At 34.4% G+C, this 72,089-nt stretch overlaps 6 protein-coding genes across 10 annotated transcripts; 2 read left to right on the forward strand and 4 right to left on the reverse strand.

Annotated features, from left to right (window-relative positions):
• Nucleotides 1-9,581: 9,581 nt before the first annotated feature.
• LOC110785564 (protein C2-DOMAIN ABA-RELATED 4) lies at nt 9,582-13,085 on the forward strand. Its single transcript, XM_021990023.2, has 3 exons — nt 9,582-9,959; nt 11,484-11,579; nt 12,584-13,085. The coding sequence occupies exons 1-3, from the start codon at nt 9,825-9,827 to the stop codon at nt 12,863-12,865; spliced, it is 513 nt and encodes a 170-aa protein (XP_021845715.2). The 5' UTR covers nt 9,582-9,824; the 3' UTR covers nt 12,866-13,085.
• Nucleotides 13,086-15,411: 2,326 nt separating this feature from the next.
• LOC110785526 (uncharacterized protein At4g22758) lies at nt 15,412-17,059 on the forward strand. Its single transcript, XM_021989976.2, has 2 exons — nt 15,412-15,809; nt 16,545-17,059. The coding sequence occupies exons 1-2, from the start codon at nt 15,566-15,568 to the stop codon at nt 16,712-16,714; spliced, it is 414 nt and encodes a 137-aa protein (XP_021845668.1). The 5' UTR covers nt 15,412-15,565; the 3' UTR covers nt 16,715-17,059.
• A 639-nt stretch (nt 17,060-17,698) lies between these two features.
• LOC110785565 (metal tolerance protein C4) lies at nt 17,699-24,472 on the reverse strand. Its single transcript, XM_021990024.2, has 13 exons — nt 23,983-24,472; nt 23,829-23,883; nt 23,090-23,222; nt 22,895-22,950; nt 22,625-22,739; nt 22,451-22,508; nt 22,255-22,373; nt 21,115-21,234; nt 19,850-19,951; nt 19,663-19,735; nt 19,076-19,143; nt 18,062-18,122; nt 17,699-17,942 (listed from the first exon to the last, which is right to left on the reverse strand). The coding sequence occupies exons 1-13, from the start codon at nt 24,254-24,256 to the stop codon at nt 17,824-17,826; spliced, it is 1,353 nt and encodes a 450-aa protein (XP_021845716.1). The 5' UTR covers nt 24,257-24,472; the 3' UTR covers nt 17,699-17,823.
• A 1,777-nt stretch (nt 24,473-26,249) lies between these two features.
• LOC110785566 (mannosyl-oligosaccharide 1,2-alpha-mannosidase MNS1) lies at nt 26,250-36,317 on the reverse strand. Its single transcript, XM_021990025.2, has 14 exons — nt 35,746-36,317; nt 34,066-34,113; nt 33,528-33,692; nt 31,815-31,927; nt 31,254-31,319; nt 30,970-31,141; nt 30,295-30,384; nt 30,053-30,177; nt 29,874-29,939; nt 28,714-28,822; nt 28,532-28,630; nt 27,628-27,708; nt 27,376-27,546; nt 26,250-26,855 (listed from the first exon to the last, which is right to left on the reverse strand). The coding sequence occupies exons 1-14, from the start codon at nt 35,893-35,895 to the stop codon at nt 26,631-26,633; spliced, it is 1,680 nt and encodes a 559-aa protein (XP_021845717.1). The 5' UTR covers nt 35,896-36,317; the 3' UTR covers nt 26,250-26,630.
• A 1,462-nt stretch (nt 36,318-37,779) lies between these two features.
• Nucleotides 37,780-42,727, reverse strand: LOC110785567 (GATA transcription factor 28). Of its 5 annotated transcripts, none has more exons than XM_056829281.1 (9): nt 42,428-42,727; nt 42,089-42,195; nt 41,660-41,975; nt 40,032-40,115; nt 39,821-39,954; nt 39,068-39,199; nt 38,485-38,590; nt 38,215-38,286; nt 37,780-38,115 (listed from the first exon to the last, which is right to left on the reverse strand). In XM_056829281.1, the coding sequence occupies exons 3-9, from the start codon at nt 41,960-41,962 to the stop codon at nt 38,050-38,052; spliced, it is 897 nt and encodes a 298-aa protein (XP_056685259.1). In that variant the 5' UTR covers nt 41,963-41,975; nt 42,089-42,195; nt 42,428-42,727; the 3' UTR covers nt 37,780-38,049. The 5 variants fall into 5 exon arrangements, with proteins under 5 accessions (XP_056685259.1, XP_056685255.1, XP_056685262.1 ...); XM_056829277.1 differs by having other exon boundaries at nt 42,089-42,200; XM_056829284.1 differs by lacking the exon at nt 42,089-42,195.
• A 2,870-nt stretch (nt 42,728-45,597) lies between these two features.
• Nucleotides 45,598-51,985, reverse strand: LOC110785569 (KH domain-containing protein HEN4). Its single transcript, XM_021990028.2, is given in 8 exon segments — nt 45,598-46,122; nt 46,376-46,478; nt 46,913-46,992; nt 47,073-47,456; nt 47,806-47,960; nt 47,963-48,056; nt 48,553-48,891; nt 51,210-51,985. Coding segments are annotated over 8 exon segments (1,944 nt in total). The 5' UTR covers nt 51,858-51,985; the 3' UTR covers nt 45,598-45,981.
• Between the last annotated feature and the right edge of the window lie 20,104 nt (nt 51,986-72,089).

Raw genomic sequence — 72,089 nt, forward strand, 5'->3', positions numbered from 1 at the left:
GGCCTCCGCCGGCGAAAAAAGAGCGGAGATCGGATGCCGCCGGCGACCAGAGAGCCGGAGGAAGAACATCGGAGAGGAGAGAGAAAAAGATAGAGAAAATGGTTGAGATTTCTTTGGGAATTTTGTCAAAAAACATGTTTTAAGGGCAAAATAGTAAAACGCGACTAACGGCAGACTAACGCCGTTAACTCAAAGGTGTATCTCATGAACAGTACGCAAAAATAGGGGTATATTATGTGATTCAAAAGACGCGAGGGTATTTGATGCGTTTTTGCAAACCTCAGGGGTATTTCATGAAAAAACCGTTTATAAAATATTAAAAAACAGTAAAAAAGTAAAAAAGAACACAAAATAATTATAAAAAAAGAACAACAACTTTTTTAGAAAACAAAAAGAACAAAATCAAAAGAAAAATAAAATAAAAAACTCAAAAAAATTTATGAAAAAAAGGCAACAAAAAAAAGAACAAGAGAACAAAACACATGAAAAAGAACAATTTTTTCTTTTTCCTTATCATACAAAAGAACAGAATGAAAGGGACGAAAAGAACAACAAATCTATGTTCTTTTATTAGTTGTATTTGTTCTTTTCAAACCACTTAGTGTTCTAATTAAAAAGACAAAATCGACGATATTTTGATGCACTTAAAACTAGATCTATATTTTTATTTAAATGTATTTTTGTTCTTATCCATCGCATCAGATCTACGTTCTTTTATTGAGTGTTATTTGTTCTATTCAAACGATTTTATGTTCTAATTAAAAAAGACGAAACGACGATTTTTTGATGCACCTAAAAATAAATCTATAAAAAAAAAGTATTTTTGTTCTTTTACCCCGAATCAGACTATGTTCTTTTTTAAGTGTTATGTGTTCTTTTCAAACCATTATATGTTCTTTTTTTCACAATCTATGTACGTTGATATAAAAGAACAAACTATGTTGATTTAAAAGAACAAACTATGTTGATGCCACAGTAAAAGTAAAGTTGTGAAAAGAACATTACAATTTGAAAAGAACATTAGAGGAAAGAACAAGGAAACGTACCTTAAACACTTGATCAACATTTATCAGGAGCATCAATATCTTTTAATAAATCTTCAAAAACTGATCTCAATCCTCGAAAAATATCACGCTCTCCAGATATTCTCTTGTTTCGAAAACTAGCCAAATTGAACTAGTGTTTTTCTTAATTCACTCATTTTTCAAACGAAGGAGAAACATTCAGAAAGAATTTTAGAGAGAGAATAAGGAGAAAACATATTTTTTACTCTTTCACTCACCATCTCACTCTTTCTCTCTCAAAAAATCTCTCTTATGTTGAGAGAATATAAATCCTCTCCTCTTTCTCTCTCTAAAATGTATTTATAAAATGACTAATGATTATGATTCATAAGTACAATTATTATATATATAGTTGCTGGAAAATAGAAAATGAAAAAATAGGAAGTAGAATCAAAGAATAACAAAGAAGGAGAAAGGAAAAATTCTTAAAGAGTGTATAATGAGAACTATGCACGTGTTTTTATTTTGTTCTTTTAACAGAATATTATAAAAAGAACAAATGAAAAGACTAAAATAACAAATAGAGAGACTAAAAGAACAAGTCAAGTACCTTGTCCAACAATAATATATGATTCAGAATCATCATTTTGATCATTCTGTTATCAATTATCAAGCACATTATTCATAATATCAGGAAAAAATAATAGGTTTAACATGTATAAAACCAAGAAAAAGAACGCAACCAAAAGAACAAAGGATAAATAAAAAATAAGAAAGAAAAATAACACAATAAAATAAAAAGAACAAGTTATGAAACGCAAATGAAATTGAAAAAAAAAAAGAAAAAAGAACACAATAGAATGAAAGAACAAATTATGAAACGCAAATGGTCTATTTTTCTACTATAATGAAACTGTTCTTTTAATACGAGCATAAAGAAACTGTTCTTTTAATACGAGCATATGTTCTTTTAATACGTAAAACTGTTCTTTTCTGGAAAAAAATCGTAATTACATAATCCAAATCTTCAAAATCAGCGATTTCAACGAAATCAGCGTGTTGTTACATAATTTGATTCATTAAAATCATCAAAACCATCAAAACTCGATTATTACAAAAACAAAATCATCAAAATCATCAAACACACGATTATTACAAAATCAAAATCATCAAAACCTAGAATTTATTATTTCAAAATTGAAAAATTACCTCCCAAAATCTGATTATCAGCTACAGAATTCAGATTTGAAGAAGAAGAAACGGTTTAATTTGATGTTGAAGCAGAAAAATCAACGAATTTTTGGGAATTTTTACTACTTTCTCACTCTAAGAACCATTTTAGAAAACCTAGTTCATACTTTATCTCTCCTCTTCACAATTTGAGTTCAAAACATAAAATCTAGAAGAATATATATCGCAAGAAGAAAGCAAATCGAATAAAAAACGCGAAATACAGAGCTGAAAAGAACATAGCTTTTAATGTTCTTTTGTTCTAGGGTATTGTTCTTTTGCTCAAGGAAAATGTTCTTTTATTCCAGGGATTTAATGAAACACGCGCGTTTTATGTGTTTTTTATGTCGTTTTGTTTCCGGTGCACCTAGAGCACGGTGCACACGCCTGCACCATCAAATTTGCGGTAATTTAGGGCTAGTTTGGTTGACATGTTAATTTAATTCCTATAGGAAGTTGTAATTCAAGGAAAATTACTTCCCTTGTCAAATTCATGGGAATTTCCTTAATTTGTTTTGACAACATGGGAATTAGAAATTCCCATGAATTTTGATTGACCAAGGAGGAGCTAGGTAAATTAACTTTCCATGTTTTGTAGGAATTCCAACTTCCCATGAATTCCAACTTCCTCCATTTTTACTTTTTTATGTCAATCAAACAACTACACTATTTATAAATTCCCATTAATTTACACTTCCCCCATTTTTAATTGTCAACCAAACAACCCCTTAATCCTATACCGTTAAATACGAGTACTCCGTATTACTTAATGAGTTTGGAGATGCGGCATGCTGTGATTTGTCAGCAAACACATCACAGCGCAATTTTTGTTTGCGTGCCTTCGATCTATGGTATTTTACTGTACATCCAATCCAGTACGTAAAAAGTGAAAAATAAAACTTGCTTAAGGTAAAAAGTGACCCAAACTAAAGATATAAGTGAACCCGACCAAAGATATGAGTGACCTTATTCGAGAACTGAAGTTACCTTACTCAAGGATAAATGTGACCACCAATGAAAAATATGACCCTAACAATAAACAATGAAGTGACCCCCACTCAAGAATTATATGTTTGTTACAAGTTATAACTATAACCAATATCAACAATGAGAATATATCAATACACAACTACACAAGTGTAATACAGGTAGTAGGCTATATGGGGCTTGAACCAACACCATGTGCAATATTATACATTACTTTATCATTTAAGCTAATAGCCTTAAAAATAAGGTAACTTATAACTATAATAAAGAAAACTAATAACATTAATAAGGGTAACTAAAATAATAGAACATGTGTGGATAACCTTTCTCTTTTAGGCCGCCACACAATATATTATCGTAGATCAGCCTTTCTGAAAAGTTTGTGTTTATGTATCATTTTAAAAAAAAAAAGTACCATTTTATTAAAAAAAAAAGAGTACCATTTCGTTAAAAGGAGTTGCATTTCGTTAAAAATATAGTACCATTTCATTAAAACATTTACCATTTTATTGAATTTTTTTGCTGAATAACAGACTGCGATTTTTACTTCCTCATTATCCAAGTATCCTAATTCAACGTTAATATCGTAACTCTACGAGGATCAAGGTTGACCTAGTGGTTATAAGACTCTTTTTCCACCCCTGTGATAGGGGTTTGATTCTCACCCCTTAAAATCTTTCTTGTAAGGGAATTCTCCTTACCAAAAAAAAAAAAATATATATACATATAGTAGCCCTACCGTAACTTTTTTTTCCAGAGTTATATGTTGACCGACACTTGAAGGTATAATATAAATAATAAAGTGGGGGAATAAGTAATAAACAAATAAAGAAAAAGATGGTGGAAAAAATATATTTCACAAATTCTTATTTATAAGTGGTGTACATTAAATATTGTACACCGAAATAAAAGTTAACTCAAAATACTTAAAAGTTAACCTTATATAATGCAAAAGTTATCTATTTTTTTTAGTGATAATTTTTTTTCATTTTAATAAAAAAATATTTATTCAATATCACTAATAATGTATAATATTAATCCTTTAACCCTTAAAAATGTTAATCCATCAAATTTTGTTATAATATAAAAGTTAAATTAAAACATATTAAAAGTTACAAAAAAAATAGTTAAAAATTTACAAAAAATTGGTTAAAAGTTATCTTGGTGTACAATAAATTTATTGTACATATGATGCGCGCAAGACCTTTTGAAAGTATTTTAATTAAAGTAGAGAGGGGTCCGTTTATTGTAGTAGTGGCCCCATAGGAAAGTGCAATATATTAAATAATTTGCGAGTAGTTAGAAAATTTACCAAAAATAGAAATGTAATCCCTAAATAAATACGGCCGCAATGGTTTATGTAAGAGGTAGTCTACATCGTTGGTCACCAGCGACAAACTGACCAAAAATAGAAATGTAATCCCTAAATAAATACGGCCATCGTTGGTCGCATGGCCGGACTGAAAAGTTCAAAACATGTCCAGTACAGGTCCACAGGCTGTCGGGCCAGATCGGGACGGGCCGTCGTGCTTGATGAATAATGGTGATAGGGAAGAAAGAAGTGGAGAACCAATAAACCATGTTTTAAGAAAAAACCTAACCATGGTTAATATAGTTTAACTAATTTATTAATTAAAATCATCGATCATAAGGTCATGGGAAGGAAAAACTAAGAAAAAAAGCTACCAATAATAATAATAAATAGTTTTGTTGGTTACCATTGAGAAAATATAATAGTATAAGGCTATTATTGAGAATTCCCCAAAAAATAGTATAAGGCTATTAGTGAGACAGTAACGTAGATACTAATTAATAAGTGGATTTACTTTGATTGTATCACGCATTCTTGCATCTCCTCTTCTGGGAAACAATTGCAACGAAATTATAACCCAAATTTTGGTACAACAAGAAAACCCCTAACCAGATATTTACCCGACCTGACAAAACCGACCATAGATTTGACTCGATAATTCTTTATCCGAATCTAGACTTATATTTATCCGCGCAAATCACCAATCATTCACTCCTTTTGGAACTCTTCTTGAAAAAAATTGTTAGTTACTCTCCTTTTGTGGATTATGCTTGCAATTCTTGCTAGTAACTTGAAGTTGACGTTGTTCTACCCTTGATCATAATAAGATCAATTTGTTGATATGTTCAATTATAGCAAATAATGAGTCATATTTGTATAGATTTTTTTAGGCTTTGCATAATAGTTCATATTCGAGCATTAATTTATTTAGTTTCTTTGAGGTAACAATGATGCTAATCGAGAGTGTTTAGCATTGTCAAACAACATTTTCATTAACACAATAATAAACCATAAATTTCATTATCGGATAATTAAATTACATACTCCGTACAATATAGAATCGAAACCTTCTCTAGATTTTACTCCGCTTAACATTGTTGTTGGTAAATTAGTTTGGCGGTGTTAACGGTTAAGAATCGTAATTTAGAAGGTGGACCATGGTGCACATAGAGCATGGTGCACCTTAAGAACACTAGTATATAATTGAAAGAACATCTGATTACGAGAAAAAGAACATGAGTATTTTTTTTATTTAGGTTTTTAATAAATAGTAAAATAACATATTATTTTTATAACAAAAAAGTGAAATATTATATCGCATGTTCTTTTGCCGTAGTGTCATGTTCTTTTGCTTATACACATATGTTCTTTTGGTGCACCATGATCTATGTGCACCACGGTCCATAGTCCACGGGTTGATTAAGAATGAAAAGAAAGGAAGAGTAAGAATGTCTGACTTTATTCAATGGGGAATGCGAGTGCTTGATTTTATTGACTTGAAACTCAATTCCATTGCTCATACACAGAAATAGGAAGTACATATTTATAAGAAACTATACATCCGTGATACCGACTTTAGTAACTTCTTTCTTGATCATTCTACAGTTCTAATTACTACTACGTACTGTTCTTACTTTGCTTGGTAGATTATTCTAGACTTAATCCTTTTTCCTTCCGGCCAGATTTTCCTTCCGTTTACTTTTATTACCGCCATTTCAAAAAAATCAATATGCTTTTCATTTTGTCCGTTTTATAATGTTCTTTACCCTTTACTTTATTCTATTTTTTGACATGAAAATTTACTACCTTACCCTTCTTACCCCCACAATATTTACAATTTTCCATTTACTTTATTTTACTTTATTCATTTTTTTTACACATTTCTCTTACTTTATCCATATTAATTATATTTAACCAACATTTCTACCATTGTCTTAATATTTGTGCAAATAGTAACTGTAAAGATCTTTCTGAAACGGAGATAGTACAACTTTATGTGGGGCATAAATGGAGGTCAAAACGTGAGCTTATTTAAAAAAACTGATCAAACCAATTGACATTTGAACGGAAGCAATTGAATGTTAACTCGTCGTAAATTTAAAATCCGAATACGAACCGCGCCCCCTAAGAGACTATAACCCGATTTGAATCCGATAACAATTAAACTATTGATCCTGCATCCAATCCGGTAACAATCTGTGCGTAAAATCGATTTTACACTATCTCTAAAAGAACAATTGTTTACCGTTGGCTATTACAGATGGCAAACGGAAGTTATGGTTATCCCCTCTCCCGTATTAACTTTTGAATTTTGAGTAGCGGATAGCCATTGATGCAACAGAAGTAACAAATCTCCATTGATGTATGTCTTTCCCTAATTTCAATAAAACCTGTCTAGCCCGTGGTTTATACCCACCACGATTAATATAGCTTTGCACCAGCACGACACCATTGAAATTTGTTGCAACAACACCTTTCCGGGTTAACTAACTTTGTTGCAGGCAATCTCAATGGAATGATTGATACGGGATCACAGGAGAACCATCCCCAAAAGCTAGCTCAAGGGTAGAAGAACCCATGATCCTATATAAATTCCACATCAGTCACCCATATGACCGATGTGGAACTTAAGTCCCATAACCTTACAATGAACCGTAACACTAAAAGGGGTATTTGAGGGATTAGGCATATTCATTCATTAATTTTAGCACAAGGTTGATCACGTAAACTGACAAGGTATAATTAATAATTTGCCTTATGTAGGACAACTAGGGGTGTCAAATCGGATCAACGGATCGGGTTTGGGTCAGACTCATCGGATTCGGGTTGAAACGAATCGGATTGGAGCGGATTAATTTGGCTAACGGGTCGGATCGGATCGGATTGAAAACTTAATGGACCGGATCGGGTCGGATTTTTTATTCACGGATTCATATCGGATCGGGTTGTAAACGGGTCGGATTGTAGTCGGTTTGGGTCGGATCGGATCGGATTGGAATACGACGGATTGTTAACGGGTTTAGTCGGACTATAACGGGTTCGGGTTTATGTCGGTCGGATTCATATCGGATCGGATTCATTTCGGGTCGGATTCCTATCGGATCGGATTCATTTCGGATCGGATTCATATCGGATCGGATTAATCGGTAACAGACTAAAACAGTTTGGATTGAAACTAATTTAGTCTGGTTACATTGGATTCAGTTTTATATTGGTTCGGGTAATTATCGGATTGGGTTATTTGGTAGCGGGTTGGAATTTGGGTCAGTTCGGTTCCAAATTATATATTATCATATCGATGACTTAATTAGGGGACGAAAATAATAACTAACTTTTAAAAGTAATAAGAATTTAAGATTAGTAGTATAAGTTATTGAATATATTATTATATCGATGGGTTGGAATTAGTTCGGATTAAACAGGTCACAGATTAAAAACGGATCGGATTAAAAACGGATCAGATTAAACGGGTCACGGGTTGAAACGGGTCGGATTAAACGGGTCACAGATTAAAAACGGATCGGATTAAACGGATATTCCTCGGGTTGGAACGGATTCGGATTGAAACGGATCGGATCATAAACGGGTTTCGGATCGCTTCGGATCGGATTAAATGGATCCGGATTGTCACGGATCGGTCTGTTAACGGATTCGGATCTTAATCGGATCAATACTAACGGGTTGGATCAGATTCGGGTTGAATATAATCGGATCGGATTTCGGATTTTAACTCGCGGGTTCTAAACGGTTCGGATTCTAAACGGTCGGACAAACCCATCGGGTTCACTGGGTCGGATTGAGAATTGACCCCCCTAAGGACAACAGAGAGTTTCTCATTTAGTATAAACTGGAGAGTGGTGACCCTTGCAACAAAAGTTATGGACATAGTCGCCATGGCCATGGGTCATAAGTCATACGTAGTAGTAATTAAGTTACTAACTCATAAGAGCAAAATTTGCAAAATTATAAATTTACAAAATTAAAGAAACTCAATTGAAATAAGAGCAAGATCCGAGCTCTGTTCTGCTTGACTTATTTTGATTTATTTTAGATAAGATAAGTTTCGAAAAGATTAGATGAGTTAAATAAGTTTTTAATATAAATTCAGTAAAAATAAGTTAATTTCAGACAAAATAATTATTTTCAGATAAAATAAGTTTTTGTCCAGATAAAATAAATTCAGATAATATAAATTCAATCAGAATAAGTCCAATAGAAGGTGTATTATGTTTCTCCCCTCTCTCCCTCTTTTTTCTCTTTTTAGTATTTACAAAAATTAGGTTTTCTAGGGCGGAAATAGCCAATTTTCTTCGGAAATTTGGTTATTTACGCCCCATTCTCTTTCAATTCGGTTGTACTTTTTCGTTAGATTTCAATAAAACTACATAGTTTCAGTGTAGTAGTGTAGTAAGTACCCTTATGGTGGGTTTGATTGTTTTAGTGTAGTAAGTACCCCTATGGTGGGTTTGTTTTTAGTTAAGTTTTGTGTGTTTAGTTTAGTTCAGATTGTTTCTTTGGTAAATATTTATGCAGGATCGAAGAGGATGTCAATCTTTCGACGAATCAGACAGAAATCATATTTGTCACGGCTACAACAGAGCTATAGACCCCCTCGTCAATGAAGGTTGTAAATCACAGCGATATGAAAGAGGTATACAGAATATTTGATATACTACGATCGTAGCTATGGTGAAAGGAAGTTTTTATTTGATTCGATTGTTATGTATTTGTTAGATTTAAATCTTTATGTAGATATCGTATGACTTTTTATCAATGAATTAATTAATTTATCAAAAAAAATAAGTCCAATAGAACAGAGTGATAGCCCACCAATCCCAAAAATTACAGAAACTTAATTGAAATACGACCAGGATTTGCCACCGATTTGGAGTTAGCGCGTGATTAATTAGGTGCGATGAATGTTTCTCCAAGTAATTGTCCAGCACCCTAACGTCAGTGTAAGGCCCATTATATAGGTAATAGGACCCATTCACCTCCATTGGCCTCTATATAGATTATAAAGAGCACAGGTCCAATGCTTTTTCCAATCAATTAAAGTTAGATTGAATAACAAAAGTCACAAAATCACCAACAATAATACTCCAATATTCACTACAACTCTCTCTCTCTCCTCTGTTCTCCAATACACTTGAATACCCTACCAACTCTTCTTTACGGCCAACATAAAACAACCATTCTTCTCTTACTTTTCTCTCTCTCAAATCTCAATCTATCCCTTTTTCTCTCTCTAAAATCTCAATCTATTACCGCAGAAGAACTGAAAATCTAAAATGGCTGACAACAAGGTGAATCCGATTGACAACGCAATGGGTCTGCTTCGTCTTCGTGTCGTTCGTGGTATTAATCTTGCTATTCGTGATGTTAAGAGTAGTGATCCTTATGTCGTTGTTCGTCTTGGCAAACAGGTACACTTCTATTTCATTCCTTTTATCTCATTTTCGATCTCTTTACCTCCATTGCTATTCCCCTCCTTCTGGAATTAATTTGAACCTGACAACTAATCTCACAAGGAGTATAGTCAGCTTGTTTTGTTTCTGCTTAATTTCTGTCATACTTCTATGTGTTAATTTTAATATAATTTTTTGGATTATCGATTACCCCCCCAAAAAAAGTCGGAATCTGAAAATGCACCGTTGAATAAAAATGAGAAGAAAAAACAGAAGTCGCTTTAAATTCTGCTTTAACTTATTTCGTGTCGGGCTAACTTCATTTAGACCAACTAATTAATCAATTTTATAACTTAATTACGCTTATTTAAAGTTAGTGGATGTTATAACCGACTCTTTCCGTGTATTTAAAAATCTTTGTCTTAATTGAAAAGTTAATTAATAAATATAGCCGGATTTTCTGGTTGAGCCAAACCCAACCTGAAACACTAGTTTGACATAGAGCTTTTAAAATATGTCATCTGGTCGGGTCTAGGTCGGGTCATAATCAGGTCAGATCATATCGGATTACTTTATCACTCTGGTTCAAAGCGGGTTGGTTTTCTGTAGGTCATATCGAGTTATTTTTTCTATTTCGGGTGCAAATCGAGTTAGGATCGATTCATGCTCAAATTGGGTTAAATTTTGAATTTTGGTCATTGCAGCAGTTAATGTTTGTCACGGTTAACATGGAAAAGAAAACCTTGTCTATAGAGGCGTACTGCGTACACGGTTCTCTAGTTTTCTAACGTAGGCACGAGGTAAAGCTTTGTATTAATTACGGATCGAGTAAACACTAAATAGGCTATTGATAAGTAATAAAGACATTGACAACACTTCAAAAAAACTTTTGACAATTTTATAATTTCACGTAACATTTAACTCCGTATACTATTATTTGATAGAGAAGATGACGTAAAAATTAGGACAAAGGACGAATTTTCCACGTGAAATGGGCCGTCTAGGTAGACGAAGTTCGTAACATAGAAGATGGTAAATGAAGTAATTTGACTGGAATCTGTGGATAAGGTAGTCAAACCTCAAACCTCATAATTATATTTTATATTATGCCCCTCTATTTGAATTGTCATAGATAGAGTCTGACTAATTGCTTAATTAATAAATCGGCGTTGTCAATAGTGTGACATTTGACATTAGTCCGGCCACTAATAACATTTCGCCTTCTGTTAATTGCTTAACTATCTACCTAAAATGGATTCTACTACATGTACACCTAGTGTACAATTCATTTTGTACACCATGTTTTTCTATTAGTTGAAATGACATGTTTACTGCTTTTCATTCTCATTTTTTAGTGGATTTGATAATGTGTCAACAAATTAATGGTGGTGTACATGAGAAACTTGTATACTAGGTGTACATGTAATCTTTTCCACCCAAAACACCCTGATGCTTATTAGTAATTAATTGGGATAAATAACGGATTTTACAGTATTGGTTAAGTATTAAATTAATACTCTTGTTCATGTAATTCTTTCTCAGAAACTCAAGACTCGTATCATTAAGAAATCTCTTAATCCGGAGTGGAATGAAGATCTAACTCTCTGTGTTACGGATCCCAATGAATCAATTAAATTTGTAAGTACACTTAACTTTATACCAATTTCTTCATGTCTATCAAATGAAATGAAGCAAAACATAATGCAATCTTGCTTTTTTGTTGTTGATATTTTCCCGTTAATCATGGAAGCATTTTATGTGGCTCTAGATGTTTTTTTAACAAAATCTTTTTTCTAGATTAAAGCTGATCCTGTAATCAGCATTATGTAAAGTCTCAACTACGTAAACAATAGCTTTTGCTTATTCTTTTTGGCTTTCACTGGGACCCATACTTTTTAAACTGGACAATCTTGACACCTTTCTAGTTATGTGATGGATACGCGGCATATGCTTGTGATGTATAGATGTCAAAAACTGATCCGATCCGAATACCCGATTGAATTCGTAATTGATCATGGTCTAAAATTTTGGTAAAATAGATAATCCGAAACCCGACTTGTACTGGACCAGAAAAAATCGATAATCGATTTTAACCCGATGTTGTATAACCTAAACCCGACGGAAAGATGATCGATAACTGAATTAACCCACTGAACAATGACCTTAGCCCGATTTTTACACATAACCTGTTAGTTACTTGACTTGTGGGATAAATATATTATGCTTGAATATTTGAGATGACCAAATCAGTTATCGACTTGATCTTAATCCACCGAGAGTGAACTCGGCCTAAATTTTAACCGACTCGAAAATTATTCGATCAGAACTTGACTCCAAGCCCGAGATTAACTGCTACAAATCCGATTTAAACCCGACTATATAAGACCCAAACCTGGAATTGGACCCGATCTGTATATGAAATGGGAAAAACCCGACATGGCCCGACCAAAAACCAACCCAAGTGATAAAATAACATGATATGACCCGAGATCACCCAACCCGGACCTGACCCGATGACTTTTTTTTGACAGCTTTGTGATGTAGACGTGATTTTATCCTAGACATCTTTCTAGTTTTGTGAAGCACCTAAGTAATTTCGAATTTTGACTAATTGTCGATCATTTGTGTGTGAAATTGATCAGTTTGTTTACGACCATGACGTATTCTCCTTGGATGACAAAATGGGAGACGCAGAGTTTGATATCAAGCCATTTTTGGAAGCAGTGAAGATGAATCTTCAAGGTGTTCCAGATGGAATAGTCGTCACAAAAGTTAAACCAGACAGGGAAAACTGCATTGCAGAAGAAAGCTCGATTGTTTGGAAAGATGGTAAAGTTACTCAAAACATGTTTCTCAGACTTAGAAATGTTGAGTGTGGTGAGATCGAGCTCCAAGTTCAGTGGATTGATCTTCCCCGTTCTTGATTAATTTCCTAGCTAGTCTAGTCTGTTATTTGTACATATAGCAAACTCATCAACATATTATTGGGGTTTTTTGGATCTCATGTATGAGAGAGTTTCGAATCTAGGATGCATAAAAACATGCAATAGTTTCATTAGTACTATTTTGATTTTAATGTAGCTGATTAAATTTTGTATGTGAGACTTTTAATGTTACTATTTGAAGATTGTTAATTATCTAGAAGATGTCGTGAGTTTGTTATTTACTACTCCCTCCGTCCCATAATATAGTGCCTGTTTTCCTAAAATGGTGTCCCTAAATGATGTGCCTATTTCTATTTTAAACCATTAATTTTTACTTTGAAAATTGTATTTTTTGACTTTTATTCAACCCATGTGCTTGATTTTTGTCTTTTTTAGGCCTATTTATTATGTACACACCTTTAATCTCTAATTTCTCTCTCCATAAAAGCCAACTAACATGTACTTTATCTTGAAAGAACAAATAATTATTGTTTTTATTATCAATGTTATACTTTACCTTAATAACCGTGATTTTGGTCAAACGGGCACTATATTATGGGACGGAGGGAGTATGCAATTACAAGTTAATCATTGATATAGTTCAGATAAGATAAACAACCAGCAAAGTGATAAAGGTCGCAAGTAAAAGTAATTTGTGTTGCAACTGATTTTTTAATTACAATTGTAATTTCTATTTTTAATTTATAATTTACAAAATAAAAGGAAACATATATTTACTATAACCATTATAAAAATTATTTTCATTTCGTATGTTAAGCACTTAAGCCTATGAAAATATATATTTACTATAACCAATTACAAGGAAATACTCCCTCTAGTCCTTAATACTCGCACCGTTTTGACTTTTTGCACTAGTCACTTTGACCTTATTTTATTTCTAGTATATGAAAATAAATGTTAGTATATAATATATTGTTGGCTTCATCTTAATATATATTTTCAAAATATTAATATTTTTTATAAGTTTTTAAAATATGTAGTTAAAGATATTGGTGGTCAAAGTTGTGCATTGACAAGCGTGTCCAGTCAAAACGGTGCGAGTATTAAGGGACGGAGGGAGTTTATATTTACTATAACCATTATATATATGTAAAAATAAATTATTTTCATCTTTTTTTATATATTACTTTATTTTAATATTTTCATAGTAAAATTATGGCGTTGATAGTAAAAATAATTTGATGAGTCACGATCTATGTAGCACCCTTGTGGTACCATTCATAGAGTGAAATATAGGATTCCGACACATTTTATTTTTCGCAACTTGCGATCTTTATCATCGCCCAAATAACAAACATGAAGTAGCATTGTATGCCTAAATACATCGGCACTGATTCTTAAATGGACTTGGTCCACACTAAATTTATTGTGGACCATGTCTTAAAATAAAGTCAACAACTTGTTCCTAATTCATTGTGGCATTTTAATAGGATTTATGAAAACAAACATCAAATTAGTGTCGTTATACATGTGTGTGCTTGAATAATGTGATTTTAAGTCACAATTCGCTTTTAAAAACATAGGGTTAGTATGCTTCAAAAAATAGTTACTATGTCTAAGAATTTTCGTGTTTAATTTATTATAGTTACTATATGAACAATAAATGTCACTATGAGTGTAAAAATGTACTAGAGAAAACTATTAATTTTCGGTCCACACTAATATAGTTGTGGACCAGGTCCACGTAAGAATAATCCATATATCGGTACATTGATGCATATAGGCATGCATATAACTATTGACAAAGAGTTGCAATCACTGATTAAATGATTGTATCCAAACACTACCTTAATATAATAATCATAATAAAGTATCATAGAATTTAATTTATTTATAAAATTAAAATTACATATCTCTATTATATAAGTGAAGTGATGAGGTTATTTTAGTAAATCCACTTTTGGTGTCTCCCTTGGATTACTAAAACACACTCCACAATTATGGAATATAGAACATAATGACAACCTACTCAATAGGAAAGTCCAAAGAAGCATTTTAATCAATCTAGCCCTTAAATAAATTCTTACCATTTTAATCAATCTGTTTATATGCGTTCGACTCTATCTAACTTATATATTTCTAATGTTCGCACACATCATATTTATATTATATTTTTTACATGTTGTTCAGGTTTAAATGTAATAACACAAATCTATTTCTTATATTCACACGCATCACGTGCGTATAAGACTAATACACGTAGTAACTAAACTACCCCTTCAAAATGTTCCCCTTTATAAACCTCTACCACTTTATTCCTTACCATTACCAGAAATACCTGCTCTTTTCATCATCTTCTTCCACTTTTTCCTGATATAATCGATCTCCACTATTTTCTTCCCTAAAATAAATACACAACATCTTTACAACCTTAAACATTTATCCTTAATCAGACTTTTCCTAAAAACTCCTCTCCAAAATCAACCAAAAGCGTAATCAAATGAAACAACAATTAATTCGAACCACAACTTCAATTTATGGTAATGTCGGTAAGCAACAATGTCTTTTTTCATGCCTTGTGTCTGTACTCTGTTGTTCAAAGTGTCCATCATATTAACTGTCTACGCAACTAGCACAGGCCATTCATTCTTTCTTCGTACTGTTTATCTACCTTATAAACATAGGTACACTGAATTGCACGTACCCTCATATATAATTTTAAAATTTTCTGGAAAAAAAATGAAGACAAACAGTAAGTGTTTCGAGTGTAAGAACAAAGAAAGGTTGAACAAGAAACGATTTCTGATAATTGTGAATGTGTTGGGAAGTGCGGGACCTCTAAGATTTATAGTGAATGAAGAGGATGTTTTGGGTGGAGTTATTGAAACTGCTTTGAAATTATATGCTAAAGAAGGTCGTCTCCCTGTTTTGGGTTCTGATAATTCCAAATTTCTCATCTATTGCGCCAATCTTGGATCTGATGGTAAATACTAAATACAGAGACTCCGTTTTGTAGGGTGTAAAATGTTTCATGGAAAACAATTTTTCCTTTTTTCAATCATTTTAAGCTGTTTGGTTTGGCAAGAGAAGAAAAATATTTTTCCATAACTCCATGGAAAATATTTTATTTTTCCATAGGAAACTACTTTTCCATCTTTCCTCACCTTCATCTTCCTTCTTCAGTTCTTCCTATCAATCTTAACCCATTCTCCTTTTTTTTTTTATTACTTTTCTTGTAAGGAACCAAACAAACAAAGGAAAATTAGTTTGTTATTTTGTAAAATCACTTTTCACTGAAAATGTTTTACGTCAAACCAAACGGAGCTTAATACATACTATGGTCTAGTTTGGTTGACATTCTAATACATGGGAAGTTTCAATTCCTAGGAAGGGAAGAGCAAAGAGCTTGTTCGGTTGACATGTGCATATGAAGTGAAAGTTCATAGGAAGTTCTATTTCTCCAAAATGGGGGAAGTTGCTTACCTAGTCCTCTCTACGTAAGTAGAACTTCCTATGGGAATTCTAACTTCCTATGCTCAACCAAACAAGAATACTAAATTTCTAGGAAGTTAAAACATACTACTATGAGAATTGTAAATGCAAGGGAAATAATTTCCCAAGTGCAACCAAACATCACCTATGTTTCACCCTTTTCTCTCGATACGTACATTCTAGTCACTTTTTAAATACTATTAGTAAAAGCTTTTTAATTTGACAGCTTTGAGGCCATGGGACGAGGTAGGATGTTGTGGAGCAAGGAATTTTGTGTTATGCAAAAAGCGAGAGCAGCAATCAAACATGAGTGAGGCAAGATCCCATATCATCTCACGTAAGGGGTATTATGGGAATTGGAAAGCCTGGCTCAACAAACAAATCCTTCACCTTTAAAATATCATATTGATATCCATCCTTTTAGTAATTTGCTGCTTAAATCAAACATATTTGCTTTTGTGTACTACTGCCTTTATAAAATAATCGGTGCTCCATCATTATCATATTTTAACTACTGTACTACTTTGTCAAATAATTATATCAAGTTAAGGATGAACCGGATACTAAAACCAAAAAAATAATGTGTTATACACACCATACTGCCAGAAATTTCAGGCAATTAATATCAATGTGTAATCTATATGTATACTTCGGGGATACAACAGTGTATTTTAGTACTGTAAAATAATATTGTTCCAACATGAATAATATGGGCTTCATCAAGTTGTGAGTTTCGTTTTCGGGGAAGCCAATTGAGCGGCATATTAGATAGCAAATGTAGGTCATCTTATTAGTAACACTATGTGTATTGTTTCTAGTACTAGCCCACGTTTACTCTCTATTTTAGATAGTGATTACTTAGGAATAACCGTCGTGCGGAAGGGCTCCTAAGAGCATCTCCAATGGTTACATGTAAGGACTAGCTTGCAATTTTCATAAAACTTTTAGCTACTAGCCAACCATTGGAGTACATATGAGCAATTAGCCAAGTTAAGAAAATTAGCTCTACAAAGCTAATTAGCTTGGGAAAGAAAAAGAACGTAAAACAATTGTTTTATTTGATAAACTTGTGAATTGAATCATAAAAATAAATTTAAAAAATGGTTAAAAAAATTCAAGCAACTTGCTAACCATTGGAGCAAAATACACATGAAAAAATAGTAGCTTGAAAATCTGACATGGCAAATGAAAGCAACTCACCAATTTACTTACCATTAAAGATGCTCTAATGTACTATTTCTCCTTACCTTCCAAAAAAAAAAAAAAAAGTTGAGAGTTTGTACACCCTTTGTTCCTAAATGTTTGCCCCATACTGACTCAGCCTCAGCCAAAGCCACGGCCAAGGCCATGGGTAATAACCATGGTGTGAACAATACCAACTACCAACAAAACCAAGCAATTCATGTATATCCCATGTGTATTATGTACACAAGATTTTAGCAAAATTCTGGGTAATTACATATCAGCCAAACTCAACAATCATTAGATGTATGAATATATCAAGATCAAGGAATAATGGGGTTATGCGCCTCAATGTCTACATGTCGAATACCAGGAACAAGCTTCTGAATCTCGGATTCCAGCCTATCAACTTCACTTCCAAGAGCAGTCACGACTTCTTCACCTGCCGGTCATATACAATTATTAGCTTCTCAAAGTGATGACATTAGTAGTAAAAATCCTCTACATACATAACAGTTGCATGCTCATTCATCAAGACTTAATTAGTCTGCAATTACATACCATAATTTGACATAACCTTGATCATTTCAGTATCATCCTCTACATTTGCAGCATCCCGGAACTGCACATGGCCAGAAGCTTTCAGCTAAGTACATGGACTATGAAATTACATGTACAACAGCACATACAAAGAATATAATTAAGGATGTTTTAAGTTAACTAGCAGACATTGAATGTGTACACATCTGTATCGGTATGATGCAGCTAGGATTAAGAATTTAAGATGCGGTATCCACGCCCAACAGTTACAGAACACTTCATGTGACACAGTTCAAAGTTTCAAACGAGAAATGAGGCCATAAAAGGAGGGTTGGGAGAATGCAGTCAACCAACATGGATAGATTCGCCATTCATACAGCAATGTAGAGGTCTTTAATTAGAGTGTATTTATATGCACGGATCTAAAAGGCCTTAGAAAAAAATGAGTTTCGTTTAGACCACGTTAATAACTGGGCTATGGGTTTTAGGGCCCCTAACTTCCTACTCCCTCCGTTCTTGTTTGTTAAACTCACCTTCCATTTCCATTTGTTCTTTCTGAGTTTTACCCACTTTCACTTTATTCCTTCCAAAGTAAATGTATTTCCCACTTTTTCCCTTCCTTAACCCACTAGTAACTTTCCCCCCATAAAATGGGTGGTCCCTCCTTCCCTTTCTCTTTGGTCTTAATCTTTGTATCTACACTTCTGTAGATGAATTAGACAAAAGGATTACACTACTACTGGGCACATTAGTTTTTACCAGTGCACAAAGTTTTAGAAGATAAGTTGTTTTAAAATTAGATGTGATATGAGATAGTGGGGTATTATTTTATTGAAAAGCAGATGTGATAGAATAATTCTAAACTATTAAAGAAATAAGAATGTTGAACACTTTGATATGTACACATATCCGACACCTGTCTCAGAGTCTAAGTAACATACGTCTACAAAAAGTGAATATCATTGGAGAAATATATTTTATAAAAAGAGAACCAGTGAAAAAAAGTAATTGGAATAGATTATTAAAAAAACATACCTGTCTAGCCCATGGTTCACGCCCAGCACGATTAATATAGTTTTGCACCAGCACGACACCATTGAAATCTGTTGCAACAACACCTTTCCAGGTTAACTCACTTTGTTGCAGGCAATCTTAATGAAACGATGGAGCTAGAAGGGGTATTTGATGGATTAGACATATTCATCCATTAATTTTAGCACAAGGTTGATCACGTAATTTGACAAGGTACAATTTGCCTTATTTAGGACAACAGAGAGTTTCTCATTTAGTATAAAACTGGAGACCCTTGCAAGTTGCAAAAAAAGTTATTGACATAATCGCCATGGGTGTAATAAGTACTTGTATCCTTTCTGTGTTCTATACTAAAAAAGGTTACATCGGCAGACAATAGACTGAACTCTGTTCAATGTTCAAGTAAGTTGATATGAACAGCAAAGGAAGCAAATCAGATAAGCAATACCCACCACTAGCTACTCCCACCACAAAAAAGATGGAAAGAATAAAGCATCTGCTTTCCTTCTTGGTGAACATGGTCCCAAGTGCCGACCAGAATACCGTATCATGCAGTACAAAAATCACAGAAAGGGAAGGGAGAACATTACCAATTTCTGCCTTAAACCTGAAGAACCCAGGTCCAATCACCTCACTTTTGCAATCATAAATTGAGTCTACAACCTTCCAAAGTTTAAAGGGTATGCAGTGAGAAAGAAGTGGCATAATAATCTTGGTATTAACAGATAAAGTTAACAAGTGACTCAAGGAAAAGCGTGTCTCCCAAAGAGGACATACCGGGTCATTTTTCAAAAACTCCAAGACCTTTTGCATATCTTGATCATCAATTGCCCTTCCGATCAAAGCATGACGGTTTCTTTGGATCAAGAATATGGCGACCTGCATTATCCCAGATACAAATATTCAAAAAAAATTAAAGGAAAGATACACATAAACATACAGTAGTATCCATGAGCCACTAGTTGCAAGCTAACTACTTCTTTCTCCTTCCATGGAGATTGATTTCAACAACGCAGTAATGACCTTGCCACGGGCAAGGTTTGGGCGTTCAGGGAGGACCTCATGGCTCATGTACACAACATAACCCCTACTAGTCATAGACTATAAAGAGGTTGTGAAAGGCCACAATCTACTCTATAGATTAACTAAAAATGTAAAACATAGAAAAGAGAGACTTCCACCTTCCAACAATCAAATCTACAGAAATTGTTAAAAGTTGATCTTCTCCCTAATATATGCAGTGCCCCTCAGGGAATATAATACCTTGCGATGACTTAAAGACATTTTCGTAGACGCTCAGTGTAAACTACCCATCATTTTTTCTGTAACCAAAATTTCTCTCCTTAATGAAATACTCGTGCCCGAGAACGACAAGGAATGCCTTTGAGTTGTGGTGACATGGATAAGCCGATAATCAGCCATGTATTGATAACATAGATGTTTAGGTAAAATACGTGAGTTTGCAAGGTGTAAAGGGGAAAAAAAATTGTTGCTACTTTGTCTGTTTGATGTTTTTGTAAATAATTAGGTCAGAATAATGATAGGATGTTTGATGATCAGGTATCTACCGATCTACGGCTACTTTGTGGGAATGGATTGTATATTCAGCTTCTCAGCTGCTCAGGTTCATGGTGCTTCTCCTAGCGTTCCTCTCACTTGTTATGAATGCAGTTCTATTTTCTGCGTAATCTTTATGGTCTGCAGACTGACTCTTCGCATCATATTAAACTTCCCCCAAAAGAACCAATAGCGAATACTCCTTAATAAGCAAGCTATCAACGCAAGTTTTAGAGAAGAAGAGTAGGAGACTAAACCTTCTCTCTCTCTCTCTCTCCCCCCCCCCCCCCCCCTCCCTCTCTCTCTTCTCCCCCCTCTCCCTCCCTCCCGAAACTATGAATAAAATAATACCGAACCAGAAGAAACTAGAAATTTCACATAAGGTATGTATGATAAATCAATACAGTAAACCAAAACAAAGGTATCAAACATCAATGAATTAAAGCAATCCAACATCTAGCAATTTCTTGAGAAGTTTTACTCACCATTCCAAGCAGGTTACCGACAACAATAGAACCAATGGGGTCAAAAATTGGATTTCCGGTGTAATGCACAGCCATAAGGGAAGCGCCAGCAATAGCTAGGCCAGTAACTGCAGCACCATCCTGCAGATTCGAACTTAATAAATCAGGGACATGATGAGGGAAGGTCAAAGTCACCAAACAATACAACCCACAGCAGAAACCCATCCTTCAGACAAAAGAAAAAAAAAGGGACGGGAAATCGAAATAAATTGCAGTACCAAATGAAAGAGAAGAAAGTCAGTGTGTCCCATGGAGTGCTTCAGCAAATAAATCATGTACCATTAGTGGAAGTGAGGGAAATCATGTTACAAGTGATTTGCATGATTGCATGAACAGGAGGAAAAAATGAAGTCTGGGAGGACAAGGACTGAAGCAGAAACAATCAAGATTATGGAATTGCCCGCCAATGCAACCAACTGAATCATTAGGTTATGGACAGTATCAGCAGACTCTAGAGATCGTACAAGCCCTTCAAACCAATATTCCTATAGACTTAACAAAGATTATAATTCTTGACTTTCTTGTCACCAGTAACATGGAAAAGAAGCTAGAGGAGCATAGACAAATAAAATATGTACATGGAAGAGTTTCATTTCTCCGAGCATGGCAAAAGCAAGAGTTTCTCCTCTAGGAGTTGAGTCCTTATTTCGTCTAGCTTAAATTTCTTTGAACTTGTAATTGTTTCAGAAAGAATATAGGAAAACCGAAAGTCCGAAACACAGGGAATCTAGAGACCTCATTAATGGAAGTATAAGATTTTACCAATACTTCCTAATCAATCATGGGCCTTTTCAGCACAATAAAACCCATCAGACCCTACTCCTATTTGTTTGGTTCAACTCCTGATTTTGAATAAAAGTATAAAACTATCCCTCGCTATTGAGGAAAGTGCCAGAAACCAAAAGAAGACAAGTTCTGAAGCAAAACGCATGCTTGTCAACATTCCTAAAATCTGGCTCACTTTCCAAAAACTAGGATGCATAATATATTTTGTAGTAAATATACATTGAACCAAAAAGGTATACGCTTCAACGACACCAAGTTAATTAGAGTATTTGTAACTTCTTTTCGTCCTATAATGCAAGAGTAACAAACATATACCTCTGTCATGACTGCAACAGCAGTTGGATCATGGCCACGCCAAATGTAGTCTCTGAGCTTCATTCCCTCAGCAGCTGCCCCTTTCTTTACAGCATGTATTGCAACGAGAAGAGAAGCACCTGAAAAGCTACTAACGTGTAAGATTAACAAATCAAACTCAAATTATGACCAGAAAACAAAATTAAAATGACTATACCTTCAATAATAAAGGAGCCAGCAATCACAAGGGCTGCATATTTAATGTGTTCTGGGGGCTGAAAAGATGCACCATAATCCATGAAAACAGATTGACTTTAGAGCAGCTGTATAAACTGAGTAACTGATAGTCTGACACTCATAATTTAGTGAGATTTATTTTGATTTGTATTACCTCTGTATCCCACAAGTGCTGGAACCCGTGTACTATAGTTGCCCCCGAGCCAAGGCAGAATATACCAACAGCAGATATCAAGGACCAAACAAATCTCTCCTTTGAGTAACCATAGCTATGCAACAAAAAAGCAATTAATGTAAATATAAATCAAGATTAAAAATAGAATAACTATTTGAGAATGAATCCTATTTTTTTATAGCTGCTTTACACCGAAACTGTTAAATGAAAGTGTAACATTGATGGAGTTAGTTTCTATGAAATACTTACGGATGAATAGCGTCTGGGCCGCGCCTTGAACTAGTCAAACCATAAGCAAGAAGCGCCTACAATGTCAAGATGAATTAGTCTCTCTGCATTCAATAATCAATGGATAGAGTCAATCTCAACGCACCAGAACTTTCAACAAATGCCGGATAATGTCACAAGAGCTTACAAGGAAAAGGAAAGGAATTAAGAATTTACCTGATTTGCAAAATCAGCAACAGAATGTATAACTTCAGCCAGCATAACATGGCTAGAAGTCGTCATCCACACCCCGAACTTGAGTGAAAATACAAGAAAGTTGCAGCATAATGCAGTTGTGACAGCCCGTTGACTAGAAAATTAAAGAAAGCCAATCAACTAATCAAGATAAAAAGCAACAAAATGAAGAACAACAAAAGACATCTGATATTTTTAGTAATCTCTAAATCACCCAATCGAACTTTGAGCATTCGGAAGCATAATGTTCACTATGCTCCCAGTTAATGTCCTTTTCATTATACTTCTATCATGTAACTAATTTGCGCCAAGAAACCTATCACTCTCAATAAGATCATCCTCAACATAATTGAGACTGCTACCACTATACTTTCATCCAAAATTAGTCATTATAACCTGTTGAATAATACAACTATTGAACAAAGACAACTACACAAAAAAAAAATCCAACTTATTAATGACGCAAAAACTAAAAATAACCACAACAAAATACAAAAAACAAGGGGATTTTGTACTAATTTCCAACTTACTACTCATAATCTATGAAACCTCTAACTTTATTTTGTACTATCAGACAAAGCCTCTAACTTAGCTTCTATTTAAAGTAAGTAAACAAAAACATATCATTAAAAATGCGATTAATCAACAAGAGGAAACTGACAACACTCCAGCAAAATTACAAATAATTTTAAATATTACACAAATGATAAATATATATCACCTGTGTTGATCATTAACTTCAATCCTCTGAACTTCTTTAGCTCTAGTAAAAAAATCTGCAGATAAATTTAACAAAATTAGCAAAACAAAAATCAAATTTTAATTTAAAAAAAATTAAAGATGATGATTGAACAAAAATAGGAAGAAACAATTACTGCGACGAAGAGAGAGCTGATGATGGGTGAAATCAAGTGGAATTTGGGAAAATGGAGGAACCCTATTCGAAGAATCAGACAACAAAACCCCTCGCAAAAACGTGGGGGAAATACTTCTTCCAAACCCTTGTTCAACACCCGATTTCGCAGGCGGAGTAGAATTCGAATCGTCGGAAGAACACCCGAGAAGAGGAAAGAGAGAGTGAGGCGGAAGTGGTGGCGGACGTCGAGGTGGATGACGAGGGAGGAGAGAGAAAAGGCGCCGCCTCTGCATCTCCTCTAATAATGTTACTACAACTGCATTTTCTTCAGGGCAGATGAGGAGAGAGAAAACGAAGAAGATGGAAAATTGGAAATGTCGGGAAAATGGGCGCTTAGACGGAGAAGCAAGCAAGCAAGCAAGCGTATGAAGCTTTATTCTTTCTTCCCTCCAACCTCAACTCAACTCACATTACACTTTTGCACTTTGGATCGGGGATTGATTTTTAGGATACTACCGACATGGAAAGTTCGTACATCTGAGTAAAGATTGCTAAGGGCCGGGCCGGACTTCGGGCTGCCCCACGGGCCAAGGGCCTACCGGGCTGGTACCGAGCCAAGCCACCTCGACTTCAGGCCGGGTCGGTCTGAAAGTGAAAAACAGGGCACGAGCCCACGGGTTTTCGTGCCCAGCCAGGTCGGACCGTCGTGCATAAGCCTAATTTTACTAAATTTAGCCTACTTTGTCGTGCTGGGTCGAGTCGTGACGTGCCTTGTCGTGCTCTTTCCCAAAAAAAGCGGCCCACGACTTCGTGTTCTTGTCGAACCGTGCTTTTTTCAGGTCGGGCCTCGGGCCGGGCTGACCCACAAACATCTTTAATATTATGAGTGAATATGAAAATGAGGGGTTAATAAGATGATCTATACTAATATATTAAGAGGCGTTGAGAAAAATGTCTATGTGGCACGTAGTACTCTTCCCTTTGCGCCACATCATCCACTCACCAAATGATATGTCATATCATGGACAACCAAAAATCAATACATACAATGAGGTTCAAACTCGAGACCCCAAGTGTGGAGGATAACTCTCATTACCATCTTAACCAACAACCATTTGTGGTTTATCTTTTCACATTAATTTATAAATGAATGTTAACATGAAATTTACAACAACTAAACTTTTATGTGACTTTTTATTTTCTATTGACTATTTTGGAAAAAAATAATAATTAAAGAATTAGGATAACCATGAATAACTATAATGTCATAAGTCTCATAATTAAGCATCAACTACAGAAATGCCTTGCATGGCTACATGTATCTAATTTGGTGTTTGTTAATTTTGAATCACTTATTTCCACTAGAAAACAAATTATACAAATTGTAAGATGATGCAATTGAAAAATTATTTCTCACGATAAATGACTTAGTTTGTTTGTGTAGTTGACGAACTTGATGAATGCTTTCACTTAATGCTTTACATGTATCTTATCAAATATTTTGCTCAAGAAAAATCTAAAATTTTAACTATTCAATGTAGCAATCGGGGCATCGCCCGAGCCACACACTAGTTTAAATTCTAAAATGTGTCCTCGTCAGAAGTAAAAGTTTCTTTGATTATCATATAAAGTGATTTTTTTACAAGACGAAAGAATATCCTATAAAATTGATTAGATTACACTTAAGTTATTTTTAGTAAAGGTCATAAGTAAACATGGTAGTTTAGAAGTTAAACGGTATACCTCATATTGTATTTAATGGAAATCGCACGTAGATTATATAACAAAATTTACTTAGTCATAAATTGTTGATGAATAATTACTTTGGTTCTTACCTTTCAAATTAGCAACCACAAACCCTACCATTTATGTGAGTCTTTTTTTCAAATAAGTTATAATCAAAGTTAATATTTAGGGAAGGACACATCCATCTGAAAAAAATAAACCGAGTAAAGAGTAATTTTAATACTATAGATCAACATTGTGTCGAACAACAAATGACATACAAATTATGACTTGTAATAGGGTTAAATAGTGTACATTTTTTAACTATGCATCTACTTTTACCTAATTACCATACCAGGAACATGTTTTTGGTTCAAACCACAAGTTCAAAATCTACCAATGAGGTAGAGAGCATATGTACAGTAGGTCACAGGTTCGAATCTCCCGAACCTCATTTGTAATTTATATTGCCCCGACACACCTCAGTTGCCAGACCTCATGTGTACGACAGATGCATGTAATATGCTCTACTTCCTCGATCTCTTACACTCGGGATATATATAACAATGTCAAAAACAGGATATTTCATTAATCTTGAGAGACTACCTAATCATCACTAGACAAGAATTAGAGTGACTTATTTAGTAGTACATCTCAATCAAAAAATATCTGAAACTTCCTACATTCATAGAGAACCTATAGGCACACCTAAGAACTGCAGAGGGGAAAAAAAAGACTAAATTACAGCCATGGCATCATGGTGTATAAATGCCTTAATGAACAACAAATTAAGATTAAGTTACACTTGTTCTACTTTACACACCTATAATAAAAGAGGAAAAATGAAGCTAATCCAGAAGCGTAACGTTGAAACAGGTATCTGATCTAAGTACAACATTCTCTACTCACCGAGTTTTGACTTCCTCAAAAATTGTCCATGGGTCAATTACGACCTTCCTTCCTAGCACGCTGTCGAATTAGGGGTCGACTATGTTGTTTCTCTCCACTATCGCTTCGTGTTACAATTCTTAACGGATGAGCCTCGGTATTAAAGACCCATTGATCCAAGGGAATCACTGTTGGTGGTGAAAACAGAAGATACAAATATTTTAGGGTTTCTGCCAGGAAAAAGCTCTGCATCATATTGTCTTTAACACCGCTATTTACCTGAAACAAAAGCAAAAGGATTCAACAAAATTGTTACTCAAAGTTGAAACAATGCAAGTATTATATAACCCCTCAGCACTAGACCTGGTTATTGGGCGGGGGCGGGTCAGGGTCGGTGCGGGTCGGTAATGAAAGGGTCAATTTTAGCGGGTCAATAATGGGCGGGCCAAAGCGGGTTGCGAGTCAACATCGGGCCAATAGTGGGCGGGTCAATAAATGAACAAATGAAAAAGAAAAGACTAAAAACAAGTAAATACGAAGCTATCCATATAATTTTTCATATCATAACTATTTTAGTTTTCAAAATTGTTGAGTTATAAGTTTGGCCCTATATTAACAAACATGACCCAAACCCTATACCCATTGGGCTACCCTGTCCAATAACCAGGTCTACTCAGCATTCAGTTGGAAGTAATCGGTACAGTACCAAAGCACCTTCAAAGTTCAAACTAATAATTTTGTAATAATATTATATAATCTAAAATAGTATGAACTCATGTATGAAGTTTTAGGAGCTTACATCCTTAAGCCCCACATAGCCTGACTCTACGCGGGAGTTCTTCTCAAAAGCTTGAAATATGTTCCAACCCCATTCTTGGTACGTTTTATTTCCAGTGAGGCGCCACAAATAGAACAGGGATTCCACCGTTTCTGGTCTTAAAATGTTCCACGAAGTACCCACAGACATGTCCTACACATAAATCAAAAGCACATAAAAAAACAAGAGAAGTAATTCAACTCCAAGTAAACTAGACCAAAGATGAAGACTCACCTGCCCAGAGTGAAAGAAATAATTCTCCCCTGCTAATTTAGTAGGTGTCGACTGGTAGAAGTTATAGCATGTCCATGCCAGCTACAACATTAGAAAAAAAAAGAAGTTAGGTACAATACTTTTCTGCTTTTCTCGGGAGGGGAAGCAGGCGGATATGGGATTGTTCCTAAGTAAACAATTTGCATAGTTTTATCACTATTAACTAAGACCAAGACCCACTTAGCAGTTAATTTTTTGTAACATCAAAATCTCGGGTATCATTCGCTAAGTCAGCAAGCAACATTTTACGTCATTGGCGACTAAATCGTTTCCCCAAAAAACTATTTATGGTACACCAACAACAACAACAACAACAAAGCCTTAGTCCCAAAATGATTTGGGGTCGGCTAACATGAATCGTCGTAGGAGATCGTCATTGTCACACCAAAAGAAGAAAAAAATGTACTTCAAAGAACTTGACCACATATTGTCCCACAAAGAAAAAGGGGGACTTCAAACTCTTACACTTTCCCTAACTTCCATTTGGCATCCATGAAAATTCCCTCAACAAAGAGAAGCATCATAATTTCTTCCTTTTTCAGGATATTCGTCAGGAAGTATCATCAAAGAGAAGCTGTTTACTTTCACTGTCAACTTCTATATCTGTGTCACAAGAAAAGACACTACAAAATTTATAGAATAACTTTCATAGTTCCTATTTTTCAATATTGAATAAAAGGGAAGTTTCGTATTTATCTACAGTCAACATAACCGAAGACCTCGAAGTTGCTTTGCTAATAACATTGTGTAACTTATCAGCTAATAGCATGCTTCCATAAAACACAAAATACATTACACCAAAAAAATATTTCGGGAAAGTGGAACGACTTGAACCATGCATCGAATTACACATTTTGTCAAGTACCTCTTGAGCAAGTGACATAAATTTCTCTGAATCTCCTGGACCATAACCAAATGATCCCAAAGCCAACATTCCAGGAGCAAAGCATGCCAGCTCATCCATCTGCACAAGTAAATTTAAGTGAAATATAAGCACAAAAAATATTCCGAGCAAAGAAAGGTTTTTTTTTCATTGCCCAAACCTACCTTATGATGCAAAGAATTCCCATTTCGCTCGCAAATATATGTAAAAGATGAAGGTGTTGTCTTCTGGACCAGAGTTAAAAGGCCATTCATTGATTTCTCCCACATGTCTCTGTAACCAAGATTCTCACAAGATGTAAGAGCAGAAATACATAAAAAAGAAAATTCCAACGCAACAAGGATCATATCTGAAAACACACATGCTAAACTATCACATAGGTTAAGTTCCTACTTCAGTGAATATAATTGACGGTGGCATGAAATAAAGAGAAGAAAAAATGACTAAGCAAATAGCATAGCAATACTGTAATGTTCATAAAACTAAGTAGCATAGTCACGAGGCAAGATATACTTCCTCTGTTTATTTTAGGTTGACATGATTCCCTTTATTGGAAAGTTCTTTTAGTTGACACCCTTCTTATTTTGGTAAGTTTTGAAATGTAAATTTCCTATTTCACCTTTACAAGGGTATGTGGGTACGTGGTTAGTGTGTTAGTGGGTAGGGGTATTATTGCCTATTACCTTCCTTTGTCACCTTTTCTTAATATTGTATCAAGTGTGTCAACTAAAAACGAATGGAGGAAGTATAAAATAAGTCATCAAAGGTGGCTATGTAAAATATACTTCTTCAGTTCCTTTTTAGTTGACACACTTTCCTTTTTGGGAAAATTCTTTTTAGTTGACACACTTTTTATTTTGGTAAGTTTTGTAATGTAAATGTCATATTTCACCCTTACATGGATATGCGGGTACGTGGGTTGGTTGGTGTGTTAGTGGGTAGGGATATTATTGTCTATTACCTTCCCTTGTCAACTTCTTTTAATATGTGTGTCAAAATATAGTGTATCCACTAAAAAAAACGGAGGAAGTACTTGGTTACTCGGCAAAGATTCTGTTGAGGCATTGGACTTTATTAATCATCAAGAAAGAACTCAAGAGCGGTTAATCCACCTTGGTCAAAAGCCACTTCTATGAACCAAGGGTCACTAAGGCACTGTGTTGAAGCAAACAAATGAAGAAATACCATAAGTACATGACTTGTATGGCAAAGTGCTGATTCACTTATATATGAAACTAATATATTGGTGTTCATGATCCACTATTTACTTTACTCTAACACAAGAAACTGATGTATTTTGAAAGTAAATACCCGCGAAACATACCTGTAGAGCTTTACAGATGTAGTTTTATTCCCCTGTATCCATACTTTGAGTAGATATTCATAAAAACTGTAACCAAATCCTTAGGTTAGCCACAAAATCATTCATCAAAAAGCCTGAAGAACGGAGTTTGTGCCTTTTAAAAGACAATATAATCCAACAAATTACAAAACAATCTTTACCTGTCACCCATAGCACCAAAAGTAATAGTTGTACGTGATCCCGCTCCACTTTCAGGATTTATATATATAGGAAGTAGACCATCATCAGGGAAGGTTTTATTGAACACTGATATAACATTTTCAACCTGAATAGCAAAAGAACAATTAGAATAAAAGACATCTTAATACGATTCAGAAAGTGTGCAACAGTAGAGTAAGTCCCTTTAACATGTTGAAACCTAAAACTACATTTGACCATTTACCTTCTGCTGGTACTTGGGGTTCCCTGTCCTCTGAGATAGCGCAATAAATTCAAGTTGCTCAGTGCCTGAATCTGCTAATATGCTATCACCCTGGCAAGAAACAAAAATCAAATGGGATGATGAAAATGTAACTTACCTTGGTAGAAAATGAAAACAGCCGTTTCCCGTTTAATAAAAACACATGTATCATGTATTTCTAGACCCTCTCATGTATTGCCTTTCTAAAGAGCAGTAGCTTGAGTAAGACAAACTGAAAGCATGTTACTCTGATAATTTCCCAAATCACATAATTTACGATTTATCAGCAACAGCAAACAGCCTCTCCACAGTCATTACTGTGTCTACCCTAAGACGCTCAGGATAATTACCAAGTGGACACGTGGTGGTGGTTATTTTACACATTGCGGCAAACAAATATTCAAATCTACTTTTATGGAGAACTGCTACAGCCTACATGGCCTATTTGATAAGATGCTGAGTGGCTAATGCATAGGCTTTTCTTGTAAAAAAATACAGCTTTGGCTATCAAAAAGTTCCAAACAAAAACCACAATCATTCAAGCAAGAAAACAATGTACACGGCGGAGGATCAAAACGGAATATCAAATATTCATATAGCCTCGGTAGGTTAAATTATCAGCTAAATGAATTAAGAGTCAACAAGACCACAACATACCCCTGTCCATCCAGGATTATGTGGTCTTCCATGTGCCAGATTAATAATGTTATATGGTATTCCAGAAGATGTGTCCCATGCAGGCAACAATCTATCAGCAATGTCTTGGGCTTTTTCAAGGAACATCTTGTCATTTGAGAGATCATATGCACTCAAAAGTCCCCCTACAACTCTGCGTTAAAACAAAACATACACACGAAGAATAGGTCTCAATATTACGCAATTTTGAAGCATTTTAGATACAATAAACGTTAAAAATATGACATTAAACCTTATATAGCAACCTTATGGTTGTCTCAAAGACACTAGCATCATAATCTTTGTTGAAATCCAACGTATTGGCAACCCACCTGCCAAAAGAAGATGCAAACCATCAAGCTGGGGAATCATACAGCATAAATAAATACAAGTCAGGATAAACAAAATTTTATTATAAAAAGGTGGAAAAGAAGGATGAGGCAGCAAGCACATAAACAAAGGGAGCCAATGATAGTAAAGCCACAACTTCATGATCTTTCAAGATTATTGCGAAAAGCCAAAAGTAAGACCAGGCCTCAAAAAAAAATCATGAACTTACTAAGAGTGATTGATACGTCTCCCTTTCATGCACAAAGAAAGAAACTCTGGGTTACAACATAAACTACACAGAACCAATTTTAGTTTGATTTTCAAATCACACAGAACCAATTTTAAGCTTACCCATTCAATTACAACAGAAACTCTCAGTTCTGAAGAAACGCACCACGGACATTCACCGGTTACAGCATAAATTGGATTATTTGGAACCCATATCTAAAGTTTCAGGGAAGCATATTATAGTCTAATAGAAGGGTACAAGAACTCACTCTCTAGCTCTCTGGAACTGCTCATCCAGGCCCATAATATACAATGTATCCAACGAGTCTATCAGTGTAGCTCCAAGACCTCCGAAGCTATTGACACCACTCTTGCTCTGGGGCTGTATAGATAAAATGAACTTTATCAATACAAGAAGTAAAAATAGGACAGTTATGAGTTCAAAGAGACAATGCCTTTGAGTTGGAAGATCTGTTAAAGTTCTTTAGTTAGCTCAATAATTCAACGGTCAACAATTCAACACAAACAGATGGCAGTTGCCATTTTCTAGTTTAAAGTTTGTCTTTTAAAAATGCTTCTTTATTAAATACTAGTCTTATATGCACGTGATGCATGCAAAAGTAAATAGAGCGCAAGATTATGTTATTATATATTATAACCTACCTCAAATGCTTTTCTTTTTTAAAGAAAATTCATCTTAAAAAAAAGTGGAAAAACATCAAGAGATCAGTCAAGAATTTCCACCTTTTTTCCCCATTATTATAGACAAAGTTTAAAACATATGGAAAGATTGTCGCAACTATTCAAGGACAGAATACACCATGAAACACCTTATTTAAAGAGTACAAATCAAATACACAACATTGCAAATTCAACATTCAATTGAAGTACATCCTCTATGTAAAGATAAAAGAGAACCAACAAATAGATGGTAACTGTAAAATCATACTTGACCAAGAAAGAAATACAAGGACAGTTAGTAGCCAAGAAATTACAACCAACAATCATATTCAATTCTCTACGAAGTAAATTCATTAAAAAAAAGTGGCGCCTGGGAATATGATCTACAACCAATGAGGTTTGATAAATTTAAAAAGCTTTGTTGCCAGGCCATTTTCCATCCATAAGCCAAGACGGTAATCGTTTGATTTGAAATCCATTCATAGTCACATGAGCCACTTACGCCATTTTGTTCCAAGGCATTTTCCATTCACAGTGTATTTGAAATGGTAATCAATACGCGTGTATAAATCTGCCTTCTTAGCTCATAATCCCAAAAGTGATTTTTTAATGATAAAGATGGAGAGGGGGTTGGTTTATGTAAGATAGAACATATAAGTGCTACTTATTTTTGGCATCTTAAAAATTAATTGGCGTGAAGCCGTGAATCATTAGTTAAATGATATTATTTACAAATTTTTAGCTTAGTTATCTCAATTGATGAATGATTATTGAAACAATCATGGAGATTATTGAGGTATCATAATGGAGGTGATTAATCGAACATGAACTACAATATTTTCTTGTGTGGTATTGATAAAAAATCATTAAAGAGGAAGATGATTGATTTTTGGACGTAAATCATGGAGTGATTCAGGGGTTTTGTGTTTGATTTGTCATTGGTAATTTTAAGCTGTCAACTATGTCTAATTTTTCCGGTTGATTCTTGCTTTAATTTCAATTTTGACATTGACTCGTGAGGGTTAGTATGGTACTTTAACGTGAATATCACTCACTAGTATAATTTGTTATTGTAAGGGGCATTTTAGACTATTCTATGAGGGACACCAAACGTTAATGAACACAGGAGTTCCCTTATAAAATGGAGATTAAAGTCAAGTATACCTTTGTCATGTGACTGACATCATAAATAATTCGTTCTGTTCATAGTTTTTCATTTCCAACAACGTATAATCAATCAATCGCGTGATGAATAGCCAAGGATATAAGAGTGACATGATCGAAGTATCACCAAGAGATACCTGAAGTTCATCTTGCCCCCAAGCATATTTCTCATATGATGTCCAAGCGTGAAGCATGGCCTCTTTCACTTTCTGTCTTCGCTCAACTTCAACAGGATCATCCAAAACAACCTTCTTTGTGGGAAAATCGTTACTTATCCCTTTCACACTTTTAACCCCTTCAAGCTGTAAAGGAAGAGACAAGTCAATTCAGAAAGAATAGTTTCAAAAGTTATAACATAAAATAAGTAAATACCTAGAAGTATATATTTGCATACTAAGAAGATAAAAAAAGCAATATACAGAGCCGAAAATATGTCAGTAATTTCCATAAGACAAAGTTTCAAGGGAAAAAGCCTAACAAAAATTGCAGCAATAAAAAAAAGGTTGATCGAGAAAATGTTTCTCTTTTACAGAAAAAGTCAGCCAAAGAGAGATAATACTATTTCAAGAATAAGAATAGAATGAAGTCATCACCCTATATAGCAAGTAAAATAAGATGGGGTACGGGGGGGGGGGGGGGGGGGGGGGGGAACACAAAACGTAGCAAATATTTTACCTCGTCCTGCAACCGATTGACCTCTGAATACAACTTTTCAACCACCTCCTGTAATCAGCAAGATTTTATTAAATTAATGCCTGAATTTCTTCCAAAGTACGAAGTAGAGAGAGAAGGAAGAGAGAGAGAAAGTTCGCACATAATCATTATTTGCAGTGTCAGCCCCAACAAATAATATAAAATACGAACCACCAACAATAAATTTTAACAATTTAGGTACAGCATGTGTGTGAATATTGTCATCCCTAATTTCATATCCAAATAATGACACGATTATTGCATAAGTAGCAAAGTTAAGAACCAGTAATAATGCAGCGCATTACTGAAAACCTGAGCTTCACCAGAAGCTGCAAACAACCATCAGCAAATATATGATTCACCACTAAGTTGGCAATTATAACTTTTATTGAATATGACTATGCATCAAAATAAAACCTTCTCATCATCGTCCCCTCTTTCAACTGCAAAGAGGGAAGCAGCTTCACTCACAATATGTATACACAAGGTTTTGCTTAAAAAGACATTAGAATGACTCGGGTTCTCTGCATTGCTCACATGATCTGTCCATCACCAGTTCCAAACCAGTCAAATCTTTACATGATCTGCGCATGAAATACCCAGAATGCGTCGAATTCACTAAGCCTTAGATTCATCAAAATAGTGAATAAACTACAAGCAATTCATAGGGAACAGACATAAATGATTAAACCATCAATCAAGACTGCCCCTATGATACTCCCTCACAAATGCAAGTGGGTCTCTTTGTTGGCAACAATTCACCAGTGTCGGTGTCACGACTCACGAGAGTCCAAATCACAAAAGTTCTCTATAACTTTGTCGCTTTGTGTTCTGGACTTCTTGGTTCATCAATTTCAATAAGTACCTCTTACCCTTCTAACTCCTCACATCTCATTGATACATGAGATGAACCGTTACTGTATTTTTAGAATCCAGCTCCACCGGTTTGCAATATCCAACAAATTCCTTTCTCTTGTTGTCCTATTCCCTCCCAGTCCTTAGCTTAGATAGTACAAAGTACATAATTAAAACAAATAGGACTCGGCCAAACCTATCATAACTAAAAGTATACTCCTCCTTAGTATTATAAGGCAGAGAATGCATGAAGATTATCCATCAATAAGATCAAACTTACTAAGCCTTACATCCATAAAGATTGTCAAAATACAAGAAACATTTCCAAGAAAGTTCAAATTTTCAGTCAAAGAAATACCCCTTCTGCTGGGCATATGTAGTTATGGAAAAGACCCTACGAACAATTACCTAACCACGAACTGACCTACTCCAATTCAGGCTCCGAAACAGCTCGAGTCCCAACTCTCTAATTGAACAACACATTATCCCTCACTTCCACAACTTCCATGTCAACATGATCCACTCCATCAATCACAATAAAAAGAATCCAACAACAATCATATTTCAGACAAACAATACAGCATTATATAATCTTTACTAATTAAACAACACTGACACCCAAAACTTCAAAGATTGCAGCTTTCCGATGATCATCCCCCTTAATTAACCCAATTATTAATCCCTCATAGTTATATCCACAATAAAAACCCATAATTTAAATGCAAATGCAGATCTACCCACCAAGAAATACAAAGAAAATAATTGAAATGAAATCAACAAAATGGAAAATGAAATCAATTAAGTTACCTCGTGTTCTCTCAGAAGAGACTGTCGATCCCAAACAAGCAAAGTTCCGATAACAAATGCAAAAAACAACAAAGCCAGCTTCTTTGGTCGCTTCAAATAATACGCCGGATTTGCATATCTCCACCATGACGACGATCTAGTCCTCGCCATTTTCTTGACTTCCCCCCTTGAACCCTAAATCTAGAATTCAATTATTCAGCTAGAAAACATAGAAGAAACTAAAATCAAAAGAATCTCATAAACTATGAGAGAGCTTAATTCCAAGAAAATTGATCGATTGAAAACTCTTTATTTAATTAAAACTTTTCCCCTCAAATTTTAATAGGTAATTTTAGGGTTAATCTCTCTCCGAATTTTTCCCCATTATTGATCGTCGGCGTAATTTAGTTTTTTCCGTAATATTCAGGAGAGAGAGAAAGATGATGAAGAAGAAGAGGAGGAAGAGAGGAATCTCATAAAACTAAAAATGAAGTAAACCAAATATAATGATTATTAAAAATATTTTTTTTAGTGTAGTACGAAAATGGTGTAATTAGTAAGAAGTGGAGTAATTAAAAAGAGGAATTAAAGGGAAAATGAATGGAAATGTAGTTGATGTTCTTGTTTGTTCGAATCGTGAGTTTTAAGTCAAGCATATGTGCGTGCATTTTCCAATGGGAGATTGCCACGTGGTAAATTAGAAGATATAGTTTGTATGTTGTACTAGTCAACCAAATAAAATAGAAGACTAGAATAGTCAATTTCAAAATAAAAATAGAATTCCAAGTCAAAAGTACTATGATATCTAATGCACATCCAAATAATCGAAAATGTTATGAAAATTTGATATTTTGAAAATACAAATTATTTTCCATACTAATTTAACAAGACCTTACATGATAATGAGTATTTTTACATAATAGTATGAAATGTAAGTCACAAAACATTGTTAAATTTTGATCATTTTGACCTGTAAATAGTCAATTAGTAGACATAAAAAGAAGTATGTTTAACGACTCGAAATGCTAAACTTACTACTACTTGTATTTTGTCCACTAGTTTAGCTAACAAGCACAGAGTATATCGACTTATTTTATCTAAATGTAATAAATTTGTTGAAATAAATTGCCAACTTATTATTTACGAATTACAGTAAATAAAGTTAATTAATCTAAATTATCTAATCCAAAATTACTTCGCATGAAAAGCACAAAATTAAATATTATAGGCATTTGCCAGATTATGGTCCAATATGCGGAGTATTTACGCGGTCAAGCATGACTGCATGAGTTTACCGGTGTACAAGATTACAAGGATCGTCACAAGTCATAGAAACTTATGGTTAATGTTGACCTCGAAGGACATGAGTATGGTCCGAAATGATCATGCTCGAGATTTCAACAAAATACTTTGGGCATTGAAAATTCATCCTAAGTGGAAACTTTTTCTTCGGAAGCTGCTTCATAACGGCATTGCAATAAGGATTAACCTTGGAAGAAGAGGGTTACAAGTTTCGCTTATGTGTGACATTTGTTGTAATATGGAAGAAGATGTTCAACATCTTTTTAGGTTTATGTACTTTTGCTCAACAAACTTGGAGGGGTGGAAGTCTTGCTATCCACTCATAAAACAATGAAGCTATGTCCTTTATGCAGTGGTTTATGTATTATACTCGACAATTTCACAGCCAGGAGGGGAGAAATAGTCCAAATAGTGTTTCTTTACTTTATTAGTATACTTTGGGTGCTTTGGTTGTCTAGGAACAGTCGAGTCTTTAGAGGAGAAGCTACAGAGTATTACCTTATCTACAGTCCAAATACTAGTTGATCAAGGTATTCAGTATAATGGAATTTTGAGGCACCATGTTCAACTAACGTTGCGCTTTCTTTTAAGCTCATGTCAAAAAAAAAAAAAAAATTACAAGCATTGAATCATTGAATGCAATGTACTTCATAGCTCGGCACAAAATGGGCTGCCATAAATATCACCGTAGCACTGGTTCTTCCTATAAGCAAGTATCTGCCATCATCATTAGTAAACAAGAGCTGCAAACGATTTGAGATTCAAATATATAATTTTTCAATAAAAAGGGGTACGAATGTACGATTCAGTTGAAATTGTGTACAAGAAGAAGACACATTTCATCTGTTTTCTGTAACAAAACTCAATCCTAACACTAAAAGAGTACAAGCCTAATCTCGTCAAATTATCATCAATGCGATGCCCAAACTGATGATCCTCTAAATGGGAATCAAAGATCAGAAGTTTCACAAGAATTCAAGGTGACTTCCAACAACTACATTGTCTGCACCTGATATAGGCTAATCACACCGATTCACTAACGTTTCCAGCAACTCTAACAATTTGTTGGTTGGCCTCAAAATTTCCATTCTGTAACCAAAACAAAATTGACATAAACATAAAGAGAAAAAAAAAAAAGATTTAGATCAATGCAGAATAATTTAGGGTTCCTTTTCCAATACTATTTACCTCCTCGTTCCTAGTAAAGGGAAGATTTTGTCCACCCTGCACTGCTGATTTCGAAAGGTCTCTAAGAGCTCCCTAAAAAATTCCAAGAAAAACAACTATTTTAAAGCAGCTAACCAGAATCATGAAAAGTAGGTTATAAAGGAGAAAACTGTAAAGACGACTCAACAAAGTAATTCCTATTCTCAATGTCCCTGTATAAAATAGGAAAGAGAAATTCCACAGCACAAACCATTTCTTTCAAACATTAACAATTGGTAAATTGACACATACCTTGTTAGCCCACATAAGTCCACAAGCGTTGCAAAGAGTCCTTGGTCCTTCAGGTCCACGCCGCATCATCGGCGTAGCTTTCTCACTAATACCGCAATGTCGGCAGCTAAAGTATACGTTTGCAAACAGCACAATACAAACTTTAGTATACAAAATATAGCAGATTATTACTAAATGATATCTATCTAGTCTCACATCAAGGTGTATGCATACCGCTATACTAGCACCAAAAAAGTTTGCATGAAAAGTAGTGCAGTATCAAATGTTAATACTACAAATTAGCCCAGGCAATTCTACCGATTGCTGGCTAGGGCCTTGTTTGGTAAATGGCTTTTGCCAACTTTTTATTCACGTTTTGCAAAATAAAAACAAATTTCACATACAAACATAGACTTCCATAACAGCAGTGAACAAAATAAAGAAAAGAACATTACCACTCCAACATATGCAACTCTGGTGACAGGATATTCAAACGGGGAAAATGGGTTTACAAAGCACGAAGAACATGTTAAACATCTGACTGAAAGTTACAAGATAAATTTTAGACGACTGAACAGAGAGAGACAGGACATTAATTACTCACCAAACTTCTTGTTGTAATGGTAAAGGTCCATCGGGTCCCCAATTCTGATTAGACTCCCAGCTAGTTGCACCTGAGGAAGACTCATCCTGACTAGGTTTTGAAGAAGTAAATTGACCCTTGTTTCTCTGCATCCTGAACAAGAGAGTGGAAGTAAGAGACAGCAAATCAGTAGAAGTATTGTTCTTTCCTGGTTCTATGTTCCCTTGATTATTGATGTGAATGCATCAAAGCATGTTAAGAAAACAAATGAAAATTAAATGAGCTAAATCTCTGCGTGAAACTACAGATATCAAAACTGGATTCTTGAAGTCTCAAAATCTAATTCCATTGGCAATGTTAGAATGCATGTGAAAGGAACAAAGACAACAGAACTGTGAGAGCAAAGCTTCATCACACTAGAGGCGAATTTTTCATTGGATTCATTGTATCTCAGAGCATTATTTGTTTGTTTTTTTGAAGGAAAGAGCATTATTTGTTTTATTATTGCAAATTTGCAGAATCCTTTTGGTTACTGGTCTGTACATTTTCTTAATAACATATTCCATGAAAGACCAAAAATAGCATGCCTTATTATATTAGTCCAGCCTTATTTTTACCCATTTAGCATCTTCACGTATAATTAGTATCCTGATGCAATGTAGAAGTCATAGGACACCACTAATCCCACAGAAATTGTCATAGTTTAAGCGTTTAACAAGCGAAATAATACCATGACAAAGAGCAAAAAAAGGTGCCTACATAGATATGAATTACCTAAGAGCCACCTCCTTGCGTACTGTGTAACGGATTTTCTTGTCAAAATTACGTTCCTTTCTCTTTTCACGAAACCTGAGTAGTGATGCCAATCTTTGTGGAACATTGAACCTCTGTGGTGTGGGAGCCACCCCCTGATTGAATAGTCCAATAGGTGAGTATACAAATAACAATATGTATCATAAGCCCAATTTTACTATGATCACATTACTCTGTTATTTGCAGGGGTCAATGGCACAGCAGGAACAGTTGAAGGTATTTCACGACCCCCTAACAACAGAAGTACAGCTTGAACCTGCATAAGATTATACAAGGATTACATTTCTCTTCAAAAAATTAGGGGAATAAAAATTGAGATCGGAAAAACAAGTTTACAAATTATGAAAGTACATGTTAAGAAATGAAAAATCTTACCCAATTTCGGCAGATAATACAGACATGCAACCATATTTAAGAAAAATACGCTACGAACTATGGAAGAGGGGGAGCCATGCTTTCACCATTATAATCAGTCAATGCTAAATGTGGAATAGGCAAATAAATGCTTAAAATCCAACACTGGACAATGCTTAAGCCTTGAACATCCAATCACCAGAATCTTAAGGCTACCACAGTTCACGAGATTTTCTCCAATAGAACTGCATTTCAACTTTGTTTACTCCAGTTCACAACCTCTCATTTTGTCTCATTTTGACATATTGAGTTGAGAACGGCTACATGGAAAACGGGCTAGCCAGAAGGAGCAATGCCCAAAAACAAGCAACCAAACAAGATGAGCAAGGGATTTAAAGGTACACCAAGTGAAATCGGATAGTTCCATTCTCCTAAACGATTAGGGCGCTGAGGATAGCAAGGAATAGGTGGGAAACATTCCACTCATCCCTCCTAGGATTCCAGGGACAATTGGTTATGCTAGGCTTCCACAATTTCGATGTGTTTACTAATTAGATGGTGGCTATGGTGCTTTTGATGAAAAGAACAATAAAAAACCAATGCCAAAATCAAATTAATAAAACAGTGGTGTATATGTCAAAAAGGCGCTTCAAGTTCTATACATCACTCCTTCCTCATGCAATCCTAGTCTCAAAAGAAATCCCCCCCCCCCCCACCCACACACACCCAAAGCCACCCACCTCCAAAAAATTAGAAAATAGAAACCATCCCAATCACAACTAGAAACCTTAAACAGACGGAGTACTAATTTTCCTACAAGTCGACAATTCAATTATTAATATGTATGCTATGCAATCCAAAGTCACAGTCTCTGAGGACCCTAGGAAATTTTATCTCGATAAGTTATTTCAACATGAACAAATCTCTTAAGGTGCAACATACTACCACTTACCGTAAACTATTATTCTTTCCTTTCCTTAAGGGGAGTGCACAACAGAAGCTTCAAATTCAAGATGTTCTGCTAATTCAGTTAATCTCACATTCTCACCCGCAAAACACTAGTATACCATATAATTTTCACCATTACCATCGGATAAGACCACTAAGTCAATTCTTAATCAAGTTATCTAGGATTAGAGGACAGTCATTGAAGATTAGATGCTATGAATAGCTATAAAAAAAAACCCCAATGAAATTGCAGAGGTGTAAAAGCAAATACATTCCAAGAAGTATATGAATGTCTCACTAAATTACACATGAATTTCATCATGATTCTCGAATTGCACAAAATGCTCAAGGCTTTAATTCATACAGATGTAATGCAATGACAACTTTCACATATCAAATATGCAAGGAAGACTTTCAACCAGCAGCACTAAACGCAAGAGATAGATCGACAAGCATAAATCGAATAATAAGCAAAAAGCTAAGAGAAAATGGACTTGCCTTTTCAGGTGATACGGAATCAAAGACATAAACCTGACCCTGAAAAGAAAGAGTTAGCTGATTGTTATCAGCATTTGCCACCATCAATCCACCATGTGTATCAGAAACGTTTCCGGGATCATTATGGAGTTCCCCATCCATACCCTCACCACCCGCAACCCCATCATCATGTTCATCCTCCATTCCATTCCCATTGCTCATATGGTGCATGCCATGACTTTGCTCGTGTAAATAGTGTGCATGCATTTGTTGCTCAGCCTCCGTCATGTGCATTTGAGCATCATCTCCGTGCAAATCATCCATATTGATAAAAACCCTTTATCAACAACACCAATTAATAATAGTATAAGTCCTCTGCCTTCCTACTTCACTCCTCCCACTCTGTATATGTGTACAAAACAATATGAACACTCTATTTATCATACATACACAAACAAAACTTAATCTTTAAACTGCATTCGTGCAAAAATGTCGCTTCCTTGTTCTCTATATCACTATCCTTCTTCCCTCAGTCTCCACTCCTTTGCCCAATACAGCTTTTCTGTTCAAAAACTTTGAATTTTTAGTTTTTACACCTTAACTAAAATCTGTGAGCACAATTATCAAATTAATGCTATCACACTTGCATGAACCCTAACGCAGAAACCCTACCAAATTGGGAAAGAAAAATTCTACATGTAATTTGCCTACGACTACCGTCATTTCTTAACCAATCAACAACAAATTTAAAATTAAATATAATTCAAACCATTGAAAATCAATCCATACCTGGAAATCGCGTGGGAATTCGAATTAGGGTTTGAATAATCTGGAATAGTGCAAATTGATGTACAAAATCAAAACTGGGAAACGGAAGAATTAAAATCTTTAAAAAAGTTATCCGCAATTAAGATGGGGGTTAAAAAAATTGGGATTGAGGCGTTACTAGTACGGAGTATTATCAAAGTTGAAGAGGATCGATGTGACCTGGGTGGTGTGCGGAGAGAGAAAGAGGGGAGAAAGGAGAGAGAAACGGAGAAGAAGGGATCGAAATTAATGTAGTCTTTTGTACGAACTATTTGTTTGCTCGTTAATCGTTATCAACGACGTTTTCCAAATAAGGACTACTCCGTACTTAACTACTGCGGTACTGCCCTACATTTGATATCCAATCGAGATTAGTCACTTTAAGTATTACGGGCGTTTATAATGAATGAAAATAGTGAGTATTCAAGTCAATACGGTACAATATACATTCAATTTCTTGATTAACATGTTGGTGGAGTTGGTGGGAATCTCATCTTGTGATTTGGAGGTACGACCTGAGAAGCACGGACACGCCATTAAGCTGCCGTGTCCTGTGCCCGACACGTATTGGACACAGATACGCCTTGGACACGCGAAAATATGTGTCCGACACGCGAAATCACGTGTCCGATTTTTTTTGAAAAATTAGGACACGAGACACACGCCCGGATACACGATGGACACGTCTTGAATACATATTTCAATATAAATTAATATTTTAGATTGCTATCTCTTTTTTACAATTCTTTCGAAAGTCTCCTGAGCAATCAACAACCTTCATAAATATAGATCGGATTCACAAGCCACCATGACATTAATTACGGTTTCCTTTGTGGGTTACTCCATCCATCATGTGAATTTGATCTTATGTTTATGAAGGCTTGGTGTTCATTCACAACCAGGGGCGGATCCAGGAATTTATAAATGGGGGTCCAAAAAAAAATTATGATTTGCTTTCTAATTTATCATATTTGCTCCTTTTAGGGGTAAAAGTTTAGGGGTAAGTAGTCGAAATATTAAAAACACCATAATAAAATATACGTAGGATTTAGGAACATTTTTTTTTGGGTTTTCATAACAATAAAACTCAACACCTAGTCCAAATTTCAACAATAACTTAGGGCGATATCAATTTAAAATGGAAAAAACGAGTTTTTCATCTTTGAAGGAGATTTACTTTATTACAATAATTGCAACTGAACAAATAGCACACAAAGACACTCACAAAAAAAGAAAAAAAAAACATCATTCTTAACGATTATGTGGCATTATGCTATTATATACGTATGAGGGAATTAATTAAGTCTCTAAGTTTAAAAAACATGCAACTATAGTACAAAATGTTTTTGAAGAAAAAATAACATTACTATTTTTTTTTTTTTTTTTTGTAAAAGCAAAATCATGAACCATTGGAAAAAAAAGAAGAAGAGATGAAGCAAAAAGGGAAAAACATCATATTTAACATCCTTCTAGGAGGGTTTGAACCCAGCCATATTTTGTAGGATAGTAGTCAAGCAACCATTATACTACAAGTATATTTCATTGTAATTAATGTGAGTTAATTACACATAAATTATCTATTTCAAGTGAAATTAATTACCCCAATATCAAATTTACAGTTTTTTTCCAAAAATAATGGGGGTCCCTTTGAACCCCACGGGGTCTACATAGGTCCGCCCATGTTCACAACAATCTCCGTCTACTTTCTAGGAGGAGTGAAAGTTATTACAAAGGAAGAACAAAAATGAGGGATGTGAGAGGAGATGATTATCATGCAATTTTATGTAGTATAGTTCAATTTTCTTATTTGAATGTCGTTAATAAATTTAGTTCCTTTTTGCATTATTTTATTAATGAATTTAATTTTCTTTGATATATTATATTATTCTAATATTACTATTTCCCATGTCCCTGTGTCCGTCATTTCTAAGATGGCGTATCCCCATACCCGTATTGTGTCCGTGTCCGTGTCTGTATCCGTTTTGGTGCAACCTAGTAGGACTGAGCAAAACTATCTGAAAATCCGAATATTCGATAATCCGATTCGTATCTGATTCGATTTTTTGGATATCCGATCCGAAAATTAAATTCGGATCAGATATCCGATCCGAAAATTCAAATACCAAATACCTATTTGGATATTGATTTTCATTATTTCGGATATCCGATATCCGAAAAATATCCGAAATAAAAATAAAATCTAATGCAATTTATTTTAATATTTACAATGTGAACAATTTATGAAGTATATGCTCTGTAACACGTTAAAAGTAAGCAACACTATGAGCTTGTTTAACACTAGGACACAATTAGTTGTTTGTTTGAAATCGTCGATTAATATAAATTTTTCGGAGATTCTAGCAATTGTACTTGTTTTTTTATACAAAGTAAGAATTTACGTATTCTTAAATTACAAATCTCCATTTCATAATAAGGAATTTTATTTCTTTGTTTTGGATAGTGAACGGTGAGATTACAAGTAATAGTGAGAAATTGATGGAAAACAAAGTTAAATTTTTTATAAAACATTAAGAAATTGGATATCGGATATCCGGGATACCCGATCCGAAAAATTTCAGGTATCGGATACTGGATATCCGAAACTTTTCGGATCAGATACAAATATCAACTTTCATAATTTTTGGATTCGGATATCCGATCCGAAATCAGATTTCGGTTCGGATTCGGATATCCGATCCGAAATCAGATTTCGGATCGGATATCCTGTCCGTGCTCACCCCTACTAGTTGGAGGTCACAGGGTCGAGCCCCAACAATTGCAAAATGCTTGAGAGTGGCTCAAGCGAAGACCTGTATAGCTCGACTTGATTAACTGTCCTGGTTCAGTAGGGTTGAAATTGGAGTAGGATGTTTATTAGACAGGAAAAACGACTACGAAACTGGACAGTGTAATTTCTATTTTGAAAAATCTTTCGGGCATACCACTAACACGAACATTGGGTTATTGCGCCAGAAAAACCAAAAATGTTGTATGCTTGACGCATTTAAACCTATGGAGAAATCATCAAAATTGAGTTTGGCGAAAGGAATATGGTAGAGTTGCGCTTGACTCTGAATAGGAAAAAGATTACTTGTAGAGGGGAAAAAGAAAAAAAAAAGTGATCTCAACTCTCGAGCAACATTAGAATCAAATTTCAACAAAGGAGTAGCAACCCTTGTTATGTATCAAAAGAATAATCCATATAGATCAAGCTGTTACAAAAATTTGACTTATTGACAAAGTATGGAAATTTACAGTTATGTATCAAAAGAGCAACAAGTTTTACCTATCATCCACAAATTTGATGGATGTCCAATTCTTTAAAAGAATGAAACGACCCAATTGGCCAAATCAACAGATATATCGGATTAATACATAAACAATTTAAAAGAATGAAACGACTCAATTCGGCTTCTTTTTGTTTCTGAAACATCAACTTAACTAACAAAATTGGGAACATGTTATACAGGTTAGCACAATAATGTACACATCTTGCTTTCAACCGTCTGGACTGCATGTGAGTTGTATTATGGTCCTCAAAATGCTTGACCGCAGAAGATGAAGGCTTGAACAAGGCTTTGTGCCGTGTGCAGTTGGCTTGGAGTTCCTGATATTACAACTCGGCCCTCAGATGCCCCCGGATTTGGATCATGAACAATTACATCAGCTCCAGAAAACTAGAATCAAGAAAGAAACAACAGAGTTTATGTCAGAAACCAAAAAGTCGGATTAATTTCTTAGATGTTACTGCAAAGGACATAAAACTGCAATAAAGAAGCAACACATAGTTTATTACAGAAATAAGACCATAATTGATTTCTCAGATGTTACTGCAATAGACACAAAATCTTGATATGGCTACATATAGTCAGTGACGAACATTATTACAGTATACTGCAAACAACTACAAATCTGCTGTTCCAAACCCACCTGTGTAATATGACCAAGATTAGTTTTGTTTTCTCCATAAACATGAGGTAGCAATATCTGCGGAACTACAACTTCTACAGATTTCACCATTGACATCTGACCACTGCACCATGAGAAAAAAAAATCAAATCAGCATGTCAGTATAAAGCAGAGAATCAGGACACAAAAAGTTCTGCATTTTTTCTTTCCGTTAGGCCTTTGTTCACGATGTTGGACAATGATCATGGCATTAAACAATAAATCAAACAAAACTCCAGTAGAATAAATAAACTAATAGGTAGGGGTAAAGGACAACAGTTACCTACAAAAATTTTGAAGCTTTCTACAGACAGGGAGAACATTCACACAAATACATAATTGCACCAACATTGATAATATGTTCTCCTACCACGATCTCAAGTGTGGAAGGGAGCCAAAGAAGGAAAGAACTCCACATCTTACAAACTATGCGAACATTACACTACTGAAATCCTTTCAATATAACATTGTTCAATCACCTAATATAGAGTATAATTTACTCAAAAACACCAGGCTCACCTTTCACTATTATTTGCAACAGCACCTGAAGGCCCAGGCCCTGCATCAGAAAATCTGCTAGGATTCCCGTAGTCAACTGCCTGAACAATTAACGTTGTGCAATACTCAGAGATCAATTTCAAACACATGTTAACTCACCAAAGAAGCAACAGGTTATTACCTGAGGATTCCACGCTTTAGGAGAAGGTAGTCGCTCAAATGACAGGCCATAAGAAGTTCTATCACCACCATAATGATGATGATCATGTTCACCAGTAGCTCCGTCAGTTCTATCCATATCATGTGGAAACGATGAATGGGCTTGGCCTTGACCAGAAGAACGGTTATCGTAGGCATGAGGCAATCCAACAGGCGAATGATAATGACCGGGGGAAGCCTGATCATGTCTAGGCCGAAATGAAGGAGATGGTAATTCCTGATAATTAGTGAAGTAAGATGAGCTACTAACATGAGAAAGGTGTTGTTTTGGTGGAAACACAATGTCCCGAAGCCTACTGGTAATCTGAAATAAAGCATCCTGTACTGACTGTAAGCTCCCAATGACCTGTGAAATATGTTGAACGATCAGTATCTTATTTGAACTCTTCACTGATCACAAGAAAACACGGAAATAAGCACCAAGTTTGTGGTAGAAAACATAAAAAAAACGTAGGGCAAAAGGTCTTCCTTTCATAGTGTTCAGTTCAATTTTAATGCAACTTGGACAAAAAGTTTCAAATTTTGAGGGGAAGGGGGGTGGCAAGCAAAGCCATAAGGAGCGTAACTAAGGAGAACTTTGGTGCTATTGCCAACACAACAAACAATCTAATTTAGGAATCAGCTTAAATAAAATGATAAACGAAGAAAGTTCCACCCCCAAGCTAAGGAATCATTAGAGTTCACCAAAATATTACCTGCACAACTTCATCACTTTGGGAATTAGGATTCAGGCCTTGTTCCCTGCCAAAAATTCGAATACTAGCACCAGTAAGTCTTCTCATTTCTGCAATAATGAGCCCTCCTTTACCCAATAAACAACCTATTTGTTGTGAATGGACAAGAAGCCGGCAATAACAGCAGCACCTGGTTCAAATCCGACCTCAGCTATTCTGCTGTGCACACGAATGACAGCATCCTGAGCAGGAGAGTGTTTCAGTTCCATACTCTGAAACAGTTTGAAAAGAAAAAAGAAAAAAAATACAAATGAGTAAATCAGTAGGATATATCCATACAAGTGATTTTACTAGAAAATTGAACTTTGATGCTGACAATGCCACAGAGCAAAGACAAAGAAGCCCGTTCATCTAATAATACCTAGCTCTTAGCTCTGCTCCTTTATCATGATTCAAAAGTACTATTTCCTGATATAATGGAACATTCAGTTTCTTGTTTTGACACCAAAGATTCTAGGCAGAGAAAAAAGCTATAATTGATTGGACACTGTAGCTGATGCAAAAGACTTCCAAGCATGCATAATCAAAGGCTCCTGTTTTTGAAAAATCCATAAAATATATTTCACTTCCTTTTATGGGTGAAAGAACGTGATTTAAACGAAAACCTCAGATTTTTCACATTTTCACATCTCAATTGAACTACAAAAAAACTTACAGAAACCAACAAGTAGAATGTGCATAACAATAAAAAATTTATTGTTTACGTGCCTCTCGTGCTGATACGATTACAACCCGCTCATCTGAATCAGGAGCAACAGGATCGCCTATCTTGACTGATGCCCCAGTTTCACTTTGAATCGCCCGTATAACGGACCCACCTTTTCCTATCAAACCACCAATTTTACTCACATGGCATAGCATTCTGAAAACGACATCATCTTCGTGAGTCATCCTATGGTTATGATCGGCAGCATGACCACCTCTTTGAGGGAAAGAATCTGTCGGACTAATGTTAGTTCCTTGAAACATATCAGCTCTGGGGTGCTCCTGAAGACAACTTGAAACTGACAAGAGAGCTTTCTTTACAGCTTGAATGTTTCCTGCTATCTAAATTTCAGGAAAGGTGTTAATACACAGAAGGATCTATTACCCATCATAATGGAGGAAAGAGATTGATGGATCGATTGTATTTATCAAAATAGAAATATGAAAATGATGCATGAGATACTATTCAGCAGAAGAGACAAGTTACAAGCTTACTTATGTCTTGTGTCATCCACTCATCCCATGCACTTCTTAATATTAAATCTTCCTATTCCTTCAAAGCCACCATTCCACCAACATAGATGATATATGGGATTTGACATCAATCAAAATACATCATAAATTCCATCTTAATACTAAGATCTGAAGAATTTGTAAACCCTGATCAGCAATATAACTTAGGAGAAGACATTTAGGCTCCATTTGTTTTGACGGCAAACACTTCCCCCGAAAATGATTTTTCCATTTTTCCCAAGTGGAAAAACATTTTTCCTTCTCAAAGGAAGGAATGCCAAATTTTTCTCTCTACTCCCTTACATTTCTTTTTCTCTCCTCCTTTAATCTCTCATTTCCACTTCTATTATCTTTTTCTCTATAGCTTTTCTAATAAGGAAACAAAAAAAAGGAAGACTATTTTCCCATGATTTTCTCTTGAAATTTGTTTTCAATGGAAAATCATTTTCCTTTGAAAATGTTTTTCGTTGAAAACAAACAGAGCCTTAGAGGACATATCGTTATGCAGTTCCACTTACCTAATCTACACTGACGCAAGATACAACCAAAATACTGAGTAATAAATTGGATTTCTCCAAAGTCTATTCAAGCAATACCACAAACTTATGAAAGTCTCGCCTAGTTTTTTATAACCTCGTATCTCTAATTTGACAAATCCATACCAAACAAACAGAAGATGCAGGGAGTGGTTCATTAAAAACAAGATGAGTTCCTCAGCCGAGTCAGCCTTGATAACTCTTTAGCATCGTCAACCTCCAAAGTCCAAACATCAATCTCTGAGTCTATCCCTATTTTGCAACATCGGCAGTAGTAGAAGCAGTAACATTCTACTACTTACCTCCCAGTAGTAGAAAGGGGAAAAGGTATAGATCAAAAGGTGCAACAAAGAGTTAGCAAGATCACATCAACAGTTAAGCATACCTGGAATAACTCCTCCTTACCTCCCATCTCATTCTAAGCCTTTTCTTATACCTTTGAAAATCTCATGCTTTTAATGTCAATCCTGCAAACCTGTCATTTCCTTACGAGTCATTAGGGTGCCTTCTCTTCATACATCCTAGTATCACCTCATTTTTCTTGAGCCCTATCTTCATCAGTGATCATTTCCTTCTCATCTAGAACCACTCTGATTATAATTTTATTTTCCCAGGATAACCAGAAATTCAGTCAAGCATACTCATCTAAGTGACTTTTGGTTTACAGCAGAAATTAGATTCCTCTAATTTTTATCAGGTGGAACTCCTCTCATAATCCTTTGGAAATAAAAAGTCCATAAAAAATTTCAACGATTTTTCCCTCCAGTCATTCTCCCTACCATCTTCCACGGTTCCACCCCCTAACTGCAAGCTACTCTCAGACCCTCGCATTCAACAAATTTTTCAACTTAACTCCAGGTGAAATTGACATCCCAGCAAACAAATACTTACACCAAAGCTTCATTCTCCCCTTCCTATTTGGCACATTATGCATCCATAAAAGTGGTAAACACCAACAACGGTGTGGATGTTACAACTACTATAGTCCCACAACTCCCGCACATATAATAGACCAAGTTGAGAGTTACAGTCAACCGTCAAGTCGTCAACACTCAAATAATGATGATCTTATTTATGACATGCCTACCACTGCCAGGCTACCATACTAAACCACACCCTAGATACTGTTATTTGCATATCTCAAAACTCCATGTCATTCGTACACAGAACCCGATACCTTCCCAGAAAGATAAGCAAGTGCCCAAGAAAAAATGAATTCTACTACAATTATTTAGCTCTGCAGTGAACTTGAACAAAAATACAGTACAAATAAGTTTAAGCTAGCAATTATCAATGTCATTAGGAAGTGATGCTTTCTTCACAATACTATCTAAAGGTTGGATAGTTAAATATGCTAAGCTAACAAAGTCCAGTTTTCGGGTCAGAGATTTCATGTATGTAAATCAAATTTCACCAAAGCAAGGATAGTTGGGGGGATTGTATATTAGCTAGTCCGGACAAGGCTTTCCAACTCGAATTCACAGCGACTAATGATCGAAATACCATCTTAAAGAAATTCACAAGAAAGTACACTATTAAACAAAATATATCATTCTATGCAGCCCTGTGAATAGATTATCAAATTGAGCAAAATAAAAGAGGGGTTTTCACCTGAATGAGTTCCTCCCCAGACGAAGCACAAGCTGGAAGCTGCTCCCTCGGCAAAACCCTAATTTGAGCACCACTATCTTGCCTAAGCTTCTCCACAATCTTCCCTCCCCTCCCAAGAACACACCCAACTTGATTACTCGGCGCCAACAATCTACAAACTATATGTGCACCACCACCGCCACTACCACCGCCATTACTATTACTACCACTCTCCCTTCTATCATCGTCCATTTTCTCACTCCTCTGCTCTTCATTCTTCTCACTCCTCTCCTCATCGACCTTCAATATCCTCTCAAACACCTTCACCAACGCCGCCTGCGCCACCGACCCCTCTTCCCTCTCCTCAATTGAATTAGGGTTAGGGTTTTTAGAATCGGCAACGATATGGATTACCCTTTCGTCGCAGCGGGTAAAAGGGGGGAGGTCGTCAACGATACGAATACGAGCACCAGTATCTTCTCTAAGTTGCCGTATCACGGCGCCGCCTTTACCAATAACTCCACCGACTTTTACGGCGGGGCAAAGAATTCGGAATTGGATTTCGCCGCCGTTGTCGGTGGGTTTGGGTTGTTGAGTGGGCGGAGCTGATGACAATAAAGGCGGATTAGAGTGAGAGTGGTGGCGTTTGAGAGAGTATTGAGGTTCCATTGTTGTTCGTGATTAATGGTGGATTCTTTTTTGTTTTTGGAGGTTTTTGGATTGGAGTGGAGTGGACCAGAGTTGACGAAGAACAGGAGAGAGAAAGAGATGGGGAATGCACAAAGGCTATGGATACACAGAGGGTAAGTGGTCCCTGTGTACCCTGGCCATATATTGGTTCAATCCACCTCAGCATCGCCACATCATCCCCCAATTTCAATTTGAAATTTCAGCTTCACTTTGAATTTGAAATTCAAATGGCTGAGGATTTTTTTTTCCTTTATTTTCTGTCGATGATACCAAAGTTAGAAGGAATTTTTTTTTTCCATTTCATCTCATCTCTGTCAATGGTAGGTGATGAAAGGCGATACACCATTTTAATTAAGGTCACCATGTTAATATCGCTGTAGATTGCAATTTCCGTCGTGTTTTTGGATTATTTTGTTCGAATTAAGAGCTGTTATTGGCACGAAATCAATATTGTCGAATTGATTAATGTTTAATTTGCGAAAAAAAAAATCTGCATTTCAGATTTGATAAGATCCAATCGGAGAAGATGACTGCGGAGTTTCCAAAGTAAATATTCTGTTTTAAAAAGCGCCCAAAAAAAAAAATTGAAAAATAGTGGTTGTCAAGGCTCGAACCCCGTACCGCAGCGTGGATGAATGAAAGAGTTATTGATAATGCTAGTAACCATTGTGACAGTGAGGCAAAGCCATTGGCAATTGTCATACAAATTTTTAGTTAAGCACTCCTTGTAGTTCTAAACGTTAATGAGTAATTAATTTTACGTTGTATATCAATATTGACTCCCCATCATTGTGTTGTATGTTTTTATATAATGTATGATGATACCTCCCCTATTATGTTATACATTTGTATGTCTTATAAAAATGATGCCCAAATTTATTTTGTATTTTATTATTTTATTTTTTTGAACCGAAGTTATAATTTAAATCAATCATTTCATTAATAAACTATAATTGCAAGTTATAAGAATATTCAATAATTAAAATTTCTTGTTAAACAAATAGTACATCAAAATAACAACTTATAATATATATCCTTTAGTCCACAGTCGTACGTTGTTATATCCTAATTGCGTACACAAATGTTACATCATAGTACCGTACACAAATTCAAAAGTGTCATACCAAAGTCCTAAACCCCTCTGAAACAGTATTAAGTACCGTTTTTACTACTTAAATTAGACACTAATAAGTAACGATAAACAAAATGTTACATATTAGTCTATTGCCGAAAACCTATTCCTCAGCGAACAACCTACGCAACGACTCCCCGTAATCGTCGTCGTCCCAAATACGTTTCCATTCCTTGCAAACAGCTCGAATTATTTTCCCTTGACGGGCCGAAAAATTCGGGAAAATATGAAGAGCTAAAATGAGTTCGTTATAAAACACATCATGCGCCTACAACATTGAACATTTTAGTTAGGAATTGTTGTTTAACTAAAACTAACATTACGCAACCTAAATTAAAATCAAAATAAAGACCAAAACATAATTTTCAAAATTTCGGAATAATAACACTAACAAACATAATTAAAACTTCTCACCTAAATTATGTACCAAAACGAAAAATAAGAATAGAAAGTAACTAATATTTTCACCTTAAATTTTGTACGAAATTTTATTTTCAAGTCAAAATTAACAATATAATTTAACTAAAATTAACACTCATTAAGCCTAATTGACCCTAAATAGAATTGAAGTAAAATTAACAAAAATAACCCTAAGTTTAGTGGTAAATTTGTTACGAAAAAAACTTGCCAAAATTACCAAAAAATGACTATTACTAAAAAAAATCGAAATCATGATCTTACAACCTCCCATTTGAGTAACTAAAAAAAAGAAAATGTTTAATTACCTTGATCTCCTCCATTGTTGAGTGGTTTTTGGTGGAAACTTGAGGGTTTTGGAGAGTGTTGGGTGGAAGAAAGGTGAAGTAGGATTTTTCAAGTGAACTTGAAGATCCTATTTATAATGTGTTTCCAAGTAAGTGTTTTAGGGCAATGTAAACTATAATGTGAGGCTTGAATTGTTATTGTAATACGAGAAACTTTTGAACTTCCGGATTTTATTTTCACACTGCCAAATGAGTTAAGTTGTATTGAGATGTTAGAGCATTCCCCAACTTTGAACAATTAATTGTTGCTATTTACAGTTTTGTTGTATATGATTTTGAACAAATTTACTTTCGTTGAAAAACGAAAAAGTAAATCAGCTTTATTGATATAAGTGAGACGCGTGGTGCATGTAATAAATTAGAGGAAGCCAGCGCAATAATGCAATAAAAGTGGGTTCATTTTTATGTATTTTCTGAAAAAATTCGTAAACAATTTTGGTAAATTTTTTCACAATTGTGTAAAATTCATTTGGTTTATTTACTAGTAAAAGAAAAAATCAGATAAGTTGGTATATATATTGTTTTATTTCGCATGTTAGTTTTATAACGACATTAACAATATTAGATAGATATAACAATGTAAATTATCGTAAAAAACTCATATTTTAAAGAGTGGTAATGAAAAATTTATTGATTTAAATAAGTATATAATTTATAATATATAACCATAAATTAACAATTTTAGTTATCAGATCTTTTTGCATGTTATGTCAACGAGCCGAGCTCAACCGAGTATTTCGGTGTTCGACCTAGGATTAGGCTTGATGAGAAATTTCCGATCTCGAGCTCGAGCGGAGCTTAAATGAGCTTTCATTTTTCCGTTGTTTTAGCTTAGGTCACGAGTAGCTTGTTTAAGTTCAAGCTCGAGCCTAGCCGAGGTATTACCAAACGTGCCTTAATAAACGAGCGTTTAACAAACAAGCCTTAAATTACCAATATCGAATTTAAATGATCATATGAATAAATTAAATATTATTTAAAAATATTATAAAACATAAAAACATATCCAAATTAAAAGGTAGCACAGTATCCTATTTATATTTTGTTAGCTGAGAAGATTAATAGGACTAAGTTACATTTGCTGTGAGGCTTAAATTATCACTGCATGGCTCGTGTATTAGGGCAACTCGAGCAGTGTAAAACCCTTCGTAATGTAAATATTTAGTTTTAAAAGGTGCCCAAAAAAAAATTGAAAAATAGAGGTTCTCAAGGCTCGAACCCTGTACCTCAGCGTGGATGAATGAAAGAGCTATTGATAATGCTAGTAACCATTGTGACAGTGAGGCAAAGCCATTGACAATTGTCATGCAAATTTCTAGTTAAGCACTCCTTGTAGTTCTAAACGTTAATGAGTAATTAATTTTACGTTGTAGATCAATTTTGACTCCCCATCATTGTGTTGTACGTTTTTATATAATGTATGATGATACCTCCCCTATTATGTTATACATTTGTATATCTTATAAAAATGATCCACTCATTTATTTTGTATTTTATTATTTTATTTTTTTGAACCGAATTTATAATTTAAATCAATACATTCCATTATTCGGTAATTAACAATAAAACCAGAATAAAAACCTGTAACCAAAAAAATAATAAAGAAATATATTGCGTCCAAAGAAACCCCTACTTTATTATCTACTGTTACACTCTCCAAGTATTTAGAGAAAAAAATAATACAAAGAATGTCAAAATAACGCACATTCTAAAACTTAGTTTTTCATTTGATTTTGATTCATAAAAGCGTAGCATGATATCCTCATTCCTTGCCTCCAAATATGCAACTTTTTCCAACAGCATTTTATTTTCTAGAAATATCTTTTCAACTTGGAATTTCAAGCGCACAGTTTCTTGCTTGAGATTACAATTCTCATCTTGTAGCTCATCTAGAATGTTACCGTTTACCTCACTTTCCCAAAAGAAAAAACCACAAGTATCATCCTGTAAAAAAACCGATCATCATTCTGAAAACCAAAATGTTGGGAAAAAGTGATTTAAATCTACCTAATGAATCGATTATATTACCTTCCATACCGGGCAAGAGTAAAATTGTTGGCCCTTGTTTTTTGTGTGTTTGCATGTTTGTAGCTTGGCCTTGTAACCATGGTAACATTGAACTTGCTGTGCCTTACAAGAACTGCCTCGCGAAGAATTTGCCGAATTGGGTGTTCCTTGCTCAATAGCCATATATATTCTTACTAAATGTTAATTTTTGTTTTGTTTTTTTTTTTGGGCACGTAATGTAAGTAGATATCCCACAGAAACGGTCATTATATAGAAGTCCAGATTGTTACCGTTGCAATTTAACTTGAATAAAAAAATAATAATCTAATAACAATACAACGAAAACCTAACCTAGTTAAATAATAAAAAATTAAAAAATCTAATCGTGGGAGATAGGATAACTAAAATGAATACAACAAATTAATAAAACTATAGGAAAGTTATTTGGACACATACTTGAAAATTGTTTGCAAACAAAGTCGACGACAATTATTAAATATTCCCATACACAAATTCTTCAATGACGGGTCCAAATCCGTAATCACCATTTGGTCCTTGATCTGCTTTTAATGTCCTGTCAATGTCCTGTTGGTCCCATACTCGTACGCGGCAGGCGTCGGGTGCGATGTTCAGATCAGCTCTGGACGATGCTAGCCTATCGATATATATGATCTGTTATTTTTAAGGGAAATAATTGTTGTTAGGTACATGTATACCTATGGTTTTCATAAACAAACGAGTGTTTGTTATTAATTTTGTTATAACTTACAAGCAGTAGAAGTGTGCATCCACCATAGCCCTGAATTGAATTTTTGAATTTTTCCCCGTATTTGACAAGCCAATCCAACACATATGCTGCCCAATTATACTTTGTTGCCTCTGAAGCTTTGTCTAAGACGGTGATATGTATCGGGCTTATCCAACCACATTTTTGTGTAGGACAAAGGAGAGTTCCTAAAGCATATAGTAAGAAATGTTTTTTGAAACTAATCTTGTCTATATGACAGTCGATTATTTTTGAATAAACCTCAGATTCTGTAACCGCACCATAAGATGTGTTTTGTTTATACTGCCTCTTTGTGTGAATATCTACAAGTTTTGAAGAATTATTTGGTAGCAAAAGGTGCTTCCCCGAATTTAAACCTAAAACCCAACTAATTGTTTCCTCGTCTATTTTAACGTAGTAATTGTCCCGTATCTTCAGCTCTAAGTTGTCCGGGTCAAACCTAGACATGATCCAATAACCAAATATTTAAATCACTTATTAAGAAATAATCACAACACCGCTTGACAACACATTTTATGTTTTGTAGGACAACATATGGAACGACATTAACTATTCCAATCCTGACAACCAATGTGACATACCGTATGAGGCTCCCACGGGCACGAACAGAGGGGTAGGCAACTTTTCATATATTCGTTGCCATTGTTTGTGGGTACAAAGATGATTATCTTTAACCAAACTTTTTGTTGTAGGATATCGAGGGTCAACAAACTAATAATACAATTGAAAGCGATCCAATATTACCCAATGCGGGTAATGCTGCTTCTGGAGTAAACAATGATCTGCCGGTTGAAGAGGGTAAGGTTCAAAACAAGCATGGTCGTCCACGAACGTTGTATCGTGATCAGATGGAAATACGTCAATCACATTGTTAGCCACAACAACGGCAACATGATTGGATGCGGCAATTGTACGTAACCCATAACCAATAGCTTGTATAAGATCCTTTCTTTCGGTTGAGCCAACAACATTGTTTTCAAAATGACCAGTGAACATACTACCTATTGAATCAATAACAACAACGCGGATTGGCATTGATGAATTTTGAGACATTTTACAACCGGTCACATTAGACCCAACACCTTTTTTCACCCCTCCCTTCTTGCATTTTAATCTAATAAGTTCCATCATATGAGGCTTTGCCTCATACTTTCCCACACCAGACTTAGATACTCCGCTTTCTTTGTACTCTTTTTTCAGCTTATTACTTTTGATAAACATCTCAAATCCTTCTTTGAAGGCATACAACTGACAAAATTCGAAAAACTCATGGCCCGTTGTAAAACACATCCCTACACTAGGGGGGTTAACGATAACTTCTTGTCCATCAGTTATTAATCTATATTGTGAGCTTTCAGGAACATTTTCATTCAGATCAGGGACACTTTCGTTTAGGTCTACCCAAGCCATACAGAACTCCCACGTATATCACTGTTGTACAAAATACGAAAAACGTTTAGGAATTTATACAATGCTGCCATACACCGAATTATCTGGCACGGTATTTATATATAAAACATACAAACATAATATATACAAGGAAATTTATAATAAACTAACAATTTATTGTTTAACCATATGGGGTAGCATACAACTTATAACGTTCTTAATACTACGTAAATATAGAATTTGTTGAAATTATCAAAGAAAAACGCCTAGTTATCTCCGTCGTTCAGATCTACGTTCTCACCAACAACAAAGTATGATTCATCAATATCAAGCAACTACAACTTATCATCAATTCAAACAAATTTAATTACCATTAAAAACACATTCATATACCATTGTTTTTTTCAGGAATTTATGAGCTAGATTTGACAAAATCACTTGAACTAAAAACTTACATTATCTTCGATGCGGGATCTCGAAGCTGAATTTCGAAGCTGAATCACCATGTAGCAGTTCTACAGTTCTGCTAAAAACTCTCCTTTGTGTTTTTATTTGTGGCAAGCTAGATAACATGAGTCCAGCTTTGCCTAATTTTTTTTAAGAGTGATTTAGGGTATTAAAATCTTACCGTTGGGTTTTTGAAATTGGTATATTATGGTTTTTTTTTTTTTTTAATTACTTTGATATATGGGCGGGATAAAATTAGGGGAAGCAAAGGGCGCATTATTTCCCGCTTAGCATCCCTAAATGGCGCAATCAGTGAAAAATTTTCCCCCTAAAACCAATTGCTTTTCCCCCTAAAACTGAATTCCTCTTTGCCTACTTGGACCAACAAGCTTGCAGTGTACCTGGGCCCCAGTTACACCCAGTGTAACTGTATCAGCTCCCTGGGGAATGGTGAGAGTGAGGGGTTTGACTTCAAAAGTCAAAACCTCTGTGGTTTTGGGGTTTAACGAAAGAATTTCTGAATTTGAGATTGTCATAGGACATCAATCACCATTCACCTCATTGTGTTATTTGTGCACTTGACTTGAACCAATAGAATTGGGCCATTGGCCTTTGGGTTCGTTTTTTCGCATATCTGACATATCAACTAAAAGATAAATAGTTAAAAGACAAAAAAGGCAGTATCATTCATGTAAAAAAAGTACAATTCTGTAAAAAAAAGTACCATCTGTGTTTAGAAAAGTACCATTTAATTATTTTTTTGTCCTTTTTCCTATTTTGTCTTATGTTCTGATATGTATTTCCCCATACATATCTGATATGTATTTGTGCTTCCTCATTGGGCTATTGAGTTGGGTGTAGTCTTGCGATTTAAGTTACGTCCATAACACTCGGTTTTTTATTTGTTATCTTTTTTGTGATAAATTATGCACATATTTTCGGAAGTTGGCTAATAATGTTGGCCCTAACTTGTGACTCTATGATCAACTCTAACCTAATGTATAAGAAAATCGATAATTTGAGTAAGGCGTTAGTTTTTAGAGCTTGGTAGGTAAATAATTATCTGATGTCATTGAGTTTCCCCCCTTATTTTGTTTGATGAATGACTTACGCTAACCGATAACTCAATCTAGAACGGATCTAGACAGTGACAAATGATAAGTAAATGAAGACAGGTCTATTTTATAAAACAATTACTAATATTAGACATAATTAAAGATAATCCGTATTGTGCAATAAAAACCACGACAAAACACGTGTAAATAACTTTCAGAAATAATATATTAGTAATTTAGTATTATGCATACTTCTCTTGAAAAATGACATGTGTTGTCTATGACTCTATCCCATCAAGTGAAATAACTTGTTTTGGCCCATGGGTTGCTCCACGGCACCTAGTACTCCGTAATTCGGAATTTGAGAGGGTTTGTTTTTTCGCATATCTGATATGTGTGGAAACACACATATCAACTAAAAGACAAATAGCTAAAAGACAAAAAAGGAAGTACCATTCATGTAATTAAAGTACCATTCTGTAAAAAAAAGTACCATTTGTGTTTAAAAAAGTACCATTTAATTACTTTTTTGTCCTTTTTCCTATTTTGTCTTTTGTTCCAATATGTATTTCCCCATACATATCTGATATGTATTTGTACTTCCTCGAATTTGAGATGATGGTATTATACATTCATGAAGGAATGTGTTGCTTTCTCTTATGTGTTGAAGTTTTAACATCCATCTTAAAAGTGGACTATCTCAAATAGCTGAAATAGGAATATTGGGCCGGGGTTATACAGATGAATAACGGCCCAATGCCTCAAGGGTTTCCGGCCCATCTCCAGGCTAAAAAAAACATAAATTTCAGCCATTTCTATTTTTGAAGCTTGAATAGATATACTTGTAAGTATTTGATTTTAGTTTAGTTAGTGACATTTTAATGTAGGCGTATCCATGCAAAAATAAATGACCTCAACCTTTTATATTATCGTATGTAAAGTGTTTTTTCTATTGCAAAACTTGTGTATGAATTATAGAGTATTTAGTGATATTTATTTACATTAACCAAGAACACTTCATCAATTACCTTAATGCTTCAAACATTGGGAGTATATTTCCTGGCCTCAAGGGAGGGGGCGGGGGAGGATTGCTAAACCTTAAGTAACTTGACCCAAAAATAACTATTTTGAGTACCAACATTGCATATGTCAGTACTAATAACACAAATAATTTATATAGGTACTTCTTAGCAATGTATTGGTATACCAATATCACACTAGTCTTAGTACCAATACCAAGTTAGCGGGTACGAATTACAAGCCACTTATATCCATATGGATACAAGTCACTTGAGGCCAAGACTTCCTTGGGGGGGGGGGGTTTGGCTGAGTATATGAAGAAATAGAGCCGTCTATCAATGCGGTCTTGATTACATGTATGAATCTCTCCACCTATGTTTGTTATTTGTATTGTCTTTATGGCACACTCACCCACACCCACACACGTCATGGTCTAAATTTTGAGAAATCGGTAGCGTTTTTTATTTTATTTTTTTAATTCGAAAGGAAATTAAGGGAAAGAGAATGTAAAGTTGTAAAGGAGGTGACACCATTAGGGATGGCAATCACATCCGAATCCGAACCGAGTCCGACCCGATCTGAAGAAAAAAATCCGATCCGAATCCGAGAAAAAAAATTCTGAATCCGAATCCGATTAAAAACATCCGAATCCGAATGGATATGGATCAGATATGGAGTCTGCAGAGACTCCGGCCCGAGTCCGAATCCGAGTGCAAATCTGACTTGAAATTATTTCAATGTGTATTGTTTTTCGTACATAACTTTTTTCAAAAGAAAGTTCCCAATCTAATCTAATATATTTGATTAAAGAACATATATTTGTAATTTATTAATTTATTAGCAACTCATTAGATTTTGGTAAATGAGAAATAGGATTTCTAAATTAGTTTAAAATTAAAAAATACAAGTTCTATGTAATTAAAGTTAACGTATGATTCGGATTTAGATTTGGATTCAGATTTGGATATGGATGTAATTTTGGAGTCCGAATTTTAAATGGATATGGATATGGATATAGATATGGATATGGATATGGATATGGATATGGATGCAATTTTAGAGTCCGAATTGTAAATGAATTTGGATATGGATGCAATTTTGGAGCCCAAATTTTAAATGGATCGGATATGGAGTTTACTACATCCGATCTGAGTCCGATCCATTGCCATTCCTAGACACCATGATGTCATCGCGCTGCCACAATAGAGGTTTATAGTGAAATTCGTCATATATAACACCTTTTAAAACAACATGTATTTTTTATATTAAAACTTTTAAAGTGAGTAATTAATATGATGGGCCAAGGCTAGGACATTTATTTCAATGAGTAAGTTGATTGTGATTAGTAAACTCACATGATTCATCTTCACATCTAGAATGGAGAATTCAATACGGAGTATAAGTTACTCCCATGGTTGTAATACCATCCACACACTTCATTTTCAAGGTTTCCAAAATTTATGTTCCACCCTCAATATTTTTAGTTACCCCCAAGTACGTATTAGAGCATTTTCAATGGTTGTAGATAGAGATTTGTTTGTAATTTTTAGAAATTTCAAGCTACTAGCTTGACCATTGGAGTTGAAATAATAAATTTTAAGCTAATTTGCTTGAAAAAACTTGGCCAGTGAAATTACATTAAATTAAATTAAATTAAAACATTAATTGACAAATATGTGTTATATGTTTACATTAAATATCAAGCTAGTAGTTAACCACTATGGTACTAATTAGCTAGAAAGGAAGGTAGCTTGAAATATTATGTGGCATGACAAGCTAATTTAGAAATTAGTTTACCGTTGGAGATGCTCTTAACACCCCAAATGAGTTAAGGATAAATAGTCTTCCAAATCCGATATTCACGATTTCCTTTTTAACGGAAAATTTGTAACATATAAAGAAGAAAAACCTAATTTGATCGAGTGTTTGAACATAAATCTCAACTCTTACAAGCTCTTACCATTTACCACCATTATTGACATAAAAATGTATTTTGCTCTTTAAGATTGAAGGCTTATTGGCTTATTGCAGACCACATTTTCAATTATAAATAACTTATTATTTTTTCATCACAGCGTATAAATTTGAATAAGTTTGTTTTCAAACAATAAAATTCATCAAATTTTCCCCTTACTGTTATTTTTTCTAGATTAATTGATCCATTGTATAGTAATTTGTATTTGTCTTGACTTATTTTTTTTATTGTCTCTTGGTAAAAGGTCTACCTAGGCTATGTTAGATGCAACTTATATAATATATATGGTAATATGTACTTCGTGTATTATAAAAGAACCATAAAAGAAAAGAAAAGAGCATACTTTATACGAAATTGGTCCTTATGATACACTCATAATATATGGCTATAATTCACTTTGATGTTGCATCACACAACTTACAATGACAACAATCATAACAAATAAATGGATGTAAACACTTGCATCATAGATTAAGATATCTTATAAGATTGGTTCACCCCATTGGCCCCAACCCACATAAAGAAACTTCATTAAAACCAAACAATGGGCTAAATATTGATCATTCGTGTCTTGTCAATCTTAAACATAAATTTGAACAAGAAAAAGGAAAAATGAAGGGACACAAAGAAAAGGGAATAATGAAATGACAAGAAAATAAATCATGCACCAACCACCTAACACATTCATCTAACACATTATGGGCCGGATAATAATAAAAGTTCTACCGGATCAGAATTTCACACAGATTAACTCGATTCGAATTAGTAGGCATGACTCTTTAAAAGTTACAGGAGGATAGGAGGATCCCTACCCCACAATAATGCCACAAATGATAATTTCTTTCAATTTTTTATTTATTTCAAGGAAATTAACTTTAAAAAAGTGAAGTTTTCACTACAAGAACATGTACCATTAACTACGGGAAATCCCGTCGCTAAAGGTCAATAATCGTTGATTAACGACGGAATTTTTTGTCGCAAACTCGTCATAAAAGGGGTCGTCGTTAATGAAAAATCTCGTCGTTAACCCGTCATAAAAGACATTTGCGACGATGTATCCCGTCTTTGTTTGGTTGTTAAACTCAAATGGTTGATACATATATTTGGAGGATACGTTGCGCGTCGATCGAGCTTCTTCACCCGGTTCCTTTTCTTGAAATCGATCAATACTCTCCTAATATTCCTAGCTAGCTTCCATTTCTTTATAAATATGGAGAAAATTAAGCTTTTTACCACGGGATTTTTGACTTGTCGTTATTAGGTTGACATAAAAATACAAACTCTTATAATGTTTTTTTTTTTTAAAATGAATTTTTTTTTATTAGATTAATTATCTCCTCAATAATAAAGTACGAAATAATAATAATAATAATGTTGTTACGATTAATAATTAGTCCTCCACCATAAAGTACAATCTGTGGGCAAAAATACCAGAATACATTACGAAAAATCAAATATTCAGTATATTATAATACTATTAACACCAAACACATAGTACATGGAAATGATTTTGTGGCGCCCATTTTGGTTACTCAAATTAGTGGACCAAATCAAAGGTTGCCAAAATAAGGAAATACAAAAGCAACTTTGTGGGCCCACTTTAAAAAAAATTGATTCTTCACTAAATCACTAGTCACTACTCACATCCACATTCTTACCCACTAGTATAAATGTATAATCCCCCGATATTTGTCTTCCTACATCTTCCGTCCCACTCCAGCATGGTGTCTAAGCACACTCGGGTGTAGGATGAAAACTGTTCTCGTCTATTGTTGTTATCCATTTAGAATTCCCCAACATATGTCTTCCTATATCCTCCGTCCAATAAAATATGAATGTGATTTTGTTGTTTACTTGTTATTAAATTGTATACTCTGTACATTTTCATTTAAACTTGTTTATGAAAAGATCGATGGTGCAAACATCATTAATATCGTAAATTTATAAATTTAATTATACAATGAGACTAGTCATTAATCATTAACATCATTAGCTTATTATTTGTCGTCGTACCTCTTTCACCCCTTACTACAATTTTAAGAGGCTAAGGTAGTGTTCTCTTCACCTGAATTTCACTTATCATATCTTATCTTATTGGCCCTGAACTTATCTTATTTTATCTTATCTTATCTTATTGACCCTTATCTTATCTTATCTTGTCTTATCTTATTGACTCTTATCTTATCTTATCTCATCTTATTGAAACTTATAGTATTACCTTACGTAATATTTACCTCACCTTATCTTATCTTATCTTATCTTATCTTATCTTATTGGCCCTGAACTTATCTTATCTTATTTTATTGATTATGAACTTATCTTATTTTATCTTATCTTATTGGCCCTGAACTTATCTTATCTTATCTTATTGACCCTTATTTTATCTTATAATATCTTATCAGACCTGAAATAAGTGAATATAATGTGAAGAGAACATAGCCTTATACAACAACTAGTCAACTACCATTACGCAATTATCCTACAGTTGTATGTTATTGCTCAGCAACATTCTCCACAAACCCTACCACCTTCACCACCACGGCACCACGTACTTTATAGCTGCTTTGTTACGGTTATTCCGCAGATTTCTATGTATCGTTTTAACGTTTTTTGACTTGTCAAAATGATCCTCGGTAAGAAAGTGGATCATTACTATTCTCTCATGAGTCAAGAACAATATCACAATAATGTTGGAATGTCATAGATAACCATCTATTAAGAAATGGATGAAATATACCAATTACTACGTTACCTTTAATTCATCTTTCTTAGACATGGTCATATGAAGTCTAACCCGAAAATTCCAAACATTCAGAAGGTTTCAAATTTTTTGGACACTTTAAACCAGTTTTCTGTTTTTTACAAAATTAAAAATCAAAATATAAAAGCCTAGATAGTTTCAACTTTTTATTATCAATTTTCAAAACTAACATGATTATTATAAGTATAGTTATTTTTAGTTCATTATGCGATCTTAATCATATAAGTTGTAAAACTTTTTAGAAAAATCCGAAAACTAAACCTGAAAGTGGTATTGAATGAGCTCTTAATTATAATTTTGCCATTTGTTATCAAAGTCTTGCCCAATTTGCCATTTGATTAGTTCTAAACTTCTAATCAATATAATACACTCGTAATTGTTTAATTGTGATGGAGTGATGGTCAAAATGTTCGAATATTACGAGCTGTAGAACTGATAGAAATTTGAGGACGCACGCGGAAGTTTTGATGGGCCTTATTAATATATCAAACTTGCATTTTCATCACTGATTACATTATAAGAATTATACAACAATATTTGCGAGAGTTCATGTCTCTCACTTATCTCTTTGGTAGACCCCTTGTTTCTACCCTCATATTTGTGGAAGCTCTCTTGATTGACTCATCCTAAACTTATGCAAATATAACCTATTTATAGATATTGTATTATGGTTTCTAGATTCTTCGACTCCCTCTCATCATCTAGATTTTTTTTAAGGTTAATTCTATACATTTCCTAAGTTTATTCTAGATTATAATTTACAATCATATTTCTAGATTTTTATATACAATACATTTCACTACTAAATTTTTACAAACATATTATCTAGATTTTTCTAGATTAATATTTTAACACATCACAGTCGGATTTCCGTGGTGAGCGGAAGAGAACAACCTCGCTAGTTAAAAAAAACACGTGTCAAAAGAGTGGTGGTTGAATATAGTTGATATTTTTATTGATCCCTTCTCTAAAATTTGGAAAATCTTTTTCTAATGTTTGGTTATTCCTACGGTTGCTTTCTCATGTGATTTGTGACTCGATCAACCTTAACGGTCCGCTGCTCTCTTGCCACGTCATGCCGTGCTATTTATAATTTTACATGGTCCACATGCTATTAAATATTTAATTTTATTCTTAAAAATCACTCTATATGCTCCTACTTGTTTGCCACATCTAGGGATGTCTATAGAGCTGAACGGATACGGATGTAATTTCCTCAATCACATCCCCATATAAAATTTGCATCTCCGTCCCTGCACATCACCGATAGCGGGTATAAATTTCAAATTCATCCCCACCCAACGGGTATAAATTAAAATCTATCATAGTACCACCACTTGCCTGAGTGTATATCTCAGTCTCACCCCTAACCCATATATATGCACCAACACCCACCTAGTTTTTTAGCAAACACAATAAAAAAAAGTGACTTTCATAACAAAAAGAAAATCAAACAAACAAACTTTAAAATCTCGTCTTAATTCATATTATTACATACTACAAACAAATCAAAACGTGTAAAAGTAATTGTTCAATATTTTATCTTATTTAAAATTTTCAATTCACGTAGAAAATGATACTCGGGTAGGATGGACGAGTATCAAGCGGGGCGGCGGGGATGAGGCAGATCCAACACAAAATCCACACATGCCCCATCACCCATGGCGGTATACCAATCCCCGCCCCATCACCCGACGATCCTCCCACCATCCCTGCCTACTTGGGGTGGATGCGGGGCCGATCTTCCGTAAAATCCGCCCCACTGACATCCCTAGCCACATCATTAATATGTGTTTTATTAAGAGATAGATGAGTAAAATTGAGAACAAGCAACAATAGTGGGCAAATGCATTTTAGGTGAGAGTAAAGTTGTGGTTCTATGATCAATTTTAGTAATGGAGCAATCTTTTAAAGACAGACTATGCACGGCATATAAGACAAACAAATATGAACGGAGGGAGTAGTATAAATATCATATGGGCTTAGAAAAATAATTTTGCATATAAATTTTTTATTTTTAACATTTACTAGGAAGAGATGTGTTTTATATTCACTTGATTTTTACTTATGTTTATGAACTTATTACTTTGTATTAGTTACGGAGTATAAATTATATTTGAATAACCCTTACTTTATCTGAATTTATCTTATTTGAACCTTTTTTTTTTTTCTTTGACAAAATCTTATTTGAACTTATCTGAAGTTGTATAAACTTATTTTTGAAATATATGAGAATAGAGTGAACACAGCAAAGCCTAAAAAAAAAGATTTTAATTTTAATTTTAATTTTTTCCATTAAGGTTTAAACATACTTTCTCCGTCTCTTTTTGTTTTTTACGTTTGGTATTTTGCACGCGCTTTAACGATTAATTAATGTGCATTGAGATTCTTCTAAATTTTTATGAAAACGAGAAAAATTACGTTTATTTATAATGTTTCACTTTTATCAAAATTCTTATATTGGAAAAATGAGTAAAAGTTAATGTCCTAATGGAAAAGTGTGAGACATTAAATGACCCAATGGATTTAATTGGTTAAAATAATAATTGTACACAAATTTTAATAGAATATTAAATCATTTATGTATAATATAAAAGAAAATGTAAAGAACATTTTGAAACACACAAAAAGAAAAACGTAAATAACAAAAAGAGACGGAGAGAGTACTATTTTGAGTTGCTATACATTGAGTACAAGTTGAAAGAATGTTAACGGGCCAAGTTAAAAGCAATGTGCCGTCTGCCTTGGAAACCAAATGCTAGACAAAGAGACGGTTTTTTCAACTTTTGATGCTAATTATATTCGTTCTACCTTTGCCTTTGCCTTTGTTGTTCAACATGTTACTTTCATCTTTGCTATATATATGCGATATTTCTAGTGGTGGATAGACCTGGTTATTGGGCGGGGCGGGTCAGGGTCGGGGCGGGTTAAAAGAGGGTCGGGTATTGAAAGGGTTATTTTTAGCGGGTCGATAATGGGCGGGTCAAAAACGGGTCGCGGGTCAATAGCGGGTCATTAGTGGGCGGGTCAATAAACGAGCAATGAAAAATGAAAAACAAAAGAGCCATGTGCAAGTACAAGTAAATACGAAGCTATACACGTAATTTTTTGTATAATTACGATTTTAATTTTCAAAATAATTGTAGTATAAGTTTGACCCTATAATGACCCTGTCCAATAAAGGCCATGTCCAATAAGAGCCCTACCCAATAAAAGCCCTATTAACTTGACCCTAACCCTATATCCATTGGATTACCCTGTCCAATAACCAGGTCTAGTGATGGAGTAATACCAAATGGGGTTACTTCAAAATTTCAAATAATCAACTTGCATTGGATATATGTCATTAGGAAAAAAGTACCATTATCTAACGGATCGAGTCGTATTATTCGTACAAAAGGTCTTGTGCGCACAAGGTGTACAATAAATTTATTGTACACCAAGATAACTTTTATGCAGTTTTTCGTAACTTTAACCTATTTTTCTATAACTTTTATATTATAAAATTAAAAAGTTGATAGATAAACATTTTAAAGGGTTAAATGATTAATTTATACATTATTAGTGATTTTGAAGAAAAATAATTTTTTATTCAAATGAAAAATTTATCATTAAAAAATAGATAACTTTTACATATATAAATGTAACTTTAAAGCATTTTAAGTCAACTTTTACTTCGGTGTACAATATTTATTGTACACCCATTGTAAATAAGAATTTGTGTTATTCGTATACGTATATCATATTAACATCTTACAAAAAGAAAAACTTTGATTTTCTTCGATATGGGACAATGGGATATACAATCTCTTTTCTCTCTATTGTTTTCTTTGAAAGTTTGAATGCCTATCGAACTTCCAACTAGACCTGGTTATTGGACAGGGTAGTCCAATGGATATAGGGTTAGGGTCAAGTTAATAGGGCTTTTATTGGGCAGGGCTCTTATTGGACAGGTCTTTATTGGACAGGGTCATTATAGGGTCAAACTTATACTACAATTATTTTGAAAATTAAAATAGTAATGATATAAAAAATTACGTGTATAGCTTCGTATTTACTTGTACTTGCACATGGCTCTTTTGTTTTTCATTTTTCATTGCTCGTTTATTAACCCGCCCACTAATGACCCGCGACCCGCTTTTGACCCGCCCCATTATCGACCCGCTAAAAATGACCCTTTCAATAACCGACCCTCTTTTGACCCGCACCGACCCTGACCCGCCCCGCCCGATAACCAGGTCTACTTCCAACAGACAATACGAGTAGTAAAATTATTTTAACTTGGAAAATCTCGTGGATGCTTCACTTCATCATTCAAGATATCAAGGATATTTTTACCTTTTTCGACAATTGGGATATTAAGCACGTCTATCGAGAAGCTAACCAAGCAGTTAATTGGATCGCAAATGTTGGTCACTTAATTAGCAACACCATGAGTATCGAACCTCGCAATAGTCCCCAGTTATTTTCCATTTTAGACAGTGATTATTTCGGAGTAACCCTTGTGCGGAGGGGCTCCTAATATACTATTCTTCTTACCTTTTGCTAAAAAAAAATTATGCTTCTTCTGTTAACAAGTTCAAAATCTAACTAAGATGTGAGCCTCTTTATTGGTTCACCAATATAATTCGTACGACTTTAAGATATGAAATCTAAAAATACATGTATTAAGACATACGGAGTACGATCTGTACGTGATTTCTACTAACATCTATAGATCATGACTTAATAAAAGAGATAGATATAAACTCAAATACAACATTTACGAAAATATAAGATGTATTCTTGCATATTGTGATCAACAATCTTTATGAATCACGTCTTGATGTAAATACGGAGTAGATATAAATAGACATAGAATAATACTAAAGGTTCGTTCTATTCATTCGATTTTCACTTATTCTATCTGAACTTAACTGGATTTTATTAGAATTATCAAACTTGTTTTAGTTAAACATTGTACTTGACCAACCCTTATTTTTCCTGGACTTATCTTATACAAGTATGAATTTATATGAAATCAACTAAACTTATTTAAATTTATTTTTTCTGAAATAAGATGAACAGAACAGATCATAACTCGAACTTCTAGAGTCAATTAAATAACGACTAACATAAATATAGGGCGATTAGGTTACAATAGTTAAAGGGTAGTCCCACAATTTCCACAAGTAACCCATCATCAAAAAAGTGTATGATGGCAAAATTACAGAAGAAGGCAACAAAAAATTTAAGTTTCCTAAGAATGCAACGTAAGTAGTAAAAGCATGTCACATATTAGTGATATTACTTCCAAATGTTTTTGTGTCCAAAATTGTTGACGCGTCTTCAACTTGATCATCATCATCAACCTTGATAAAGGACTTAGCCATTCTCATTGTAGGGCCCACCTTACTTGTATAATAAACCAAGAATTCAACAACACTTCTTAACCTCTAATTAAATTAAGTTTCTCAGATATTTTTGGTGGCTACTTTGAACTATTTGACTAACTTCCTTAATTTATTTATTTTTTATTAAAAAAAATAGTTTAATTTTCCATCACAATTTCCACACCAACTAACTTCCTTGGGTGGTTGAATTTCTTTCAGGACTTTGGGTGGTTGAATTTGTGCTATGAATATGTATGTGTGAGCTATAATCACACACTTGGATCCATTTATATTATCAAACTATTCTTTGATTGACATCCTCCCATTCAATTTATATGTGATTTATTTGAGTGAATGAAAGTTGAATCAATTCTATATGAACGCGCTTAGATTGTCATTCTGTTCACCTTATTTTCATATATTTCAGGAAAAATAGTGTCATATAATATCAGCGAAGTTCATATAAGATAGATTCAAGGAAAACACTGTTGGTGAAATGCAATTTATAACAAAAAAATAAGTTCAGCTAAATTCATAAAAGTTCAAATAAGATAAGTCCAAAAAAATAAGTGAAAATCAAGTGAATGGAACACGCCCTTAGTAAATATCAGAGTTACTCACAAATTCATAAGTAAGGTAAGACAAAGTAAATCGTTAGGATTGTTGGTTTTCAATGCAATATTTTAACGAATCAAACTATCTAAGCTACTAATATGGAGAAATTGTCTATGTGTATTTCGTTCAATATCGATCTTTTGGACTAATTAATGACAGGAAATAACTAATGCCATGTTATATGTTGCCTGATTGGATTATCCCACTCATAGTCATAGACTCATAGTTAGGGAATGAGAATACCGAACTTGCAAATGTATATACGAACTTACGAAGTATATCTTTATTATACTCAAGCTAACTTTTGATAACTTGATGTCCCTTAAAATTTCTATTATACCCTTACTTACGTGACAAATTTGTAAGTAACAATCATCTATCTTTGTAAAAGAAATCATTTCAAACCAAAATAAATAAAACATTTTCATTTATCTAAGCAATTATTAATCTTTTCCGCTTTCATGTATATTGAGGATAACTCAGTTAACATAACTCTACTAATACGATATTCTATCATCAAGGATAACTACATTATCCTCGATAATTTTCCATCGCAATATGACATATGCTACTAAACTAACTTCTTTGAGTGGTTGAATTTGTTTGGGAACTTTGGGTGGTTGAATTTTGGCTATGAATATATGAGTGAGCTATAGTCACACATTTGGATCAATTAATATAATGTTATCAAACTCTGTTTGAATGACATCCTCTCATTCAATTGTGTATACATTAATGTAGTACTTTTTGGGTGAATGGTAAAATTGAGTATGTTTGAATTTTTTTTCTTGGGTGAATAAAGTACTTGCGTGTATTTACGCATTTTTTATGGATATATTGTTATATTAAAATTCTGGGTTGTTAATATTATAGTTAACTATAATGAA

This window comes from Spinacia oleracea, chromosome 1 (assembly GCF_020520425.1).
Source record: "Spinacia oleracea cultivar Varoflay chromosome 1, BTI_SOV_V1, whole genome shotgun sequence".
Classification (NCBI taxonomy): Eukaryota; Viridiplantae; Streptophyta; class Magnoliopsida; order Caryophyllales; family Amaranthaceae; genus Spinacia; species Spinacia oleracea.

Coding starts and splice junctions, on each gene's coding strand:
- LOC110785567 (XM_056829284.1), bottom strand. CDS start 41,962: ATGGATGATTTGCACGGAGATGATGCTCAAATGCACATGACGGAGGCT. Junction 38,591..39,067: donor CCATTACAACAAGAAGTTTG/GTGAGTAATTAA, acceptor CGTATACTTTAG/CTGCCGACATTGCGGTATTA. Junction 38,287..38,484: donor GACTTATGTGGGCTAACAAG/GTATGTGTCAAT, acceptor GGAATTTTTTAG/GGAGCTCTTAGAGACCTTTC.
- LOC110785566 (XM_021990025.2), bottom strand. CDS start 35,895: ATGGCGAGGACTAGATCGTCGTCATGGTGGAGATATGCAAATCCGGCG. Junction 30,178..30,294: donor ACCCCAAGTACCAGCAGAAG/GTAAATGGTCAA, acceptor TTTGCTATTCAG/GTTGAAAATGTTATATCAGT. Junction 26,856..27,375: donor GCTATGTGGGGCTTAAGGAT/GTAAGCTCCTAA, acceptor CTTTTGTTTCAG/GTAAATAGCGGTGTTAAAGA.
- LOC110785565 (XM_021990024.2), bottom strand. CDS start 24,256: ATGCAGAGGCGGCGCCTTTTCTCTCTCCTCCCTCGTCATCCACCTCGA. Junction 23,223..23,828: donor GAAGTTAATGATCAACACAG/GTGATATATATT, acceptor TTAATTTTCTAG/TCAACGGGCTGTCACAACTG. Junction 22,740..22,894: donor GGCCCAGACGCTATTCATCC/GTAAGTATTTCA, acceptor TTTGTTGCATAG/CTATGGTTACTCAAAGGAGA.
- LOC110785526 (XM_021989976.2), top strand. CDS start 15,566: ATGAAGACAAACAGTAAGTGTTTCGAGTGTAAGAACAAAGAAAGGTTG. Junction 15,810..16,544: donor CGCCAATCTTGGATCTGATG/GTAAATACTAAA, acceptor TTAATTTGACAG/CTTTGAGGCCATGGGACGAG.
- LOC110785564 (XM_021990023.2), top strand. CDS start 9,825: ATGGCTGACAACAAGGTGAATCCGATTGACAACGCAATGGGTCTGCTT. Junction 9,960..11,483: donor TTGTTCGTCTTGGCAAACAG/GTACACTTCTAT, acceptor ATTCTTTCTCAG/AAACTCAAGACTCGTATCAT. Junction 11,580..12,583: donor CCAATGAATCAATTAAATTT/GTAAGTACACTT, acceptor GAAATTGATCAG/TTTGTTTACGACCATGACGT.